The sequence below is a fragment of the Bidens hawaiensis genome, unplaced genomic scaffold (assembly GCF_021521415.1).
Source record: "Bidens hawaiensis isolate Kalapana, Puna unplaced genomic scaffold, B.hawaiensis_p1.1 tig00026587_1, whole genome shotgun sequence".
Taxonomy (NCBI): Eukaryota; Viridiplantae; Streptophyta; class Magnoliopsida; order Asterales; family Asteraceae; genus Bidens; species Bidens hawaiensis.
Window position 1 is genome coordinate 78,588 of NW_027494266.1, and position 72,089 is coordinate 150,676.

The 72,089-nt window shown below is 36.5% G+C and overlaps 1 protein-coding gene and 1 pseudogene across 1 annotated transcript; both read left to right on the plus strand.

The window, feature by feature from the left end:
* The first annotated feature begins 10,961 nt into the window (after positions 1–10,961).
* Positions 10,962–12,558, plus strand: LOC143573575 (putative E3 ubiquitin-protein ligase RHC2A pseudogene; annotated as a pseudogene).
* Positions 12,559–17,725: 5,167 nt separating this feature from the next.
* Positions 17,726–41,376, plus strand: LOC143573581 (E3 ubiquitin-protein ligase SDIR1-like). The gene is made up of 11 exons (XM_077058422.1): positions 17,726–17,840; positions 22,256–22,390; positions 22,477–22,531; positions 22,599–22,651; positions 22,783–23,011; positions 23,105–23,219; positions 23,346–23,391; positions 27,287–27,406; positions 27,524–27,628; positions 27,738–27,841; positions 41,187–41,376. The coding sequence occupies exons 2-11, from the start codon at positions 22,313–22,315 to the stop codon at positions 41,374–41,376; spliced, it is 1,095 nt and encodes a 364-aa protein (XP_076914537.1). The 5' UTR covers positions 17,726–17,840; positions 22,256–22,312.
* The last annotated feature ends 30,713 nt before the right edge of the window (positions 41,377–72,089 follow it).

A 72,089-nucleotide genomic window follows, 5' to 3' on the forward strand; every position in this document is an offset into this window, starting at 1 on the left:
GATAGTTACCAAAAATCTTACGCAATAAGTTTAATATTTATATTTCATTATTTATTTATTTTTAATTATGTTTGGTTTGACTTTGAAGTCTTACTTTGTCATATTTAATGTTTTGATGTTTACATAATGAACAAAAAATAATTCATATTTAGCCTAGATGGCTTTAGAAGAACTCTTGTGGGACTATCCATGGTTACCTCTTTTTACTAGATCTAATCTCGCTCTATGGATCTCTCAAGTCAAACAATATTTTATACTTTATGCGATCTACGACGAGCGGTTTCCCTATGCTGTTGAACCCTTCGCTAATGAACCATTATGGTGGTTCAATGGTTGGAATCGGAGTTCAGGCTTCACCACATGGGATATTCTCACTGATGCAATACTTAATCAATTTTGTATTGATGCCCTAGATAATCCTGATTCAATGAAACAATTGGGTTCCAAGGGTTCCAAAATTATCTAACTCTTTTATCTTGGAAAATTGTTATGAAAAACTTCATACTCGTGTGTACACTGTACAAATGCAGAAAAAATTTTAAAAATCTTGAACATGGCACCTAATATGTACACTAACGTAATATAACAAAGTTCATATAATAACTCTCTTTCTAAATTTTGAAAGTGAAAATCATTTGAGTTTTTATTTTTTTTTATAAGTCAAGCTTTCTATTAATAGCATAACGATGTCCCAAAACACAATTCAAAAATTACACATCAATACAAAGGTAGTGTTTAATATGTAGGGATGGCAATGGGTCGGGTTTGGGTCGGGTTTAGGTATTCCCAAACCCATACCTGGTTATGAAAGTTCATCCCAAACCCGTCGGGTTTTAGTCGGGTAATTACCCGTCGGGTTTCGGGTTTTCCCATTGGGTTTCGGGTTTCTAATCGGGTTTTGTCAAAGACCCATTGGGTATACTCGACCTAAAACCCATCGGGTTTTGACAAAATATAACTAATCGATCACAAATAATGATTACCATAAAAATAAAATGTTTCAAATAATTGTTATAAACAAGTTTCAACATACAATATATTTAAAATATTTAGAGTATACTATATATAAACATAAAAAAAAGTTATGTCGGGTATATCAGGTATATAATCGGGTAAATGGGTTTATGTTATCGGGTAATCGGGTCGAGTAATCGGGTATATTACAAATCCCAAACCCGTCCCAAACCCGTGAAAATTTTCAAAATTAATCCCAAACCCGTCCCAAACCCTAATGGGTCGGGTATTACCCGTCCCAATTATGTCGGGTTTCGGGTTTTCCCATCGGGTTCGGGTTTCATTGCCATCCCTATTGATATGTGAAAATACAAAAAACCCTCAAAGTTGTATTAACTAATGTCGGTGGATGGTATTAGCAAGACGGACTAAAATTGATAGTCAAATGAAAGTATTGTACCATACAAGCTAAAATAAACTATTATACCAAAATTGATAACAAGAAGAATCAAAAGCGAAGTTCTCTCCATCTCTTTTTAATAAGATCTTTGAAGGGTTTTACTTTAAATTAGTTTAAGAAGTATATTAACTCAATAACTAGAAAATATTTCTTGGGTTTTGTATTCTTTTTGCAGGGCAATAGGCGGATGGGCTTATAGTGGCCTGGGCTTCAAATGGACAGAAAGAAAGTTTTAGTTGGACTTCAAAATAGGACGTTATTTGTAGTATTAAAACGAAAGTTTTGTGGTGACAACCGAAAACCTACAAATGTAATATTTGATTATTAGAAGTATCAAAATCAAAACCTTGAGTTATATATTTATCAGATACTAGCTTGAGACTCGTATATTACACATGTATAATTGATGAGAAAAATATTTAACAATTAAGAGAGATGCAAAAAACAATGAATTTATCATACATTATAGGAAAATTGGTTTTAAATAATCTTAATTATACCCTATTGGTAAATATCAGTCTCAACTTTAACCTTGCTTGGTGACAGTCCCAACTAAAGGGCATTTGTTTTTAACAGGTCGCGACTAACGGTTTACTAACTCCGTTAGTCCATTGCTGAGTTGGCATGCATACGTGTCAAAAAAGGTCTAGTTGGCAGCACTACGTGGCATTTGATGCTAAGTAGGCTATCTTGTTGAACCCACCACAAATACAAACTTATTATCATCTTCGTTAGATCCACTCTTTGCAACCCACCACCACCACACCACCCCTGCAACCATCGCCGGAACACACGACCAACACCATGTCTATTCCCATCAACCAACATCGGAACCCATGACCACCACCATGTTCATCCCTACAACCACCACCGGACCCCATGACCACCACCATTATCTTACTCGTCGGCCACCGGCGGTGGAGATCTAAACAAAAACTGTCGGAAACCAACATGTTCTCCGGCCCCTTCAACTATTGCTCGGCTTCTGTATATGCAACTTCCGCTCGATCTCTGTACCGCCACCACATTGGCACTCCGCTGCCACCGCCTTGTCTGCAGGAAACACCTCCATCTCTTACCCCTTCAACTGAATCTCAGATCTAGACCCGATGTAGACCTTGAATTAGGGTTAAAAAAGGGGAAATGAATGTTGATCTTGAAGGAGACACAATCTAAACCATGAATTAGTGTTGGATGTATAGTTTCTTGACAACTAGGCATGCCACGTAAGCATCAGACTAACGGAGTTAACATCTGTTAGTCGCGGCCTGTGATAAACAAATGCCCCTTTAGTTGGGACTGCCATCAGGCAAGGTTAAAGTTGGAACTGATATTTACCAATAGAGTATAGTTGGGATTATTTAAAACCAATTTTCCTACATTATAAAGAGACCGTTGTTATAAAATAGTGTTAAAAACAATTTAAGTATTTATTTACTATTTTCATCCTTATAGTATAGTGTTCAAATAAAAATAAATGGTAATGAATTATTTTAGAGATTTAATTGATTTTAAACCATAGGAATTAAGGTGAAGTGACAAAAAACTATTGGTTTTTATTAGAAATAGTGAATTAGGTAAAATCAGGCGGTGATAAAAAAACAAACGTTAAGAAAATAAGTCGATATGAATTTGGCTGGTTTTGGTTACATGCGTTATTTTACCAGAACAAATACCAAAAACAAAACAAAACAGTTAAAAAAATGGAGGTGGACTAATGAGGCGTCGTAGGTCGAAACTTGAGCGTTGTTAAACCCGACGGTTGTCGATCCCAATCATTGGTAAAAACACGCCTTGAGGTGGCGAGTTGACGTGAATTTGGTATAATAGCGGCACTCGTATTGTGTATGCATATGATACGAATAATAATATGTTTAAAATGACATTTATTTAACTGGTAAAACCCGAACATCGTGACAACGAATTGACTCGAATTCGATAGGTGTCAAATAAGTTAGTTATAGTATCCAAAACAAACCCAGATTATAATTTCGATAAACTAAAATATTTAAACAAAAATCAAAAATAAAAAAAAAACAAAAAAGAAACCGAATGATTAAAAGAAAAGAGGACTCCAATATTCCACATACCAAATAAGAATCAAGAATTATTGTTTTCTGTTTCGTTTTTATTTATTTTTACTGCTGTAAGCTTTTATTGTTTTATTTTGTTTCTACATTCTAACCTTGTATTATTTTAAATCATTCTAACCAGTCAGACATACTGAACCATCAAACCGTTAAAGACGGTCGGTACGGTAATAAATCAAATCTTTTAAAATTTGTTTAGCTGTTTTATATTAAACATAGACTTTCTCAAATAGATTAACTATATTATTAATTTATTAGTTGATACGAAAACGTCTTTTTCATGAGCATATTTTTATCGTCCAAAGAGTACCTATATGAACTACCGAGACAATCAATATATTTGTGATTTTATTGTAGTTATTTTTTTGTAATTGAGCATTTGAATTCGACTCTTGAAAAACTTGATAATTGAATATCTTCAAGATTCGAAACATGATAACGCTACTAAAGTAAAGAGTAAATTGCAAAAATTAGGTTTGGTCACATTGCCCGTTTCATCCAAAAAGATTTGTTCTTTTACATTTGGACCGTGGGGTTTTACAAATTAATATAAAACTAAATGGAACAATAAAATCAATTAAAATATCCCGATATTCTCATATGATATTGATCTCAAACTCTAATCCCACACCTGTCAATCATCCACCTCAAGTTGTGACCTCCCCGCTGATTTTCGACCAAAATTCGGGGCTTTCACGAAAACAAACGATCTGAGCTTTCGTGAAAATGAAGACGCTAAGGCACACTCACAATTTTGTGAGCTCGATCAAAGGTTAAGAGAGGATGAATCAACCAACTGAAACCTAAGATGGTCCATGGGCTCATACTAATAGTGTCTAGTAATAATATATAAGGTTGATACCATGTAAGATAATGGCAAAACACCATATTCTTTATTGATTAAGGTTGTTATACAATATGGCGATCGAGATTATCTTGGAAACTTAATGTGAGTCTGTTGGTACATCGGTTGAGGAGGAAAATGAAACATTCTTTATAAAAATGTGGATACCTTCCATACCAAAGTGTGTTTTGCCTGGGCGAAAAACTTGTTGGGTGAAAACAAAACCGTGAAGGCAATCCATCGAGGACAAAGCAGACAATATCTTGATGTGGAATCTTGCACTATTACAAGTAATGTCTAATAATAATATAGTCTAATAAATCTTAACTATTAATTTAATATATGATTAAATAAAGTTTGGTAGGAGTAGACAACGGGGCTCTCTAAAATTTGTAAGTGTGATGGTCTGACACATAAAAAATTTCCGTTAAAAATAGTTAAAAAAGATGAACATCAAATAAAAGCTCAGTCAAATCTAAATATATTTCGACATCAATGTTTCTATGCTTAAAATATTTGATAGTCAAATATCTTGAATCAAATAAACATTAATATATAGTTATTATATCGTTATTATATCTAGCGTTGAACATCTAGAAGCAATATACAAATTTTATTTTCTTGCAAAACAGGTTTACGGTGAACCAAATTTTGACTTTGATGAGTAATTTAATTTAATGTCATTGACAAACTTGGATCGCGACTCTCTCCATACGATATGTTGTATAGTGTAAAACTTTTATCATATCAATCCTCTTAAAAATATCATGTCAACTTCTTCATTAAGAGAAAACACGTATACTTTTATAAAGTTTATTTAATTGATTTCGTAATTGCTTAACGTACATGTATATCTATAATAAAGTCGGTATATTATTACACTATAAATTATTAAGAAAGTTATGAAAAGTAAATCAACTTTTTGGTTTGTAGAACTGAAGTGAATTATTACTTGAAGGAATCGATTAATCTGTTTCATAAATGTAAATCAACTTGTGTATTCGTAAAATTGAAGGAATCGACTCATAATATGTTATCTTTATATAAAACAAACATTAAAAAGGTTTGTGATGCTATAGGGATCACAACAAAATGTAAGGCTTGATGCGAGTGCTATTATTGTATTTAATAAATCGAACGTTATTGATGTAGCTTCGAGAATTGACAAGAAAACAACCAACAATTAGCGTCTTGATATAAGTGTAATATTCAGCCTCTACAAACAATTTTGTCATAATTTTGGGGTAATGACCTTCCACGAAGTTATCAATTATGAATTTCACAACTGAAGCATGTTTAGCTGTTCAGTTACTTTATTGTTAACTATACAAACATAGATAACACGTTGATAATATTTGCAAACACACGTTTCTTATGAATTTATGGTATTTGATGTTATTTATGTCGTAGAGTAATTAATAATAATATGATATATGTTTGTGTTATCGATTTAAAATAATACAAACAACTAAAACCGAATTTATCAAATATTAGATAAAATTCCTTGTTAAAGGTTTGCGGCTTTAAACGTGGAGGTCGTGCATAAGAGCATTCATGATCCATCCCTAAAAGAAATGTGAGTGAGTTGAGTTTTGTATGATTGTGAGTGGATGAGAAAAAAAATCGTTCATCATAGTTTAAGAATATAATGTTCATTTCCTTTAATTTTTTAATATTTTATTATAAGTGTCCGTGAATGAAGTGGGGAGAAATATTAATAATTAAGGTATAAAAGATATTTTTTAATTGAAAATAATAGAGAAAATATAGTATATTTTTAGTGTAATTATACGGATATGGTCTTATGAATACGGAATGAGTTGTGAATGTTGCCTTCTAACTAATGATATGCTTTCCGGTTTATAAACAAAGATTAATGTAATAACTAATATGTGGTGTGCCAATAATTCTCTATCTAAATGGTTGGCGTGGAGAATTCAAAAAGTTGATTTTTATAGCGTGAAAGATATTGAGTTTTGTCTCTAATATATGAAATAAAAAAAAGGTTTTAATTAGGCAGTTTTCTAACTTGTGAGGGATGTCTTTCTACAAATGAAATAAAAATTACCAAATGAGCCTGTGATGATGTGATCCAAATAAGCTTTTAAAGATAGCTATTATGTGGTTGGTAAAGTTCCCAAATTAGTCACTAATATCATATGCTCCCACTTACCACATGCCCAAATCATCAACCAATTATAGCCCATGGCTTTTCTTAAACAATTCGTTACGGCTATCAACCTGTCTAAAGCTAATTTAAATAAATAATTTTTAAAGAATTTGAAGAAACACGGATCTACTTCTCTTGACGGGTCTTAGATCCAATGAGTCCACATGGTAGGATACGGATAACGGCCGATACGATATGAACATAATTCCCAAAGTCCAGTGACGTGAACCTGCAAAACAGACACCGTGAACTCGTTACGGGAAGGACAAGAGGGGGAGTCTTCTAGGATGGCAATGAAACCCGAACCCGATGGGAAAACCTGAAACCCGACATAAATGGGACGGGTAATACCCGACCCATTAGGGTTTGGGACGGGTTTGGGATTAGTTTTGAAATTTTTTGCGGGTTTGGGACGGGTTTGGGATTTCTAATATACCCGATTACCCGACCCGATTACCCGATAACAAAAACCCATTTACTCGATTATATACCCGATGTATCCGATATAACTTATTATATTATATATATACTATATTCCATATATATTATTTGCCAAAACTTGTTTATGTCAATTATTTGAAACATTTTAAGTTAATGGTAACCATCTTTGTAATCTATTAGTTATATTTTGTCAAAACCCGATAACAACCTAGCGAGTTTTGAGTCGGGTATACCCCATGAGTATTTTATCAAAACCCGATAAGAAACCCGAAACCCGATAGGAAAACCCGAAACCCGACAGGTAATTACCCGATTAAAACCTGACGGGTTTGGGACGGACTTTTCATAACCAGGTATGGGTTTGGGAATACCTAAACCCGACCCATTGCCATCCCTAGGGTCTTCCGTAACCACCTTCCGGCGTGAGAATAAGTACAGTTCCGACGAAGATACAATACTTAAGTAAATAGTGAGAGTACAGTGGGAGTGAATATGAATACATCATGATGGTTGAGAATGTATTTATAGCCGAATGGTGTGCTGTCATTTTTAGAAGATGCTCTCATAACCACCTGGACACGTGTCCTCATATGATAGGTTCAGTTATACGTTGCATGTGCTTGTATAACAACCTGGACACGTGTCTTCACGGGATAAGGTGATAAATAACCCTGCCCATGTGCACAGTTATAACGGCTTTGCCAGGTGTCCTTTATTTATTGGGTGAGAGATCACGTATTGCCAAGAAAGCATCTTGGTAAACCTTCCAGAAGGTATTTAGTTGTTGACAGTTGTCCCGGGGCATTACCTCATGGTCATTTACGCGGACGGATTCCGTATCGCGAATGACTTCTGAGGGTGCCAGGATGCTTCCGTATGTATCGTGAGGGTGCTTCTTCCTCATATGATTATGCGGGTGATCAATGTGTCCCGCGGGTGCCTTATGAGGGGCCTTTGATTGACCCGCGGGTGGTACCTAAGGGTATTTGGGTCTTTTTGGTACCCTACCTCTATAAGTCCCCCAGTCCAGTGTTTCTTCCGCGTGAAGTACTTTATGCAGGTGAAATTTTGGACTTAATGCGTATTTGGGGGTTTTTATGCTTCAAGTAGATGAGAAATATCTTTTGTTACTGTGGATACTCATGAAAAAGCACAAGTTGGCCACTCGCAGGCGCTGTGGGCAGGTGACAAGACGTGGTCGTGGGTTTGTGTCCCACGGATGGCGCCAATGAAGAAACATGGAATGGATCCGGGTCGGATCCAAGTCCAAGTTTCCCGGTCTTCAAGATGAACGAACCACCGCCTTGATCTTCTTCTCCAATTGCTCAGATCTGTCATATAAAAGTGGGGGAGTGGAGGTGACTGCTAAGAGAATGAACTGTTGTTTACAGACACAAAAATATGTGGGAGCCAAGGGTCCAAGAGAAGGTCCTTTCAATGAGTGATCTAGGCTTCTTATATAGGGACTCCATGGCTACCATCATGAACCCTAACCTTTATTATGCCAGGCCCGGTTAGGGGTTACCTCCACAAACCTCAGCCCAATTGGCCTAATTAGTAGACAATAACAATAATATAATAAACATAATACGTTATGTAATATATAAAAGGTCATACCGGGTTTGACGTACACTACGCCTATAGAATTAAAACATTAAACCTTTATGTAACATTTATTAACTAAAAGATGCTGTTTATAATACTGACCACATATAATATGAATGGAAATTTTCTAAACAATCTATTTTCATAAACAAGTTTCTAGTTTAGATATCATATTCAAAGATAACCAGAAATAAGTATTTTTAACTAGTCATGACGACTAAACTCTTTGTGTCAACGAGTAATTTACAAAAGTGGTTGGGACGACTCTTTTAGGCTAAACTAGTCGAGATGACTGTTTTAGAAAAATAAAAAAAATACTTTGGATGAGTTATTTTTATGAATTTTATGTGTAAAATGAAATATAATAATATACTATCAAGACAAGTACAAAAAATTTCATAAACCACTCGTCTAAACTATTTTTAATATAAAACAGCCGTCCCGACAAGTTTATTGCTTCAAAATACCCGTCTCTGAAATTTTCTTAGCCTAAAATAGTCGTAATGACCAGTTTGTAAACACCAAAAATCTAGTCGTCACGACTTGTTAAAAATACTTATTTTTTGATACTTTTGCAAATAATACTTGAAACTAGAAACATGTTTATGAAAATACTTATTTTTGGAATTTCCCCTAACATGATCTCGAGTGTCAGGTTATTTTACAAATTGAGGCAAAAATGAAAATGATAAAAATAATTTGTAGCCACACAAAAAACCATAAAAAATGAAAAATTAATAAAAAAAACTATAACTCAAAATTTAATAAAGAAATGAAAAAAGAGTAAAAACACTAAAATGTTTCCACAATTTTCCGCGCGTTCTAAATAAAGTAAAATTGTATTATAGTACTTAACATTATATTATATTTTGCTTAGCATTTTTTTATATTTTGCGATCTACTTTTTTTTATTTACATTGTGTTTTTTATTTGTTTTCAACATTGTGTCATTTCGTCGTTTTTGAATTGAACGGGAATGATGGGGAAAACATTTTAACTTTTTTATTTTTTTTGGTTTTTATTATATTTTGAGTTATAATTTCGAAAAATTGCAAAGTATTGACAAAATTAGTAAAATAATAATATTTTTTTTTTCAAAAAATTAAATCTCCCATTAATAAAAAAATCAATATGACAAAAAAAAATTAAATTTTGAAAAATTAAAAAGAAAAAATATCTGAAAAATTACAAAACTAATAATAATAATAATATTGTTTTTTTTTTTGCAATTTTTTTTTTCCAATTTTGAGATTTTATTTGCAATTATTTTTTCTCTCAATTATTTTAAAAATATTTTGTAATGTCAAACTATTTAGAAAATAAATAAATAAAAAAAACCTACATAATCGGCTATCAAGGTAATATATTTAGGATTATGACACAAAGAAAACTTTAGTGACCTAATTTGAGCAAAATATTTTATGAGTGACATGATTGGAACAATTTTAAAACCTGGTTATTATTTTATAAAGTGGTTGAAAGAAAAATATAGGGTTGGCAACAAAAAGGTTTAGGTAAAAAGTTGAAGACCCAAATTTTTTATTTTGTGTCGGTTTTTTCAAGACCGAACATTCTAAGTCAAACATAAAACTGAAAACCCACACGACGTAAACTCGGAGACCTAAACGTTTTATTTTGTGTCGGTCTTTCTTATGACCATATGTTTTTCTTTATACGTTGAACACGCTTTATATGAGTATAAACGTAAAGACATGATATGACTAATTTAGTAAAAGTAAATATATGGTTGGAATGAATTATAATCTTAACATAAAGTAGTGTATTATGTTTAAATCTTGGTAATGATGTCATCTTTGTATCCACCTATTAAATAAAAACAAAATACGTAACGGTGCATTCGGTCTTCCACCAAAGTTTGGATAGCACGAAAAGAAGCAACAACCATTGACCGTTAAATAAAAAAGATAAAAAGTAGATCCAAGTAGCAAAAGCAAAGAGTAAATTACATTAACGGTCCCTTTAACTATTGTTTGATCTAAACAGTCTCAAAAACTTTTATTACCATTTTTTGTTACAACATTTTTTACAGTGTTGAAAACTAACCATAATACGGTTAATACTTTTGTGAATCTTTAAAAATTTAATTGTCCATACTGATTTTAATGTTCAAAACTGATGTCATCATTGAACGTTAAAGTAACAATGGACGATTATAACTACATGTAACTTATTTACATACACCTGAGTGATAAAAGGCACGCCACCAAGCCCGAATCCACCATAAGACCAGCTATAACTTTTACATCATGATGGCCATAAACAGAAGGTTACAAACAAACAAGGTCAAACAAGTTAAAGACACAATAAACAAAGGTATAAACACGTAATTAAAAAAAACCATGAAATGATAAGTTTGACTCCGTCCAATAAAGTCGTCCGATGTGTCTGGCGTTAATGTCACGCCAATCTCTCTCACGCGTTCACTTTCCCTTCATATATTTTCTCCTTCTCTTTCTCACACCCACTCTCTCTCTCTCTCTCTCTCTCTCTCTCTCTCCAGAGAGATTCATTCACTCTCCACTCTCCACAAATTCCTTTCTGGGTTCTTCTTATCACCCCTCAATTATTCCAAATACCATTTCAATTTCATTTCAACAATCAACACTTGTTCTGTTTCATTTTCATCCATAGATGTCAACGCTTGGATCTTCATCATCGTCTTACTGGTGCTACAGATGCAACCGATTCATTAGGATCCGAACCCACATCCAAGACTCACCCGTATCTTGCCCCGATTGCAACGGCGGCTTTATTGAGCAAATCAATAGCCCCACCAGATTCACCGGACCGGAGTTTCACCTTCGCCGCCCTTCGCCGCCGTTACTCCGTCGAGGTAGAAGAACCGGTAACGGAGGTGAACGTTCGCCGTTTAATCCCGTTATTGTTCTCCGTGTACCCAGCACGCCGGAATATTCCGCCGCCGGAGAAGAATATTCCGGCAACGGCAATAATAACGGTAACGGTAACGCGTTTGAATTGTTTTATGACGATGGGGCCGGGTCGGGTTTAAGACCGTTACCGCCGAGTATGTCTGAGTTTTTACTCGGGTCGGGTTTTGACCGGTTATTGGATCAATTGGCCCAAATAGAGGGTAATGGGTTGGGTAGGATTGATAATAATAATAATAATCCACCGGCGTCAAAGGCGGCTGTTGATTCAATGCCTGTAATTGAGATTCAAGAGGATCATATTTTGATTGAATCATATTGTGCTGTGTGTAAAGAGCCTTTTGAATTAGGATGTGAAGCTAAAGAAATGCCTTGTTTACATTTGTATCATCCCGATTGCATCCACCCGTGGCTCGCGTTGCGGAATTCGTGCCCCGTTTGTCGACACGAACTCCCCGTCGATGAATCGAACCCGAACCGGGCTCATTCGGATACCAATAGCGAATCAGGCCACGAAGAGGCGGCCGGGTTGACTATATGGCGATTACCGGGTGGGGGGTTTGCGGTTGGGAGGTTTACGGGTGGGAGGCAGGGCGGTGAGAGGGAGTTACCCGTTGTTTTTACGGAGATGGATGGTGGGTTTAATCATAATGGGGTTCCGAGGCGGATTCAATGGGCCTCGAGAGGTCACGTTTCTCGAGAACGAAGCGGGTTGGGTCGGGTTATAAGGAATTTGTTTTCGTGTTTTGGAGGTGGGTTTTCGAGAAGTAGGAGACGGGCTTTGGCTTCGAGCTCGAGCTCAAGTTCGGATGATCGGGGTAGTCAACGAAGTAGGTCCGTGTCGTCTAGACGCTTGGCTGTAGCGCTTGACTCGCCCAACGAGCCGCGGAGATGGTGAAATGGCTTGGTTGGGTCAAGAATTAAAGGCTCTTTTTATGTAAATATTAAAACTTGATGAGATTACAACATATGAATATTTATTTTATCTGCAATTTTTTTTTCATTAGTTTAGCTTAATTTTTGTTCAATATGTTAAGATATTGTTTTTGTTCTCTTTTATATAAGAAAGGAAACATTAAATTGAATTTTGTTTGGATTCTTGTTATTGCTTTCATCTCTGTTAATTTGGGTGCACAAAAGTGATACCAAATTCAACTATGTTTTGGAGCATAGTCCTAGTGGAATGACTATTTGGGAAGATTTTTTTTTGGATTGTGTGGTGGTGGGTTGTCTGCATAAAAGACAACATAAAGAAACAAAGTTGGATATGCCAATTGGATATTGCATAAATAAATAACAAAAAGAGAAAATAAAGGAAACACAATAACTCATTGTGTGGTGGTGTGTTATGTTTGAACCTAACATTAGTTTTCAATCATTTTTTAAGTACTTTATTTTAGTAAAATTTTCAATTATTAACAAATAAAGCCCGACTATTCAGGATAACCCCATAGCAAAAGGTGGATTTTATGCGCTCGCGATTGCAGACAGTGTTGTGTAGCTGAAGCTTATTATCTCTTGTTTCGGAGAAAACCTGACGCCTGAAGATCCACTGCGATAAGACCCGATTAAAATAAGATTCGAACTTTAAAATATTCCGGTCTCTAGCCCGAATCTTTATTTCTTCTCCAATATCAATTGAGTTAAAGCTCCTCAATAATTAAACAAGTTTTCAAAATAATACAAAAATATTTGACCTTATATAAAATATTTAAGGGTCTAAAACTTTAAATTGATAAGAAAATGAGACTGATGTGGGTATGAATCGCATTTTGTTGGAATTTTGTGTCTTGAAGATGACTGGAAACAGCTGTTTTATTGATCTGAAATGTGGAATGTCGTGTTAATCAGATGACCAGCAACATGCGCGTGTTGAATAACACTATACACGAGTATTTTTATTAATATTTAATGGCTAAAGTCACTTGTGTAATTCAGTTATCCTTTTTAGCAATAAATTAATTGGAAAATTTTTAACACACAACCTCGTATTTAAGAGGGTGCCACAAATATATGAATTGTGTTCGATACATGCATAAAATAACAAGAAAATATGTTTAATTTTAGTTATGTTGTTCATACGTAGGATCGGTCGTAGTCATAGGGATAGAAAAACCATAACCTCAAACAATTGGCATAAGAGTATGAGACTGCTTTCAAAAACTTCACGAATATAAGACGGTATGTTATTAGATTATATCCACTCGATTACCTGAATTTGTTAAACATGCATTGAAAATTCGAAAGTGAATATTTCATTACATCATATAATAATTAAAAATAAAGTTAAATTTAAAATGAACTTTCAATTATCAAAACTAAAGAATTTCTAAAAGTTTAGTATTATTTTAACACTAACACACATGTCCTTTAATTACATTTGTCTTCCTGAAAGAGAATTGCATTTGTTTTACCGAAAGAGAATTCTTAAAACACAAATACATTTCCAACACACCTTGATACCGTTAAGTCACATTTGTCTTACTGGAAGAGAATTGCATTTGTGTTACCGAAAGAGAATTCTTAGAACACAAATACATTTCCAACACACCTTGATACTGCAAAGTCACATTTTGATGCAAGTGTAGTTAAATAATTTACGTTTCAAGTTGGCTAATTTACATAACTTCAAACCCCGCTTTCAGGTAATTTGGCATCCCAAGAGGTGATTATAAAGTTTTAATCATACATAAACATGTACACCAAATACCCACATGTGGTCATTATACCATAGAAACGATAAGTAATGACCAACGCCTAGTCGGTATCCAACGAATATGAAACACATATCATATTAGAATTAATGGATTTAACCTATACTCCCTTTAGCATCCCTAATATTTTTGTGGTTGTGAGCTTAAACGATTGAAAGGGAAGGAGGATGATACATGTGTGAAGTATTCATCATTTCAACATAAAAAAGAAAGTCAAATAAAGCCAAAGTTGACCAAAATAGTCCATGTCGATCTATTGCCATGATATAACGTACGGTCATGTCGGTAGGTTTTCAAAACCCCTTTGGGCTTATGTTAAGATGCCATGTCTCGTTAATAAACACCAAAATAATAGCGTCTTTTGTTGTTGTTATTGGATCTAAGCTACATTATTTCTCTTAATCATTGTTTGTAGTTTAATTTGATTATATTTATAGAATTAAAAACGTTTATCCTATTTTATATTATTTTTTATTTAACTCTACTGTATATTTCATACGTTTTTTTTTTATCTTTTTAATCACCGATCTTTCAACGCTACTATTTCACACTTTCTCTCTTTTATTTATTTCTAGCATGTATCTGCTAGCCACACATTCAAATATAAAGGTATTGCTATTTTGAAGCTAGTACCATCTCATATGTCAATAATCAATATATAAAATTATCAATAGTCTTGTTCAATAGCGGGTTCAATACAAGTCTAATGCTTCTAACATCAAAATATTAGAAATGTCTTATGCAAGTAACCATAAAATATTAAAAGGTTGGTGGAATTTGTTTTATAGCCTTGTTTATTATTACATCTAAACATTATATGTTAGTTTTTTTTGGCTTCGAACGCCTTACTTTCATATTATATTGTTATTATTATTAAAAAAAATAAAAAAGACAGTAGTCACAGTATGTCGAATTGTCAATGAGTTAGTTAGAAGTCATTATGTACTTCTATTGAAAACTATGAAAATACCTCATATATTACCAACTAAGCCTTCAAAATATCAAACATATCAAAATAATTGGAAAATTGAAAATAATAATATTTTATCACAAATTTTCACAAAACTTCAATAACTTTATATTTACATATTATTTAAATTCTTCTGTACCCACGACACCTCAACTCCTCATATGGGTATCATCAAAAACAATTGTAACCATAAAAGTGGTGACAAACATCACTTCAGAAACACACTGTCACTGTTTTTGGCACTTTCAGTCATTAGCAAAATTCAGTCTAAGGTGGCGTTTAAGATTCCTTATTTTGCTTCTTTATAATTTTTTATTAAGTTAATAAGTTATAAAAGTGTAACTTATGAAACTTTTAATCTTACAATATAAACAATCACAAACACCTTATTACTTCTTAAAAAGTTTATAAGTCATAAGTTGGTGAAAATAAGAAATCCCAAACACCCACTAAATTTCCTAAAACCCAAACACTTTGTAGATAAGGGACTCTATTTTTTTGTTTGTTTTCTTTGTGTTAATTTTGATGTCAAATTGCAAATGGTTTTCTTTTTTTAAAACAGCCAATATTATTACAAAAACTCCAAAACCAAACATAGCCCAGTTGGCTAGCCAAGACTTGCTGCATAACCAAGCCCAACCAAACCATAGACCATACTTACAGAGTTACATGTAAAAAGTAAAAACACATGCATATGTTATCGATGGTAACATTCACTTTTTAGGCAATACGTTATATTCAAATGATAATGACAATCTACTTGTTGTTTCTACTATAGGCAACCTAATTCCGACTTTTTAGAGGAAATACTAATTTATTTAATCTAAAAAAGAAAGAAACTTCAATTTTTTAGGATGATACAACGTGGCAACTGGCAACACACTGCGAGGTGGCTCAAGCTTCTTCTTTTCTCGCTTTCTCCATGAACAATGTATTGAATTATCAAGATGGTTCCACCCCCAACCGAAGACAAACGAAGCTCATACAAGCAATTTTCTAAGTTAAAATTTGGTGTATTTGAAGAGCTAGAAATGATAAGCTTTTTAATCACATTAGCTTGAGCCCAACTCAAATAGTGGAAAACATAAAAATATAAAGCTTTCTTTAGGTGGTTTCTTGATCGAAGAATACACGAGTAGATTGGGATAGTCAATGTAAATTTGAAGTTTTTAATCAGGTTAACTTCTTGTTTGTCCGGTTTTAGGTCCTTGCTAGTCCGTTGTTAATATAATGCCGCCTTTAAGAAAAAAAAATTATTCTTGATATTTTATCCGCTAATTTATTGTATTAACATAAGTTTTTCAAATTAAATTGGCTTAATAATAATATATTGAAACACTTAAGATTATTTAACATTTTGTTTTTATATACATATTTTTATAAAATATGACATGAAAATAAGGGATCACAAAATATGGGACATGACATAATAATTTTCATAAACAGAAACATAAAAATAAGGGATCAAAAAAAATTTGAGGCATGACATAATAATTTTTGTAAAAAATGATATAAAAATAAGGGATCACAAAAAATATGTTACATGATATAATAATTTTTATAAAAGATGATAGAAAAATAAGGAATCCCATAAATTAAAAGTTACATGATATAATAAATGGTAAACCGGGTAAATTAGTCGCGATGAGTTAAGTAGCAATAAAATGCTCTTATAGGGAATGTAAACTGGGTAAAATAGTCGCGACGAGTTAACTACTAATAAAATACTCGTATTGGAATGTAAACCAGGTAACTAGTCGTAATGACTAGTTGAGCTTTTAAACCATCAATTCTAGTTAGTCTTTTGTAAAACTAACCGGTTCGATGCATTTGGTAAACAAACATCTCGCCGTGGTTAGTTTGGTAAACTACTTGTGTCTCGAAAAGTTTTAAAATCTACTCGTCGCGACTAAATGACTTAGTAATTACTCGTGGACTTTGATTATGAGGCATGAAACTTATTTAGTCGTGACGAGTAAAGGATTAGTGAACCTGCTCTTTACGGTTAGTTTAAGGACACATGACAAATTTTAATTGATTCTACAAACTACTACGTGTTTCTAGTTTGTAACCATCTCGGATGTTATTTTTAATATTTTGTAATTTTAAAGTAAAAAAAAACTATAAAACAGACATTTGAATTACGTGTTTCTAGTTTGTAACCAACTCGGATGTTATTTTCAATATTTTGTAATTTTAATGTTAAAAAAAAACTATACGAGTCAAACAAACCCAATACGAGTCATATAGCCATATACGGCTCGTATAGCGACTATACGATACAAAGGAATAAAACCTGACAGTCTTGATTGAAAATGACTTGACTATGCACTTATACGAGTCGTATAGACCATATACGAGTCGTATAGACTTTCCTGGTGTATGAATAACTTACCTTTAATCTCTGATGTATGTATAACTCAAAACACATGATATTTCTAACAAATAACATCTAAACTTAAAATTTGTTTCCATAATTGTTTTGAAATTTTTTCGTTTGTTAGAATGGAATGTTAAATTATAGTAAAATACTAAATTTAGAAACTTCCACAGACATCAAGTAGCCTCGAAACTTCCACACTTGACCTTCTACCGAAAACAGGGGTCCACTCCACACATCTATCTGGCTACAAGATCTCCAACTCCCACTCATCATACGCTCTAATCTCATCTCTCACTCACTGTAAGTACTAATTTCTCTTATCTATTTCCTTTGTTATTCCAATTCTGCATTTGTTTAGGATTTTCTGTTACTGTTCTTGCCTTTGGATCCTGTTTTCTGGTTTATTTTCGTTTTTAGTTATATACAACATATGTTTTTAGGTTTTGGAAATTCTGAGCCGAGCCCGAGCTTGACTAGGTCCCAGCTCGGCTCGTTTTGACTTTATGAGTCGTTTTTTCAAGCTCCTGCTGTTGGATTAATTTCTATTCCGGGTCACAAGTCGGTGAACCGGGCCTAAGAGGTTTTAACAAGTCGGTTAAAGTCTTAGGGGTATTATGAAATATTCTTCCATATGCTTGGTGGCCAAGTTCACCTTGATGCCTAAGTTCACCTTGGTGGCCAAGTTGAGTGGTGACCACATATTATGCTTGGTGACCAAGTTGAGTTACTAGTATAAATACATGTACAAAGTTAGTGTTAGATACAACATCAACAACAAACACAACAATCACCACCATCACTACCAAAGTTATTGTAATAAGTTTTTTGAGTTATATTTTCTGGTTATAATATAAGTCGGTTATTTATAAGTTGTGCGTTAATTATCGTTTATCATTCTTGAATTGGTATCAAAGCTTGGTTCAAGAACGCGATAATTAACGGCCAACAAAGAAGGTGTCTCGATCGAACAAGTTGGTTTGATATCCTGAAGAAGTTGTTATCGTGGTTGACCGAACAAGTTGGTTTGATCTCCCAAAGAAGTTGTTGTCATTGTCGATAGCATAGTTCGTTCAGTTGTTACTTTATTCAAACAAGTTGGGTTTGAGTACCATGGGTGACACGACTCCATCGCCGTCGCCAAAGGGGAAAGAGAACGGGCCATCTTCCGTTCAATATCCAATGTTAACTACAACGCACTATACCGTGTGGGCTATGAGGATGAAAGTAGTCCTAAGAGTTCACAAAGTTTGGGACACCATCAACTCGGGTGTCTCTGATGAAGACAAAATTGACATGGCTATGGCCTTGTTGTTTCAATCCATACCCGAAACCTTGATCATGCAAATTGGAGATCAAGAAATTGCTAAAGCCATGTGGGATTCAATTAAAACCCGACACTTAGGTGCCGAACGGGTTAGAGAAGCACGTCTCCAAACCTTGTCAATGGAATTTGACAATATGAAGATGAACGAGCCAGATTCCATAGATAACTTTGCGGGCAAGTTATCGAGCATTGCCTCGAAATCAGCGGCTCTCGACGAAGTTATAGATGAAGCAAGGTTGGTAAAGAAGTTTCTCAAAAGTCTCCCAAGATCGAAGTATATTCAAATGGTTGCTTCGCTTGAGCAAATGTTGGATCTCAATAAAACGGGATTTGAAGATGTTGTAGGCCGACTCCGAGCCTATGAGGAGCGAATCCGAGAAGAAGAAATTCAAGGGGGTGACTAAGGTAAACTTTTATTCGGTAAATATGATTCATCAAGTCATAGAAGTTTTGAATCTAATCGGGGACGAGGTCGAGGTCACGGTCGAGGCCGTTTCAATGACCAATACCAAACCCCTAGTACCGAACAAGGGTCATCAAGTCGAGGAAACGTAAGGGTGAAGAAAGACCGGTCAAAGATTTTATGTTACCGATGTGACCAGTTTGGTCACTTTGCATCCGGTTGCCCGGACCGAGTTCAAAAGGGTCAAGAAGCAAACAAAACCGAAGCCCGTGAAATTTTTGATGATGCGGCGTATATGCATCAAGTTGTGTTCTTAAATGAACAAAACCTAATACCAAAGAAATACGAGACCGAGCGGGTCGAAGATGATGTATGGTATTTGGATAATGGGACAAGTAATCATATGACGGGAAACCGGTCGTATTTTTTAGAGTTAAACGAGAACATAACCGGGAGGGTTAAGTTCGTAGATGGGTCATTTGTTCAAATCAAGGGAAAAGGCTCAATTCTTTTCTAAGGAAAATCGGGTGACCAATACTTGTTAACCGAGATTTATTATATTCCGGAGTTAAAAAATAATATAATAAGCCTCGGTCAAGCAACGGAGTCCGGATGTGACATTCAGATGAAACACGATCTTCTGACCATGTACGATGAGAACGGGAGGTTACTCATGAAGGTCAAGAGATCCGAAAACCGACTCTACAAAATACGAATGAAAATTGGAGCTCCCGTGTGTTTGCAATCAAAGATTGAAGATGATGCTTGGCGTTGGCATGCAAGACTTGGGCACATCAATTTCGAGTTAATGAAATCGATGGCTAAGAAGGATCTTGTACGAGGTTTACCACATGTTGAACACGAAAATCAGTTGTGTGAATCGTGTTTGGTGGGTAAACAAACGAGGCGTTCGTTTCCGGCTACATCCTCGTTTAGAGCATCCCAACCTTTGGAGTTGGTTCATGGTGACTTGTGCGGTCCAATAACCCCATCCACTATCTCGGGTAATAGGTATGTCTTTGTTATTATAGACGATTACTCACGATATATGTGGACGTTTTTATTGAAAGAAAAAGGTGAAGCGTTTGAAAGTTTTAAGAGGTTTATGAAAACTCTCCGAACCGATAGGGGAGGAGAATTCACTTCATGTGATTTCAATCGGTTCTGCGATGAAAGTGGAATTATTCGGCATTTAACCGCCCCGTACACGCCACAACAAAATGGCGTGGTAGAAAGGCGAAACCGGACTTTAATGGGGATGGTGCGGAGTATTCTATAGGCGATGCATGTACCGAATTATATGTGGGGAGAAGCGGTCCAACATTCAACCTTTTTAATCAATCGGGTCCCAACCCGGGCCTTGGTTGATCAAACTCCATATGAACGGTTCAAAAAGAAACCGATTATTTAACACGTTCGAGTATTTGGGTGCATGGCGTATGCTAAAGTTGATAGTGTACATCTAAAGAAACTTGATGATAGGTCAAGACAGCTCGTTTATCTCGGGCCGGAGACGGGTTCAAAAGCATACCGTCTCTTCGATCCGAACACCCGGAAAATTGTTGTTAGTCGAGACGTTGTGTTCGACGAAAACAAAGGGTGGAATTGGGTAAAGAAAGTCGAGAAGAATGACTACGAACCGGGTATGTTTTCTATTATTTGGGGGGGGGGGTGCGGTTGACAATGGAACTGGTCAAATCGAACCCACTATTGAAGAAACGTCTATAAGCAACCCGGGTAGCCCAAGCTCTGAACCTACATCATCGGTTCAACCCGAGTCAAACAACTCAGCCGAACCAAGTCATATTGGGCCTAATTCCTCAACCTGCTCTCAAGATCTATCGACGAGTAATGGGTCACAGGTCCATTCTGGTGAAAATGACGCCCAAATGGGTCTAAGACGTTCAACCCGAGTCTCGGTTTTACCAAGAAGATTATGTGTTACATATTAACTCTGACTATGAGCACATTAGCGGGAAAGAGCAACGGGCTGATATCCTCACTAAAGCACTCGCAAGAATCAAGTTCACGGAGATGCGCGAGTTACTTGGAGTTGAAGACCTTTCTAATCCGAATAAGAAATTAGGGGGGTGAATGTTGGATTAATTTCTATTCCGGGTCACAAGTCGGTGAACCGGACCTAAGAGGTTTTAACAAGTCGATTAAAGTCTAAGGGGTATTATGAAATATTCTTCCATATGCTTGATGGCCAAGTTCACCTTGATGCCCAAGTTGAGTGGTGACCACATGTTATGCTTGGTGACCAAGTTGGGTTACTAGTATAAATACATGTACAAAGTTAATGTTAGATACAACATCAACAACAAACACAACAATCACCACCATCACTACCAAAGTTATTGTAATCAGTTTTTTGAGTTATATTTTCTGGTTATAATATAAGTCGGTTATTTATAAGTTGTGCGTTAATTATCGTTTATCATTCTTGACCGGCACAACATCAACAACAAACACAACAATCACCACCATCACTACCAAAGTTATTGTAATCAGTTTTTTGAGTTATATTTTCTGGTTATAATATAAGTCGGTTATTTATAAGTTGTGCGTTAATTATCGTTTATCATTCTTGACCGGCCTCGGCTCGTTTATTATTATTTATTAATTAATCTATATATGTTTTTTTTTTAAATTATTTTGAGAAAAACCTTATACGCGCTAAGCTTGGCTCGAGCTTGTGTGGCACCTTAAATGAGCCAAAGCTTAGCTCGAGCTCGGTTGTGCAATCTAAAATTAGTTAATACATAGAAGTTCAAAGAAGGTAAAACTTAAAAATACACCATTATCTGAACACAACTTATATTACTCAGTGGATTCCATACTGTCTCCGCTTTTTAGCACAATTAATGGTTTACTTTGCCAATTAGGGCATAACTACAGTGAATGTGACTTGATTGTGAATTATATGCTCTTAACAACTTGCTTGTTTTATTAAAATTTTATGATTTACTGAAGATTCAGGTGCAGGCCATATTATTACTAGAAGTGTTTGATAAATTAGGATTCACATAAAACTCAACAATCATGAGTTTTGTATTTAGAGGAACCCGAGGAGATATAGAAACCGGGCTTCCTGGATTTATTCCAGACCGTCGTGCACTGGTATATTCTAATTTCTGTTATATATTCCTGTTACATGAAATCGTTATATTGTTCGAGTTACGTATTTGTTATTGTGATATTGTCAGCAATTACACGCTGCTAGACCTGTTAATACAAACTCCGTTGCATTTCTCGTCACAGGTACACGTTAGTTCTTTAGTTTTAATTTTTAATTTATATCCACTCATTAGATCTTTTCATGTTACAGTCCTCTTATTGTTCATGATACTGAACTCCCAACAAATGTCACCAAATTTCCTGGTATATATATATAATATATCCACCGTTCCACTTCAACTTATTATTTGTTTTTATGTTTTAGCGTTCTTTTGTATATATATTCTGTTATATCAATATCTGAATTTTTTTTTTGTTTTGGTTTCTCGATTTAGCTTTGGGTAGTACTTGGTGTGTTTTTGATGGCTACATGCTTAAGAATGTATGCCACCTGTCAGCAACTCCAAGCTCAGGCTCAAGAAAATGCAGTTGCAGCTAGCGGTCTTCTCGATCATACTGAATTGCGCTTGCAAATGCCACCTTCTATAGAACTTGCAACACGAGGGCGGTTACAAGGGCTCAGACTACAACTCGCACTACTTGACAGAGAATTTGATGATTTAGGTACATGTGCAGTGTCATTATGTTTTCTGCAGCATGATTGATTAATTTCTAGATTGTGAAATACACTTATTAATCTTTTGTATGCGTTTGCAGATTATGAAACTTTAAGAGCACTGGATACAAATAATGTACCAACGGTGAATTCATTGAGTGAGGAAGATTTAAATTCTCTTCCTATTCATAAGTACAAGGTCGCTAACTCTAAAAGGTACAAATCCACCTTCGGTAAACATCTATAACATGCAATTTAAGTTGTTTGGTGTTGTTCCTTTTAACATCTTTTTATAATAAATTTGGTATATCTATAACGTGCTAATGTTTACAATCAATACAGTGGTAGTTCGTCTGCGGAAAACGGTTCATCCTCAGCAACACCTGAGGTAATTATATATTTCTTTTTATATTATTTTGTTCACAGTTTCAACACTACTAGAAAAAATGATATTTTTCTACGACTGATTTTGTAGGAAGTTTGTTGGAATATCCACTTTCTAACAATTTTCCAACAAAAAACTTGTGTTTGAAAAACACATGCTAGAAAATCATTTTCAACCCTTTTCCAACAACTTTTCTTACAAAATTGCTACCAAAATACACCGTTGCAAATTTCCTACAAAACTATTTTCTGATTTGTAACAACATTCCAACAAATTTCCAGAGAATATTTATATTTATTTTTTCTTATTTCCAACAAACTTCCAACAAATAATATGTTACAATTTGCAACAAAATTCCAACAAAACATAAAATTTGAACAAAAAAATTCAAAAAATATTTTTAAAATCTGAAATATGCAAAAAAATAAAATAAAAACGGAAATATGCAGAAAAATGAACAAATTATATGTTACAATCACACGGCCCACTCACGTTGCTCCCTTTCTTCACGATCGGCCAACTCGTTCCAGTTATTGCAATCGATTTTTCAACTTTTGTCGGGACGCCTGGCCTTTTTCCAATTGAGTTTTAACATATTGGACCTAAAAATTTGTTAAAACATATATAATTAATACATAATACATATAAAAAAAACAAATATAGTATTAATGATTCAGTTTAACAAAAATTTATAGCTTTTTGGTACGCTTAATGATTCAGTTTAACAAAAATTTAGGTGAAATTCTTTAGAGATGCATTAATTTAGAAGTTACAACATGGTTTTTAAGTCTAGTGCAGATTTATGCAAGAAACAAGAACTTAACTGCATGTATTGTTTTGACTCTTAAGAGGTCAAAAATATTACTCCCAGAGTCCCAGTAGGTGTGTAAGCAAACTGAACGATTAGGGAGTCGTCCAACATGAAGTTCGTTAAAAATAAACGATTGAACATGAACACAAATTTTTGCTCATTAGTTTAACGAACAAAAGTGAACGCATGTCTCATTTGTTTACTTATGTTCGTCAACGTTCGTTGATTTATATTCGGTTATGCCTGTTTAATATATCCATTTAAAACTTTTAGGCCCACTACAATTAGCCTAGTTTTAATAAATTCGTAGGGCCTAAACATTTTAGCTCAGTTATGCTTATTCCTCAATGTTCATTTATATTCGTTCGTTTACATTCTTGAACCGCTCATTTATACAGTTAAACACATCATTCCATATAGAAGTGTTCAACTGTTTAAGAAGTAAGCTGTTCAAAAAGCTCACGGCTCGAAGCTCGCTCGAAAAAAGCTCGGAGAAAGCTCGCTCGAAATCGGCTCGATTGTAAACGAGCCGAGCCGAGCCGAGCCGAGCTGAGCTCGACTCGATATCTAAACGAGCCGAGCCTGAGCTAGCCCCGGCTCGACTCGAGCTCGCTCGATTGGCTCGAACTATTTTATTTTAATTTATTATATATTTATATATACATGCATATAATTATCTACTCCAAAATCCAAATATATAACATATGGGCTTCTTTCTCAATTAAAAATCCATCTAGCCCAATACAATTAAAATCCATCTAACATTCTAACCCTAATCTTACTCCAAAATAACCAGCCACTCTCTCTTTCTTCCTTACAAAATAACCAGCCGCTCAGTTTGTTGTTGCCGCAATATATGGTGAGGTGCCGGAGGAGCCTGTGGTCTCCAAGTCATCCGGACTGCTCGATTTAATTGTTATTATTATAGATAAATTCGAGATGCCATTTTCAGCCGCTCTAATTGCTCAGCCGTATCACGTTCGCCGGAATCTGGCCGGAATATATCGCATGCAACCGTTTCTGGTTAGCGAACTACAACAGTTAGTCTAAGTGAATAACTAAAACATTGATGAGATTTATTATGATATCTATTATCACAGGTAAATTCGAGCCAAATCGAGCCGAGCCGAGCCGGCTCGATTTAGAACCGAGCCGAGCTTGAGCTCAAACTTTTAGCTCGATTAAGATTCGAGCTCGAGCTGACCTTGGCTCGGGCTCGGCTCGGCTCGTGAACAGGCCTAAATAATACCTTGCTTGTTAAAACACCAATTGGCGCAAGTAGCCCAACTTCTGCAGCACCAAGTAGTACTTTAGCTTGCAGAACTACATCATCTTCGCTTATGTCACATCCCTGTCAAAAATCTCGCCTTTAATATTATAAAATCTCATTATTCAACAGTTTGAAAATCAAAATAGTAAATTAGAGGTGTAAAAACAAACATCTTATTACCACAAGACGAATATCAAATCCATTGTTAGTCTTTACCAAAAGACGTACTCGTTTTGGTTCATTTTCTACTAGTTCGATATCCTCCACTTGCACAAATACATTAGCTCCATCAGGTATTAACTCTGAGAGTAAAACAAGGCATTTTATAACATCATTAACTTGCAAAAGACTACACCAACACATAAAGCAAAACTCTAACAATTAAACACATAAGCAAACAGAATAACATATATGTTCCAATTAGTCAACACTATACTTCAATTAAAACCACAATTAGTATAATCACATGAAAAGGAAGTAACAACCGCCGTTGTGTTTGAAACCCTAACTCAAGCCCTAACCTAATTGAGCTTCAATCAGCAACCATTCTTCAAATTATCATCCTTAATACAAGAAACACAATAAATAATATGGAAAACCTACATCGATTTGGCATAATTGAACACCAACACTGTCTCAGTTCGTGAACACAAACAATATCGAAAACCTAATCAGCAACACTATGAAAAAATTCAATCAGAAGAGAATAGTTATTGTATCATGTAACAGATAACTTACGATCTAACGACGTTCTCTCATACTTAAATTATTTGGAACTACATATTAAATCGATCATAGATTCACATTCACATAGCAATAGATGAATATGTTGAAACTTAATTCGGTTGACATTAATCACAAGCAAATACTAATAAAAGTTTCCATAAAGCTGAAACAAAACCCTAACATAACCATAAGCAGATGCTAACACATATTATCAATAATGAGATTGAAAACGAAGCAATATGAGCAGAACTTACCGAATTTTGCACTTAGAGTTGAATGATGGCGCGAGTCCGGTGACGGAAACTGTACGTTGAAACAGAGCATTGTATATTCACATTTAGCTAGGGTTTTACGGAAGATACAGAGCACGGAGAGCGTTTAATCTGTTAAGTCGTACGGTAGCTAGTTACGGAGATCAGTAATGTACGCTGACCTCGGCGAATGGTGATGACGGAGCTTTGTTGACGGAGATTGGAAACGGCATCTGACGGCGGAGCTTCATTGACCGAGATCGGAAACGGCGTCTGACGGAGGAGCTTCGTTGACGGGGATCGCGATGGTGACGAAGCTTCTGCGATGGCGGCGGAGCATCGGTGACGACCGGCGACGGAGGTCGGTGACGGAGATATGGGACGAATTTGAGGAATTTTGAATCGATTTGGGAATTTCTTTAGTTTTATTCTATTTCTAAACATACTTTCACAGATAGTTTTTATTATTTGTCATTTATATAATAAAATATAAAAAACACAAGAAAATGTTATTATTTTTCATTTTATACTAATTTTTGTAGGAATTTTGTTGGAAAGTTAGCAACAATTTTCCAACGAAAAATCGTATTGTTTGTAAGTTGTTGCAATATTGTAGAAAAATTAGAGCTAGTTATTTTTGTTGGAAATTTGTTTGAAATGTGTTGGAATACTTGTTGTAAGAAATTTATAGGAATATTTTGTAGTAAAATATACTATTTTCTAGTAGTTCAAGTTATTCGCTTTTTTTTTTGTTGACCATGAAAACCCGTTAGGGAAAACTCACGGGGTCCGCTTACAAACTGCAATTTATGACTTCGTTATCGTTTTCTTTAATAGCAGAAGGTAGAGACTGGTAATGCGGTTGGTGGGAAGACTTCGGAAGATGAGTTGACGTGTGGTGTTTGCTTGGAGCAAGTTAATGTCGGTGAACTGGTTCGTAGCTTACCATGCCTGCATCAGGTATGTGATGGTGTTTCTTATATTTAGAACATGAGAGTTTTATATTTTAATTATATCATACACGCGGTTTTTTTTAATGAGTAGCTGTATACTTGTATTTTGCATATGTTGATGCAGTTTCATGCAAACTGCATTGACCCGTGGCTGCGGCAGCAAGGAACTTGCCCGGTTTGTAAATTTAAAGTTGGGTCTGCATGGCGTGAGAATGAAGAAACAGATATGGTATGACTCGTTTAAGTTGTCTGATCTATTCTTAAAATTGGGTATGGGTTCTAGGATGGTTAAAGAGGAGCTAGACTTGGGTGATTTTCTATGCGTTTTTGTTTTTAAGGATGTAAAGGGTAAACCGAGCGGTGTATATTATGTACAAACCAATGTTTGTAAGGTTTCGTTTCGACTGATCTTGTTCAATTCTAAAGGTCGTTTACATATGAGGTTTGATTTGGTTGATACTTGGTAGTGGTAGTATTAGTTTACAAACCGAGTGACGCTGTTCGACATGGTTGAATATGAAACTATGATAATACGTTTCGGTTTTTGTTATTATCCGACTGGCTTCATAGAATCTGGACGTCACACATGAAGTTAGTTTAATGTAGAGGTTGATTTTACTTTTTGGTATTTGTTCGTAATAAAAAGTAGGCCCAATGACTTTATATTAAACTACTGAAAGAAGGCCCAGGTCTATAAAACAACGCTTCATGGGTTTACAAAAGATACCAGAGTCCAGACTACAAGGAGTCATCTTGGTGAAGTCACTGATGATTTTGTTGATGTGGACAATTTTATTCCATAAATGATGAGTGTGGACAAACCACGTTGTTCATAATTTACTTAAGATTGGCTCATTAAAATCTAAATAAGAGCAAAGCTTAAACAAGCTCAAACACGAGGTTGAGCCGGAAAATAAACATATTGAACAAAAGATCTTTATCCGGAGCCGTAAGGCCATAACTGCACTTGTCAAGCTCATGTAGACTTGGAGCATCAAACCCAGCCATGTCAGCAGATTCCAAGCACCAAAGCCATTACACATAGCCAAAGAAGGGTGCCAAGGCCATTTTCACTAAGGGTTTAACGGAAAATGGAGTGAGAGGTGGGGTCCATCCTCAACCAGTTACACTTTTTTTAAGTAATTATTTTTTTTACTTTAACTGATAGTTAAAACCACCACATCAAAGTTAAAGGGCGGGCTAGTTAAAGGCCCACTACAGTTGCGTAGTGGCGACGTGGCACATTAACATGCCTTTTAACTTGAAAACATTGCACATAGTCTAAATGACGAACGAGGACAGTGGAAGCCTTTTGTAATTATTTGAATTCGTTTTGATCAACACGAGCTGAGCTTAAAGATGCTCAACACAAGCTCAATCCTAAGAATAAACTTGTTGAGTAAACAACCTTGATTTGGAGCGCGAGCTTCACTTATTGTGCTCATGTAAACTCGTGAGTTCTTGCTAGCATTTTTATATAATAAATATGTTTAGATTAAATTTAGATGTATGTGATAAATGTTACTATATATAAAATTATGAAATTATGATAAAAGTAACTAAATAATATATATTACATTTTGAATAAAAGTTATTATTATAAATTATTGAAAGAATTATAGATGTATATTATTTAACTAATTTCCAATAATTATAATTAATTAATTTCCTCACAAATCCAACTCAAGCTCTCATAAATTAAACAAGCCTTACAAGATGAGATTGAGCTTAGACGAGTTCGGGCCCATCTCATTTATATCCATATTAAAACATGAACACACACATCATATACACATGTTGTGGCCGCTTGGAGCCAGGGGATCAAGGTACTTGGTTGTGGCAGTGTTCATGGTTGTTAACGGGATGCAGAATGACGTTATCGGCGGTGGTGCTACCACAATTAGATGACCGTGTTAATAGATTTTATGTAGTTTATTACTATTTTCTCCTTTAAATTCATTACAACTTTAAATTCGTTTTATAAATTATGATTTCTTGTAATTCCAAATTCAATTCTTCAATTCTAGTCCCAAACTCCTTAATTTTACAAATTTCAATTCCTCTAAAAAAGGGAAAGAAAAAGAAGGTATGCAAACCAAACACATCTTTAAAGTATGCTTGGTTTGTTGAATTCAATATGAACTTCATTTTTAGACGTGTTTGGTTCATATAATTTGTTAAATTGTAATTTCAAATTCTAATCCATTTTCAAGTTACTCTTTTCAAAATAGTTTCTGAAACAAACCATAAATCTTTCATTGTATGCATGTTACAAAGATTAATTTAATCCCTTCAAAAAGAAAATAAAACACAAAAGATTTATTTAATGCAAAAGGTTGAAAATAAAAACTTGTAGATGGACCAACTTAAGACATCGACATGTGACTCGCCATTGGTAATAAGTGTTTAAAGGACAAAATGAACAATATCTCCCCCACATATTTTATCCACAATATCATTTCCTTAAATGAGTATCCTCAAATTCAAACTCATACCATAAAAAGTAATGATGCATTTCTTAAAACTTTAATTAAATCATAAATATGAAAGGACACCTGTTATTTAAACGCATGTTGGTTAATGAAGTCTCTCCTATTGACGAGCTTTGGAACGTGCTGACATGACGTGTCACCAACGGCGGGCCCGTTAAACCACTCCATGAGTCATGGCCATCTCTTCATGTTTGAACATCTTTAGCGACCACCACCAAACACCAGTCTCCATCATGACATAACATACACCAAAACACATCCTCTCAAACACAGATCGAAAACACATGTTGGTCAATTAGATTCAAACATGTACAAAAATCATGTCATGTATTGCTCAAAACATGTGAGGATCTTGGTTAAGCAAGCACATGCGCACACACATTTAACAAAATTAAACAAAGACCAGACTAAAGATTTTACTTGGTTCGGTCAAGATGACCTATATCAATGGCTTGCAACCAAGAATTTTTATTTTAGTATGTCCTCTCCACTCGTAATAAGGAATTACAAGTAGGAGTTTTTAAATAGAGACTGAAATATGGTCACAAAGTCACAAACTTTTAAAGAACAATTTTTAGTATTTATTAAACCTAATAAAAATATGTCTTCAAAATTTGAAATATTTGGGCCCAAAACCGAAGCCCAAGCCTCCACAAACACAACAATATAGTATCGTTATAAGAAAATACGTGTGCAAATATTCAAACACACCACACATATTAGTCGATCAAGAATGAAACACAAACAAAAACAAAGATCATGGCCCGAATCAAGCACATGATCTTAAATACAAGTTAAGACACATTAAAACCGTAACCCATATTGAATAACTCAAATACAATATTCTTAAAAGACACTTATACTTGTAGGAATTGACTTTATGCTTTATGCATAAACAAACTACTTAAATATATAGGGCATACAAAATTATGCTCGACCTCTGATCATTTTTTAAGTAAGATTCGATTTGGTAAATGATATGAATGACATAAATGGATGTAAACTGTAAAGTGGTCAAAAAAATTAAACTAAAGGCCTTGACTACGTAATTAAAGAATTGTCATGGGTAACACAAATGAATGTGTAATAATCACTAATAATGAATACCTCAACACTCAGTTATGATCCCTCCATTTGGAACGTTGTATCATAGTTATTTCTTTTACGGTTGTTATTTGTTAATATGTCGATTCTTGTATTAAAATATATCACAAGGTTTTGTTGGTATGATGTGTTGATCTTGAATATGATTTTAACTGTGTGATCAGGAGATCTTTCGGTTTGATCTTACATGACTTAATAAATGATATATAAAAACTAGGAGACGAGCTAGCTTTTTCAAAAATTAATAAAGGTTGGCTAACGAATTTAGTAAAAGTACGTTTCAAAATTACATACTTTGTATCAAGATTGCATATATAATCATGTAAACGGTATACGATGCATCTCACTCAATTTATCGAATGATCAAAGATTAAAAATATACAAAAACAACAAATGGACCTAATCAATCATGGTGTATATGAAAGGACTATTGTTGCCATTAGAAAGAACGTCACGTTTTTAATTATCATTCTGAAATGAGAACCCAGGATTACAACAGCATGCACTACCTTTATGTTATAAAAGTGGTTTTAGTGTAGCAAAGCATGCTTATGAATCCACTTAATTAATCTTGAATCATATTGATTGCCTTCTTCTGGTGGGGTCACATTCGATCTTATCATATCTTATGACCATCATTATGGACCTTAGATACGACGGTAATTTGTTCTTAAAGGAAACAAAAGGTCAAAAAAGCAAGCAATTATTAACAACCAATCTAAACACCGAAATTATTCTAACTAAATTTCAAGAAACTTTAAACAATGAATTTGTTTTTGACGTTTTTGTGTTAACTTACTATTAGTTGTTGTAGGTCATGCATTACCAATTTTAGTAAAACTATGAAATCATTTTTAATTTGAAACTGGAAAAAGATTTATTGTTAATAAACAACAGTTTCGATCCGTGATAGTTGGAAAATATCTGTACCGTTTGCGGTTTTTTTTTTTTTTAATATGATTTTGAACAAAAAGTCACGTCCAATAATCCAATCCACTCCAACTCCACCAAAACTGTAACAATCCAGCTGGATAAACCCCTTTGGACAATAATTCACAACCAAAGACAAGCCCTAATTTCATTCTCATTCGGATTCCCTTTAGTCATCACTGTCCATTTTGGATCTTTGTATTTTAGCTAAAGGTGGAGATAACAAATATGAGGATGTTAAGATGGATAAGTGGTTACACGAAGTTAGTCCGGATTAGAAATGATGTTTTTAGGTAATGACTAAGGGTAGCTAGTATTTAAGATAAGAGAAGGGACACTAAGATGGTTTGGACATGTGAAGAGGTGGGAGGTGACGGCGATAGTTAGAGCAGTAGCCAGTAGAAACCCTCGCTGTGGAGGGGAGGAAGTGTAAGGGCATACCCAAACTAACTTGGGATCAGCGGGCTATGCATGATTAACAATTACACCTATCTGAGGACATAGGTCGGTATTGTAGTTTGTGGAGACATAGTGTTTGGGTTAAGGACATTTAGGAGAGTGTACACTTTAGACACACTTTGCTTGCAATTGTCATCTACCATTGTGTATGTATGTTGTTCTAAGATATTGTGCTTATGTTAGTGGTAGCATTTTTTTTGACAGTTTTAAAACTAGCACACTAACACTATATACATTGGTTTTGGTATTATGTTTAGCATGCAGGTGATATTTGGAGTCGAGTGTCTTACTAGAAGCAACCTATATATCTCTTGGGATAGAGATAGGGATGGGATGGGATCGGTACCGTACCGATACCGAAAATCTCGATCCCGAAAATTGCAAATTATTGGTACCGGTATCGGCACTTAAATTTTCGATTTAGTTCAAGTATTGAAGGTACAATTTGGGAAATACCGGTACTGGTACCGTACCGTACCGATAAAGAAACTCAAAACTTTGTTACGATTCGGTGCCAAATTTACTCATCCCTAGAGAGAGCTTCGGTAGCGGTACCGAATTTGCTCATCCCTATATAGAGATATGGTTTGCCTATATTATAAGTGAGATTTTACTGGGTATGGTTGTTATAATTTAGTTATTGAGGTGGCAGGTGTCCACCCTTTCAAAATGGAGATTGTAGGTTTAGATCCTAGCAAGCACAAGGTTAAGGGTTTTTAGTAAGGGTGGCAATCTTGACTCGTGAGTTGTATCAAAATGTATAAGATGAGTCAGAATGGGTCAAACTAAAAAAGAAAATGATTGAAACGGGTCAAAACGGGTTGACATTTTTTTATGAAACGAGAAAAACGGAGGAAACTTTTTGATATTTTTACTTTTTAAATTTTTGATTTATATTTCGAGTTATAATTTTTTAATTATTTTTTTGAATTTTTTGGTGAGAGGTTTCGAAATTGGTTAAAATGGGTTGAGATTTCAAAACCCATTTCAAAATTCCTCACCAAAAAATTCAAAAAAATAATTAAAAAATTATAACTCGAAATATAAATAAAAAACTTAAAACGTAAAAATACCAAAATGTTTCCTCCGTTTTTCTCGTTCCATAAAAAAAACCAAGAAATGTCAACCCGTTTTGACCCGTTTCATTCAATTTCTTTTTTTATTTTGACTCATTCTGACCCATCTTATACATTTTGATACAACACATTCAACCACTGGATCAAGATTGCCACCCCTAGTTTTTAGGTATAAATAAATTTGTTGTTAATAATAATAAATAAATAACCACAGATCAAGTGATTTTATATGTTCATTATATAAATTAATATAATAATGAAAACCTCTTTCGTGGGAGTACAAGACCGATTTTCTCCAATCGGTTCAACAAAGAGTTCGTATAACCCGCTTAGGGTGTTGATGGATCTCAAGTATCATCCCCCCCTCCCCTTCCCCCCCCCCCCAATTCTTATCATGATAAGAATCTTTCGATTATGTATGGAAAAATAAATTAAAATGAAAACAATTTCAGGTATTTACTTAATCTTGTTAAGTATAAGTGATTTTATTCTAAAATTCAAGGCATTTTTTGGGGGGGGGGGGGCGTATATGATACTTGGGCTCCGGGAGAAGAAGAGGTTTAAAAAAATCATTAAATTGACACTTAGCACAAGTATCATATACTCCCCCTGTAACACCGTTGGCAAACACAACATCGTCCCACTCTTAGGCAAATCCCACATCGGTCGTGGACAAGAGAGATCCTTGGTTCATAAGTAATGTCCTGCATCTTCAATCACCAACACGTTTTGGGCTTAGTTGGCTGTGGAGCACATGAAAACTCCACGGTTAAGCGTGCTTAGGTGGAAGCAGTACTAGGATGGGTGACCTCCTGGGAAGTCTCCATCTGGGCAACCAAAAACAAATCCGTGAGCTCTTCGTGGGTAGAGCGGACAATATTGATGGTGCGAGGGGCAGGATGTTAGACCCCCAAACTAAAGAGTCATGAATACTAGAAGAAAATCACATATACCTAACAAGGACTAAAATTTCGTGATCCGCTGTCGAACTTACTCCAAGAGAGCTCAGATCGAATAGGTTTAGGAACCTCACCCCTTCGTTTTTAGGTAGAACTCTAGGTTAAGGAGTTACTTGAAATGCTGCCAAATATAAGTATCCTTGGTTTCATATTCTGGAGTATAATAAGTCAATTTATAATCTTTAACACCGGGTTTGCATCTAACACTTGCTTTAGTCTCTATTTGTGATGACATAAATCCCTCCCTACAACTACCATTTGTACAAATAAGACACTCGTTAATAAATCGAATAACCCATTTAGTGTGTTGATGGAACATGATAGAACATTCAATAGCCCTATAAAAAAATAGGCTTCAAGTTGGTCTTGGTTCCGATCAACAAAAGTCAAAATTGATTCCGGATTTTGTTCCAAACTGGTCAACAAATGTCAAAATAGGTTTCGGTTCCGAAGTAGAAAAGGATTGGTCCGGTTCTAATTCGGTCCCAATTTTAACTGGTTTTTATCTGTTTCAATGGCGAGGTTCCCAAACCGCTGATAATCATACAGTTCAAGTTAGAACCGGTTATGGATCTTATCAAACCAGTTCCTAATCAATTCGGATATGGTTTTCTTGTACACCGTTAGTATTATGAATTATGAATCAAGTATGTATAGAGGTTTGATAACGATACTTGGAAAGGAAATATGATAAATTATATCTTCTAATACTAGTTAATTAATAAGGGCCAAAATGCTCACTAAAGTTTGGAATTCATCTGCATCTACATGGGACCATATTCTCTTTACTCACTCATCTAACTCGAAAGTGACTATTTACACGTTCACAAGCCAATGGCTCAAGTTAACGGTGTTGGTATGAAAACAAGCAAAATATATCGCAACTTATACTCATATGTAATAATAATACTTTATGTATATTTAAAATAATTCAACCGTAGATATTCATTTTTGACTTATTTTACATTTCTACTCGTATATTCTAAGTTTAATTTGAAATAAACTAATTAAAAACATTAAATACAAAAAATAAAATAAAATATTTAAAATTAGAAAACATTGTGAAACAACATAAATGCAAGTTATTACCCAAAATAAGGTTATTATTAAATTTGATATTTTGATAGATAAATATAAAAAGACAAAATTTTGCTAGAGGGAGGGCCCGTCGAATATGAACCGTAGAACCCGAATTACGCGTAACAACTTTTGTATTACTTGGAGGGTAAAGTGAAATTACCCAATGGGTAAAAACCAATACTCAAAGTGGTCCATTCTATACACAAATATATCGCAATACAAAGTGATATCCAAAAGTGTTTTCAAAATCTTATCGGACTTAATCGGAAACTATTGTCACTAGTTTGATTATAAGCTAATAAATTAGATACCAAATTCAAGTCTCGTATTGATAATCAACACACGAATTAAACGAATAACTCTCGTTTATATTAATCAGAAAATCTAACTCAAAAATGACCGTAACCTCTCATTTCATGCTTGGTACTTGGATGATAGGACTATTATTGATGGTGCCAACGAAGTCGCTAAAGCTCTAGACATTATCAGCTCGGAAGGGCCATCATTGGGGCTGCAACTTAATATTAAGAAAACCGAGGTTTTTTGGCCAGCGTGTAATGGAGTGAAAGTCAAAGATGGGCTCTTCCCTAGTGGGATTGGTAGACCAGAGAGAGGGGTAAAGCTCCTTGGAGGGGCTGTTAGTCGAGATCCTTACTTTATTAAGGAGTTGGCGAGGCGGAGAGCATCTCGTGCGGTTGATCTTATGAAACTCTTACCTTGCCTTAGGGATCCCCAGAGCGAACTCCTCTTGCTTAGGTCTTGCATGGGGGTTGCTAAGTTGCTTTTTGGGTTACGAACATGCCACCCCCATATGATGGATGATGCGGTATCTTGTTTTGATAACGGGCTTCGAGAAGCCATCGAAGACATAGTTGTATGTGGAGGCCCGTTCTTTGGTGATCTTTAGTGGCGACTTGCATCTTTACCGATGCGCTTAGGGGGTTTAGGCCTTATTTCGGCTCATGATGTTGGGGTTTACGCTTTTGTAGCGTCGAGGGCTCAGTCTTGGAAGCTACAGAATCACATCTTAAGGAATAGCGGAGTTGTCGACCTGGACTCAGACTACGTGCAGGCCCTGGAACGCCTAAATGGCACTCTCCCAGACTTTGACATTGGCGGTTTTTCTAATATGGACACCGCCCTACCAAAGCCTCAAAAAACTTTGGCGAATGCCCTTTTTGGCAAAATCGCTCAGAGCCTGGGAGAAGTTTTTGGATTGTCCCCCCGACAGAAGGCGGTTATTGAATGCTTACAAGGTCCTCATGCCCAAGATTTTCTGACCGTTATCCCGATTGATGGCTTGGGCCAAAGCATGTCTGCGGTTGAGTATAGGGCCATTCTTAAGTACCGTTTGATGGTCCCAATGTACCCAGAAGACGAAACATGTCCGATCTGCCGTAAGGCTTGCCTGGATAAATTCAGAGAGCATGCGGTTCATTGCAAGGTGATGTCTGGGTTCAAATACCGACATGATTGGGTGCGGGACGTTCTTTGGGACATCTTAAGGCGAGCTGGGATATCAGCTAAAAAGGAAGCCCCCGTAAACTTCCTTACAGACCCCACGGAAGGGAGATCCACTCTACGACCGGCAGATTTGCTCGTCTTTGGTTGGGCCGGGGGAAAACACGCTTGTGTTGACCTCACAGGGGTATCTCCATTAGCTGGTTTGAGGGATAATGGGTTTGTAGCTGGGCAAGCAATGAAAATGGCTGAAACGAAGAAGGTGGAGAAACATGCTAAAGCCTGCGAAGAGAACCAACATGTTTTTGTCCCTTTGGCTTTTGATACCTTTGGCTCCTTGGTACCGGAAGCTATCTGTTTCCTAACCAGGGTCCAACGGGTTGTGCATAGCAATGTGTCGACTCCAAAGGGGCAGGGGTATGTCTTTAGCAGGTTAGGGTTTGCAATTCAGAAAGGGGTGGCGGCGCAGCTTGTTGCCCGCCTACCTGCTATGTTGATGTAATATCTATGTTTCTATATAATGAAAGAAGTTAAGAAAAAAAAAACTGATTACAACCTATCAAACCCTAACTCGGTTTGACTCTTGATGAACCCTAACTCGGTTACATCTACATCACCACACAATCTATAATGTCTAACAATACATCGGTTTATATAGACTAACCTAACTTGCTAACTAAGACATTACCAAATATAATAAACCCTAATTGTAACCCCATAAACCCATTACATATAATGAATCCCACGGGCCCAATAGGTCTTACCCGGTCACCAACACGTGACAGACATATTAAGTTGGAAATTACTTCCAACAATCACCCCCTAATTTCCGACTTGAAATAGGTGGTCCTTCAACTCCGAGCATATCTCTTTTGCCCTGTTTGATTTGACTCGTGATCTTGACCTTCTCGGTTTTCACAACCATCTTGGTCTTCATCATCTCCCCGGAACTTTTCTTGATCCATAGATGTGTTCTTCGGCTCCCCCGAACTCGACTACCCCGAACTCGACTACCTCTATGACCTTGTCCCCGACCATTCCCTCGGTCGTATGAAAACGCATAACCACTCCTTTGGTTGCGATTCCGGTCATCTAATCGAGCGAACAACGTATCTTACTTGATCTTCTTTAGTTCCCGAATCACAACACGAGCACATCGCTCAAATCAAAACCTTAATTAAAACATAACTCGTTTAACTTGAATAAAAACCAATTCCGAATTGAGTCCGTCCAACTCAAACAGAACAATTATGGTTAAACCACTTGTGTAACCCAAAAAGCACAAACTTGCAATTTTTTTTTTGTTGACTTCGGAGGCTGCCACAATTAAAGAATAACAAACCTTTTAGTTTCTTAAATTCCAAGTCAGCAACGAATAAAAAAAACCTTCACGAATTCAAGAACCTCTCTTGGCTTTTTTTACTTCACCACACAACCGACCTTATAAACTCGTTGTTTAATATCGTAGTTCAATCTCTTGATTCAATCGCATGGAACAAACCAAATACAAAACCTTTTTCCGCCAATTCTGCTTGTGAAAATAAACTCCGATTCGGAAACCCTACTCGGTTCCGATATGCGCTGATGATGGCTTCTCCTCAAACCACCGCTCGTCCAATTATCGATTTCTTGAACTTGGCTCTAATACCAATTCAAGTCCCGTATCGATAATCAACACACGAATTAAACGAATAACTCTCGTTTATATTAATTAGAAAATCTAACTCAAAAAACTGATTACAACCTATCAAACCCTAACTCGGTTTGACTCTTGATGAACCCTAACTCGGTTACATCTACATCACCACACAATCTATAATGTCTAACAATACATTGGTTTATATAGACTAACCTAACTTGCTAACCAAGACATAATTGTAACCCCATAAACCCATTACATATAATGAATCCCACGGGCCCAATAGGTCTTGCCCGGTCACCAACACGTGACAGGCATATTAAGTTGGAAATTACTTCCAACACAAATGACTCACCTACACTTAATTTTATAAGACGACCAATGTTCTAAATGAAAACGTTTGTTTGAAACATGGAACTATCAAAGATGTTGATTCAAACTTTCGATATGGTTTTCAAAACGATAGTAACATGATACTAACATTACCACGGTTGTTTTACTTGTATCTTCATTTACCACATTACCCTCTAAATATATTTTTCATTGAGCCATGCTTAGTAAGTTAGTAGTTTAATATATATTTTAATAAAAATGCAAGTTTCAAAATTATTTTAAACAAATAGTTAAAACCTTTTAACTGTTGAAAACATAACACTAGTGGATTTTATTTTTCTTTAAAATTCAGAGTCTTGTTTTTATATGATTAAGTTGACTTAAGTGAACGGTATATGATTAAGTCCATGATCATTATTAAATGAGCTAATATTTTAATAAAGTCAAAAAACAGCACTTGATCGAATTGCGAAAGAGAATATCAAAATAATGTTTTTAGAATATATTGGAGTTCTATATAAAACCAATTTTGAATAAAGAATTATAATTAAGAACGGAAGAAACACTTATACCTTGTGGTTAAATGGTTATACAAGCTGCATAAATGTTTAATATTGCATGTGATCAAAGCAATAGATACAAGTGATTACTTAGTTCCAACAGTATCTACTTTAAAAAAAGGTTGATAAAAAGGTATGGAACATTTCATTAACATAGTAAAGATATAGAAAATGTGGAACCTTTGATCAACATAGAGATGAATGATTAAACACTAGATCAAAAGAAATTGTTATGTTAAATTGTGTATCCAACTTTTTTATAAGTGTGATATGTATCAATTACAAGAAGTTAATTATGCTGGAATTCAACATGAAGTTAGCCAAAATATCTAGGTTATTATATAGCCTTGCAAAGTTGCAAATACAAGTTAAGGTGGAATTTTATGTGTTAAAAATGTTGTTCAAAACAAAAAATGTTGAGTTGTCACTTTTCCCCACATTCTCATGCCTTAAAAGGGAGCTACGAAGTCGGGTTTTGGACGATTGCAAGTTTGGTAGTGATCCAAGCAACCCGACTTTTGGGCTAGGGAGCTATCAAGATGTTCCTTTGTGGCTTGGGAACCTCTTGTATATGGTTAATTTGGGTTCCAACTTCCAACAGAAGTCGGTTGCGCTCCTCCCTCTATCAACCAAGCAGCAATGATTACAACCACTAGGATATAGGACTCTTGATTTTGGCATCAATATGAACATACCAAAGGTTGGCGATAAAACAAGCTAAGGGGTTACTTTTGAATCAGTCAGCTTCACGGTGTGTTTGAATATTCACTAATTGTAAACATCTGAATCAGTCATATAGCTGTTGATTGATTAGATTTGCAAACATATTGAGTGGAGTCTCAAATAGGTGCTAAAAAGGATTGGTAAATCTGGCCAGTTGGGTTGTCCCACTAATCCTTGGGAACAAACGTTTAAGGGGTTGGTTGCAGTTGGGCTTAGTAGAATGTTAGGGGCGGTGTTGAGGTGCCGAGTCTCACAACCACTTTATGAGACTCGTCATCTTGTGTCACCCGTACCTGTTCAAACGTACGTCCTCGTCGGATATAAATTAAAGTAAAAATATAAATTAAGAAAAAAACTAATTTCATGTTTAAGAAAACGGAATCTTTTGAGCACATAGATACACTCATGCAACCTTTCAAACCCCTTTTTAAAAAATACATTTTATATTTGTATTTTACTAGTTTCATACAGTTACATTTACAGAAATATTATTTTTTCTTAGAATTAAATAAATAAGTGTGTGTGTGTGTCAGACAAGCACACTGGATCACATTGCTGCACCTGCTATAGTTGAATGGAATCTCTGTTTCTCTCTCACACACTTCACACTTTCTCTCACTAGACACACATCACTTCAATCATCATCAACAGTCTTCAAACACCCATAAACAGAAAATTTAACCAAATTCCATAGATGTAATCACAATTAAATTAATAACACCCAAAAAAAAACTAGTAACAAAATAACCAGCCATCAAATTAAATTAAACCTACCAAAAAATCTATATACTAAACTAAAAATACTAATTAATGTACAAGTTTCGGCTTTCCCAAAATTAAAAAGCAACTCTCATATCTTCTCAAAAATTCCGTCTTTGCATTTTTCTGTGAAGGACGAGTCTACACGCACTATCCTCCACACGGGTCCCAGTGAACATGATTTGATATTTTAAATATTAATATGGTTACAGACTAACCATCTCCGTAATCACGCCAACAAATGAGCATTGTGACACACCGTCTCATGATGTAGAATCTGGCTCGTTGTTCTTTAACGAGACGGGCACATTTTCGGGTGAAAGCGCAGCGGGGGTGGGAGACGGTGGTGTTTGCGGTGGACATTGTGATTGTGGCCGGAGAAAGAGATCTGAGAATGAATGAGATTGGAGGTTAGGGAAATTAACACGGGGTGGGTATTTATAATGAGAGTGTGATGGCAGTGGGTGTCATCTATTCACCTGGGTCCAGACCCACTTTTTTCATTTTTGTCCGATGTCTATATTTATTAATATTAATTAATTCCTATTTTATTTACAAAAATTTTTTTGAACAAATATGTAACACTAACACACCTCGTAAATAACAGTCATGTGGACGTAATCTAACTAAGATATTTTGTGCAACTTTGATTTTTTAAACAACTTATATTTTCACATTGTTTTAATTGTGACAAAAACTCTCTATTTTAATTAAAGATTATACACTTTTGACACTAGACGGAAATAGTAGTTGCCTAAAATCAGGGTTATGTGCAACTTTTGCTACTCAGTATGTTGCTGTTGTGTTGACATATGTGTAGCTTATGTAATCATAGTCACACTGTCGTGTCTCCTGTCATTACACTACTGCCGGCCTTGTTAAATATTTTTTGTTGCAACATAACCAATTACAAATCAGGTATATATTGACCTTGAGTTTAAACACCGGAGCATCTGATTTGCTTTCAAACTAACTGTGTTGGATTATTAAATAAAATATATTAGCTATGAGCATATAATGTGTATCACATAGTATTCGTTACGTGGATAAGATTCATTTTAATTATTATATCTTAATTAGGAGTTAGGATGTACATTTTAAGGATGAACAGTTTTTTTTGAACGTTAAACTTCATTAACTAAAAAGGCCAACCAACTCGCTAACAAAAAGCATGCTAGCGGGACAAAACAACTACAAGAAAAAACATAATTACGGATCAATTTTTTCCACCTATATCCCAATCTAAATCTAAACTCTTTGACCTGTTTTTTATATAAAGAGACGCTAAAAATTTGATATCGCCAATAATCTTGTTAAACTTGATTGGAATATTCGAAAAAAATTAAACTATTACGAGCTTGCCATAAACTTTTCAATATTAGGGAGATATTGCACCACCTACTTATATGTTATGGTCCTATAAATATAAATAGTGGTAGCGTAGTCGGTATGTCTATGTGTTGTGGGGGGCTACAAAATGCGGGACTTTTGACACATGGCCAAGGAGCGATATGTAGTCCAGGGGGCGGTATCGTAGCCCAAAAATCCCCCACCCCTACCTATAATTGATCGCCACGTCAACATCTCAATCACACAAGCAGCCAACAAATGTATGGCAAACTCTTGGTCTCATGATTAGGTAAATAAAACCATCTTAAGGTTAATCTATATATGTGTCGACATATATCTTAAAAAGGTAAGGAGAGTATCGTGTGCCTTGAAGATTTGTAACTCTGTAAGGCATATCATCTGATATTCCGATTCTAGCTTGTTACATTCTTGTCAATAAGGCTAGCTTCATTCAAACTACTCTCACAAGAGTATTGTCCAATCAGGTTATATAGTAAAATATTCCTAACACTTGTTTAATGGAGCATCTTAACCTTTTTTTTTATGTGGGGTCTCGTATATAATGGGTGCTCAACAGATACATCTTTAGTCAACAATAACTACCGAATCTAAATCTCATAAATCTCATTTGAGTTGTTCATGACTTCATATCTTAATATCTTAAAATTAACTACCAAGTGATGATTCATTTTCTACTAACAAAGTATCCACAATTTGTTAGAATTTTCTCTCCTCGTATTTCATTGATCGACTTCTTCACCTACGGACGTTTTTTCGCCATAGATCACATGGTTTTTTATCCTCGTCCTAATCTCTTTTCCACATCGAAATCCGTGGAGCTTCAAACCACTCCGCAGGGGCTCTTAATATAAATCTATGACCTAATTTTTGAAACTGTTTATTCATATAATTTAGTTCTATCACTTATGAAAATCAGTTATGAAAGATCACATGATTAAGTAGCATTAAAAGTTGAGTTACTTTATAACTAGGACTAGAAAAAGAAAATTAATGTGTAACTTTATAAAACAAGATTAAAATTCGAATACCCTTCCATCCCAGTCTTTAAAATACATACACTTTTTGAAAGTGTAAAAAAGTAGGTGAAGTAGCATATTTTATGGTCTGTTGCAGCAGCAGAAAGAAACAAAAACATATAATAGTGTGAGATAGTTGGTTCCCAATGTAAACTTCATGGTGATGCTCTCTGTGTTTTACGAGAAATATTTAACGTTACCAAAATTCCCACTCTACGTTACCACTCTCTCCTTCTTACCTAATTTTATATACTGTGGGAAACATAATTAAATACAGAAAATTAGTTTTATAATTATTATTAGTCCGGTAAACAATCGAGTGTTTGATGAATCGTTTGATATAATGTTTGTTTATTTAATTAACGAACGAATATGAACAACAACTTTGTTCATTAAATTAAACGACCGAATCTAAACATATGTCTCATTTGTTTATTTATATTTACTTTTAATTGGTGTTCATTCATCTATATTCATTTATATGTCGTATATGTTCGTTTACATTAATGAACCGCTGGTTTATTCTTTTAATGAACATATATAAAAGAAACTAACATGTTCATTTCTTTAACGAATATATGCAAACATGAAAACTATTTTCATTTAGGTGTTCGCGTTCAACTTTTTGTTAGGTTTATATTAAACGAATTTACATGAACATACTCCATAAGTTTCTAGTTAAAACCTGCGTATTATTCTTGTCCATATTTAATATTTAATTGATAAAAACAATGCCATCTAATTCAGATAATCTATGTTCAAGTGAAACAAACACTTCTAACTTTCATTTTCTACATAAAATACTATACCTTTAACTAAGAAATAACCTGGTCCACTCTAGTTTTCATTTGTGTTGTTTTATTGCAATTCATAATATTATTCATTTATTACAATTCATAATATTATTCAAACATAAAATATTCAAATTGTAGCAATATCTACAATTTCACTAATCAACAATTTATCAAGCAATCATGTAAAGTGTGAATGTATGAATACATATAAGTTCTGATTTATTTTTTTTTTGATTTAGGTGGGTTGAAGAAAAAAAAATTGTTTTTAGGTAGTGGACTAGAATTTAATTGCTTTCAGCTAATCCTCTAGCTGAGATGACGGATTACATGTACACGCAAGCATGCTTTCCATGTGTGTCTCCAAGTCGGATGCCATTTCAACGGGTAATACACGTGGAATCCTCTATCTGAGATAGAGGATTACATAAACTCAATTAATTACCAACATTTACCGTGGACTTACCATATGGAATCTCATTTTTTACCTCCTGGACACGTGTCACAATCCCTGAAATCCTCTACTTAAATAGAGGATTGTCACACAAGGAACATATGCTAATAACTCTCGTGAATGAATTGTATTCAACCTTCATAATCAGTAAATTTCATATTTGTACCATAAAAATGCATTCAGCTTTCTCGTGAATAAAACCCTTTTTTAGGAGTGAATTATTTGCATTGGACTTTTAAAATTTAACCTTTGGAATCCTTCATCTTTACAGATAGAATTATAACTATTCTTCACACAGTCTTAATACAATATTAATTAACTTTTAATGTCAACAAACATGTTGCATTTATAGATTTTTTAAATCCTTGCGTGTACAAATCCGCCATCTCATATGGAGGATTACATAACATTTAAATTCTAGTCCACTACGTAAAAACACTTTTTTTTTCTCCAACCCACCTAAATCAGCAAAAAATCTTATAAGTTCTATGTGAATGTTCTCCAAGGGGGCACTTAATTGAGTCATAAGCGGAAATACTTTTAATACCAAGGATCAGAAAAACCTATCCTTACAAAAATAAGTGCATGTTGAGCCCATCTATTCAGTTTGCATGACCGATTGCAAGTTTTGAAACGAAAAAACTATTGAACCCGCTAATCGTATGAACTATGAACCATATACTTGTTTCAGTTAAACGGTTAATTTGATCAATTTGACACTTAACAAAAACTCAAAAATAAAATTATTCAACCATTTTAATTCTTCTAAATGAAGTTGAGATTTGATGAAAGCAAGGAACAGAGTAGGGTAGGCTAGGATATGTGGGTGCATTGGTTACTTGTACATGTTGCTAAAACAGTTGATCCATCTATTATTCAAGATTTTGGATACGTCACCTATTTCTTAACGTCAATGAATTTGGCCTACTTGGATGACGGATACAGCTATCCTACAAAATTCTTTACCCAATTTGATTTAGAAATTAGAACCCAAATCCAAAGTTGATTTAGTGTCATTAATCATGTTAAACCACTATTTCAGTCAATTAATCTATACTCTTTAATAAAAAACTACATGTTTTGCCACTTGTCACTATTACATTAAATCTTATCATTTTTAATAAATTTATAATAGTAAAATAATAGTTACCATTTTTAAAATTTACGCTTCAAAATTTATTAATTTAATATTTAATTCATATTTTTTTTTCAAATATTTGATATTTATAAATATATTTTACTTTAAAATTGTTTTAAAGACTATTGTGTAACAACTGTATTAATAGTATTTAACGGGTTTATTAATTCTTGTATACTGATTATTTATTAAATAACTATATTTTCAAGAACTACTCGCGTAATACACGGGCCTCAAATTAATGATATAATAATATTGTCTTTCTTTCTCATGGTATTAAAAATATATTTAACGATTTCTTTCTTTATTAAATTTTTTACTAAATTTATTACGCGTTACATCGTAAAATTTAAGATCTTTGATTTCATTCTGTACAATTTATTCTTTATACAAGTATGAAACAAATTAGATTTATGTTTGGTTTATATACCATTGCTGCATCACTTGAATATAAACTAGCCACTATACAAATGAAATTTATCCACTTGGAAAACTGTCAGAACATGGCGTTGCCACATCAGACATCACTAACAATCCGCCACATAGTTGGTGTTGCCACGTTAACAAAAATGATATTTATGCCTAGGAGGTATACACTAAATTAGACAAAGCAATAAGATTAAGATACTTGAGAACTTGTACAATTAGTAACAGTACTATGAGCCACTGAGTCTCGTCACCGATAGAATTGACCTTTTCATGTGACCAACCTCTTAAGCTAGTTGTAGTGGACTAGTGGACGGTACAAATTAGATAGAATAAATGGCATGTGACGCCTATTAAGTAAATAGAGAAATTTTATTTTAAATGTGTAATGGTTTTTAGCTTCTATATGTGTGTGTATTACACACACATATAATAATATTAATCTCAAAGCACATTCGGTGACAAATCATCCCCCCTCCCCACTTATCACGCTTTTTTAGCATGGGGGGGGGGGTGTTAGTCTCCACTTGTCGCATAAAATTCTCCATTTTGTCGTCCCGCTATACTCGCCTTTATGTAAAAATAAGTAGGAATGTATGATGAGAGTGAGTAAAAAGAAAGAGAGTGATGATATTTACCTTGACAAGAAAGGTGTTTTACCCTTTTGGCATCAAAGAGGTTGAGGTCTTATTAATATGGTTGATCCCTATAGTTAGTTAACTTCATGTCATTAGTAACTTGTTAATGTGTCATTGTTTATGGTACACGTTTAGTTTTAACCTTTTGTCATGTTGCTCATCTGATACATTCCTTAAGAGACTAATAACTACTTGTTGTAACTCTCTTTTGCTTTGGTCATCCTCTTGATATTTCTTAAGTATTACTTAAGTTGGCTTGTATTTGTGTCAAAGTGACCTGTGTTTATGGTTCCCATGACTAGAGGTGTTGGCTAATTATGCCCTCTCTATTGGTTCTCAACACAATACTCAAATAATAATCCTAATTCTTATACTATAAATTTTAAATAAATCACAAATAAAGTAATAAACCATCAAACAATACTACCATAATATTTATGTTTCAACAAACAATCAAACATACTTGGTTCGGTTGTTTGAAGAAACCACCCTTGATTGCTGATTATGATTTTTGATTTTACCTCGAAAAAGTCGTTGGGTGTCACTCGAAAAACTCGTATATACAACGCTATATAAACACGAAAAACATTATATTCCGTGACTTAAGTCATAACACACCAAGTCCGTCGTTGAATATATCCATACATAATATTAAAAATTACACATGTGTATGTTTTATTAATAAACGAATTTATTTATGTATTTTTGGTAAAATGTAATTAAAGAAAAAAATATTCCACTTTAACCATTTTTCTTAATGTTTTCATTAAACTAAACAAATGAATGATATATATAATCTTCTCAAATGGACGGATGGGAAGCAAAGAGGGGAAAGGGATACATTGGGTGTCTTGGAATGTTGTTACGAAACCCAAACGGTTCGGGGGCTTGGGTATCTCTAAGTTATCGGAGGTGAATTCGGCTTTACTCGTAAAGTGGGCTTGGAGGTTCAAGTCCGATTATCAAGGGCTGTGGAAAAAGTCGATTCTTAGTATTCATGGTGGAAGGAATAAATGGACGTTTTTACCAGTCAATAAAGCGTGCCCCGGGGTCTGGAAATCCATTGTGTCTCTTTTAGGGAACATTTGGTTTGATGGGAGACGAATTGATTAATTAATCTCTTGTAAACTTGGTGATGGGAGTCGCATCAGTTTCTAGAAGGACATTTGGGTTGGTACCACCCCGTTATGGATGCGCTGACCTACTCTTTTCAAATCAGAATGGAAGATGGGAACATTAGGATTTTTGGTGATTGGATGAAGGGAGCTACGACTTTGACCGGGATTTCAGAAGCCCAAGACGCGTTATTTTTGTTGTCTAATGTTAACTTCAGTGGTAGTAGAGATTTTGGATATGGGATGATAATCATAGCGATGGATTCTCTGTGGCTAATGTTAAAGCAGCGATGAAGAAAAATCTTTACGATCAACCGGTTCAAAGAATGTGGTGGGAAAATTGGATTCCGATAAAAGTCAACATTCTTTTTTGGAGGATTGAAAAGGAGAGAATTCCTACATGTTCGGAATTGGTTAAAAGAGGCATCCCGTTATCATCTACTACATGTTCTTTATGCAGTTCCGAGGAAGAAACGGTCAGCCATGTTTTCGTCAATTGCAGGTTCTCTTTTTGAAGTTTGGTGCAAGGTTTGGAGTTGGTGCCGTTTACTGCCTACTAATAGCCGATCGGTTGAAGAAATGATTGCTTGGCATAATACTTTCCAGACGTCCGAAAGAGGAAAGAAAATAGTTCGGTGTATTTTTATGATTACTTGCTGGGCAATTTGGAAGGAGCGTAATAAGGTGGTTTTTGATAAGTCCGTTCCTAAAGTGGTTGAGGTTATGGCTACAGTTAAGTCGCTATCGCTTATTTGGATAAAATATAGATCGAACTGTACTAGGATTGACTGGAATGGTTGGATGAGATACCCCTTGTATATGTTGTAATTGGTTGTTGTGACTCACTTGTGAGCGGCCCCATTTTTGTGACTTGCTCGTTTTTTAATGAAATTAACTTTAAAAAAAAATATAATCTTCTCAAGTTCCAATGATCAAATTGTCCCATCAAGTGAAACATAACCTTAATATTTTTGAACGGCTAGAAAACATAATCTTAATAATTAAAAAAGTGAATCTATTTTGTATTTGTTTTTACGAATAAAGAATCATCAATTTGAGATAATTTATTAAGTTTTATAGCACTAACATTTTTAAAGGCTACTGATAGAAACTTCAAATATGTGGAGACATATTAACAATTGTGTGTGCAACATAATTGACCCTCTTCAAAGTTTACATACCAAAACTATGAATCGATCCAAGTATCAAACCCTTATTTTTAAATCACAACTGATATTTGCTTTGTCCCCCTACCAACTTTTTTTAAAGATATAAATATTTTGCTAACTTTTATTTAAAGAAGAAATTGAATGTTTCATTCACACCAACCAATCAGCCATTATCCACAAGCACAATAAAACCTATAATAATATTTATTAGTTTTAAAATAGTAAATGATAAGATAAAAAACCAATAAATGCATTATGCATATACTTTTAAGTTTGCGGACTAGAGTTCTATGTGTAAGCCACTATAATTCATTCAAACACAATAAACCTAGTACATTGAATGATTGTCCAGATCAAAACCCCGACGACAATGCGCTATGCGACAGTAATTGCACGATTTTCTTTTTTAATGTAACAATTCATACTTTACAGGTCAACTTACATTGTCTGTAACATGAACCGCTAATTCTTCGATCTAACCTTGTAATTCTTAGAATGATACTCATATTATCTAGTAGAGAATCCCAAGCGAGATGAAATTTATTCACATCTAGCTAGGAAAAAGGAATTGAAATGACATTCTACTTTTCAAGTTGTTTTAGTTTTATTGCAATTTGTTTGACCAAGACTGATGGTGAAGAGCCATAACATGCAATTTGCACATGGGATCATGCATGCCAATGCGACGCCTCTCAAACACACTTGTTAGTTGTAGTTCTTCTTATTTTAGTGCTTTCTTTATATATTTGTTAAATCACACTCGTGTAAATTTAGAAACACCACCTTTGATTAATTATTAGATAAACAGGTAATTAACAGATTCCTTCATTAATAATTGACTAAAGTACAGGTTTGACCAAGTTTTTAGTTTATTTCTCTTTTTTAGGTTTTTTATACGTGTTGTATTCTTGTTTAGTTTTTAAAATTGATTCACCATACATTTTTAAACAATGTCACAAGTAAAAGAGAGTCCTACATCCACCTCGTCGTTAGGCTTAAGCGTGTTTGATAAAGTTGTGTAAACAGCATACAAGTTCCTTAGTATGTAACTAACTAAAAATAACGTAAAATTATCTAATCAGTTTTAATTCCTTTATGATTATGAAGTGAACTCAAATGAACACAACAGTGATGATCAAATTAAGAAATAGAAGTTGTGATTTTGTTGATGTAATAGAATGATTACACCAAGGAATTAAGCAATTCAAATAGCCTAGAAGAGGGGATGGGAAGAACACTCAACATTCTAAACAATCATCATATCCATTATCTCCATCTCTCGTCTCTTTATATTTTGTGACGCGATACGACAAATATGCTTTGTTGTCGGGCTCCTTAACTGGGCTATTAGGTTGGGCCATGTTGGGCTAGTATTTTTCATAAGAATTAGAACATGATTGATGTCAGAAATATAACCTCAAAATTATTAAACTCAAATCAAAAAAATGTCTCACGAGAATCACATCAAAGACACAACAAATTGATGAAGGAACCATGAATAGTCAATGAAACGATATCCTAACACAAACTAATACAATACAATATAGAGTAATTTGGATATAAAACCCTATGAAGAAACACAGATCCGATCCCCGGGTATGAGTCCTGGATCTAGTGAGTCCAAAAGGTAGGATACGATAATTACAACCAAGATATGAGTACAACCTCCCAAAGTCCGGTGACCGGAACCTGCAAAACAGACACCGTGAGTCTCGTTACAGGAAGTACAAGAGGGGGGGGGGCTTCCTGTAACCACCTTCCGGCGTGAGAATCAGTATCGTTCGTAATGAAGAAAGTACTGAAGTATATAGACTAAGTGTAGTCAGAATATAGGTGGGTGAATGAATACCTCATACCGTTTGACAAGGTATTTATAGCCGAAGGGTGATGGAAGATGATTGGGGCAGCTGTCCTCTTCTAGAAGACCTTTGATAACCGCCTGGACACGTGTTCTCTTGTGATAGGTTGGGCTATACGTCTCATGTGCATGAGTATAACAACCTGGACACGTGTCACCAACTGATAGGACGGATCGCACCCTGGCCATGTGCACGGTTATAACAACCTGGCCAGGTGTCCTTTGTTCATTGGTTAGTATGTTACGTATTCCCCAAATAAGAATCGTGAACCTTCTTCTATAGAGTACTTGATTGGTGACAGCTGTCCCGCTGGCATTGTCTTCCGGTTGTTTTGGGCGGACGGGTGTCCTATCCTGCGGGTGACTTTTGAGGATGCCTGGATGCTTCCGCGCGTGTTATAAAGACGTTCCTCCTCTATCGTGATATGCGGGTGATCCGTATGTCCCGCGGGTGGCTTATAAGAGCATTCTCTGCAACCCGCGGGTGGTACTTAAGGGTATTTGGGTCTTTTTGGTACCCTACCTCTATAAGTCCCCCCAGTCCAGTGTTTCTTCCGTGCGAAGTTTTTATGCGGGTGAAATTCTGGACTTAATGTATGTTGGGGATTTTTGATTCTTTTTTGAATTAGGTAGAAAATATCTTCTGTTGGTATGGATAATCATGAAAAAGGACAAGTTGACCACTCGCAGGCGCGTGAATAGATGATGGAACGTTTTTGACGGCTGTCACTGTACCCGACTGTGCAACTTTTTCTCTTTTTCGAATTTCTCGCGTGACATGGCAGTCACTGGTTGGGTGATATTTTTCTCTCTCTACTGTTCATATCCTATCGCATTAATTGCGATGGGTATAAATAAGGAGAGGTTTCTTCTTTTCAAAGCTTTATCGCTTTTTTCTTCTGATTATCTTCATAGTTTCACATAACTTTCCGTATATCTTTCTTCTATTTTTCTGAATTCTATTACAATGTCGAACGTCCATACTGAAGTTGATGAGAAAGAAGTTTCATGGGATTACTCAGAGTACGAAAAGTTATTGGAAACCTATGGTATTCCACTTGAATGGGAACCGGAGTTCCCTTCTCCAGGTTCTATAGCCAGTTTCCCACCGCCTGGGAAAATGGCTTTGTATGCTGATTATTTTGCTTATGGGAATTTTCGTTTACCCATTACAAAATTTTTTGAGAGATTTCTAACTGCTTATGGGATCCATTTATCCCAATTGCACCCCCGTGCTATGATGCGAATTCGTCACTATGAATTTGTATGTATAGCACGTGATATGGTTCCCCACATAGTTCGGTTTCCAGTTTTCTACCGTCTTACGAACCGTAACGGTTGGTATACGTGTCAGGGATTTTCCGACCGGAGTATTGGGTATGAAGTTGAAAAGTTGTCGCCAGACTGGCGTAACAAATTCTTTTGGATATCTGAGGACCTGGTGCCTTTGTCTATGGTTCGTCGCCCTGTGAATTCCGCTCTTCCGGAAGTTGTCACAGCTGCTCATGAAGGTCACGAATGGTATCGTGTTCTTACCATGGAGCCTTCACCCATGCGTGCCTTACCGGAAGAAGCTTTAGTATGGGAGGCATGAGTCGTTTTTGGCCAACTGAATTCATGGAACCTATTTTTGCGGGTCTCAATAAGCGTAAGTTATCTTTTATTGCCCCTTCTCTTCCTTGAACACTCTTATGATTTAGTTTCCATCTCTTTCAGGTCGAAGTTCTATGTTCAATGCTCTTTTTGAGGACAGGGGTTATGGCCGCAAGAGCATCCGCGGGGCAGGAGACCAACCTATACTTGACAAAACTAAGTCTCAGTTTCTGTTTTCGAAGAAGGTTCGGGCTGAACCTGTAACTTCGAATGCCACCTTTGAAACAGGTGCGTATGTTCTAAAACCTGCTCCCCTTACTGCCATTACTTCCGACGGAACGTTTGCCATCCTATCATCAAGTGATGATGATGGGGATGCTTCTCAGTTTTCTGCTTCGGAAGAAGAGGGAGATTCTGATGAGGGTGCTTCTGAATTTTCCTCTGTCTCGTCTTTATTAGCAGAATTGGAGAAAAAGAGAGCTTTCTCAGCTTCTCAGACAGGTCGAATAGGTATGAAGGCTGCGGATGCTGAGGTGGGACCATCAAAGAAAAAACGAAAAATTCACCGTCCCAAGAAGCCACAGTAGAGCCTTGTTGACCGCATTGACATTGTTGAAGGTACATGTCGACGTTTAAATAATGTGTTCTTTTACAAGTGTTTGGCTAAATGTAACTTTGTTATGCAGACCCGCTGATCTTTAGCGAGGATATTTCTGAGAAGTTGTCTACACTCACTCCTCATACTGAAAAACCATCATCTCCTTTTTCAAGGGGAGGGGCGGAGGATAAACCAACTACTCCGCCTGATGTTGCTGATATGGAGGACAGGTCAACCTCCCCCCTAGTTGAGGATACTGTAGATGAGAGGATGCCGACTCCTCCGATTGGTACTTCAACGGAAGGTCCTGACGACCAGTCTGACCGTGATACCCGCTTTGATTATCTTTTTCAGACTGGGAGTGTTACAGGGGATCAACAGGATAATCCTGCTAATGATGAAGAGAATATCCAGACTGAAGAGCTTCCTCTTCGACCTCCCCCACAACAGTCTTCTTCCACATCGGCTCGCCTTAAACCTTCTGGTTCTCGCTATTACGGGGATACAGGGTTGGGTGACAAACATAAGCTGTTTGTCCCTCCATGGGGCATAACTTACGGTTCTCGGTTTTCCCAACCGAGAACTTGTATGGAGTTCCTTGAACATTGTACACCACCTGCTGAGATGGCATATCAACGTGACCTTTCCCGCCATGACCTTCATACGAATGTTGCTTATCATCTGGCTAATGCCTTGGCCGGTAGCCAGGAGGTCCTAAGTGAGTGGCGTACTCTAGGCGGGAAAGTGGGGGAAGCTCGTCGGGCGGCCGAGATTGCTAAGAAAGAGGCTGAGGAGCATCGTATTGTTGCCCAAACCGCTAAATGGAAACAATCTGATGCGGAAGTCGCCCTTAAGAGTGAGAAAGATTGTAACATCCTACTTTCGGTTATTATAATAAAAATAAATTTCGTTATTTCATAGTGGGTTGTTATCGGTTTAGATAAATAGAATACGAGTTGGGCTAGTGTTGGGTAAATGAATATGGGTTATGGACTTGGGTTAGGAAAGAAAGAAGGAAAGACCATGGGCTTAAGCCCATGATCCATAAATATATAAACCCTTAATATCCATTTAATCCTCATTCACACATATTACATACACCACCCAAAACACACACTTAAGATTTCTCTCTAGTTCTTCCTTATCTCTAGCCGAAATCAAGAAGGAAACCAAGCACCGACCCGAGGTAATGATAGTTTAATATTGTACGAGCCTAAAACGTTAGTTATAGTCGCGTAACGACGAGCCGACACCGTTAAACCGTTTAAATCACAAGATCCGGGTAGAATCGGGTATAAACCGGACCTAAGATGAGTTTAGGGATCACCCTAGCTCAAATCTGGATCAAACGGGACGAAAAACGATGAAAACGGTGGAAGAACGAGTGAGATCTCGTTTTTCCGGCGAAAACGCGGTTTTCCGGCGATGACGGCGCCGGAAAGGCGGCGTCGGAAAAGATAAAGGTGTCAGGGAATGTTCCCTGACCTAACCCTAGTTCGCTAAGGAAACTTAGATAACTAGAGGGTGATTTTTTAGCTAGTTCGCTAAGGAAACTTAGAGAACTAGAGGGTGATTCTTTAGCTAGTTCGCTAAGAAAACTTAGAGAACAAGAGGGTGATTCTTTAGCTAGTTCGCTAAGGAAACTTAAAGAATCAGATGGTGATTCTTTAGCTAGTTCGCTAAGGAAACTTAGAGAACTAGAGGGTGATTCCTTAGCTGATTCGCTAAGGGTACTTAGAGAACCAGAGGTGATTCTTTAGCTGATTCACATTAGGAAGCCTAACGAACTAGGCTTGATTCTTTATCCGATTAGTTAAGGAAAAGGGTAACGAATTACCTTTGATTCTTTAAGACCATTCGTTAACAAAGATAACGAATTAGAAGGTCTAATTCGCTAAGGCCAAAGTAACGAATTGAAGTTTAACAGAAGGACAGAATGGTCCCTGAACTTAGAAAGGAATGAATTAATTACAAATAAGCTAGTGATATGGCTAGTAATAGATAATTAATACGAGTAATTGTTATACAGTTAGCCGCGCCCAACTGAATAAAGGAATAACAATTAACGGTGAACGTAACCGACTTCAGGTGAGTTTCTAGCCCCATTTATGTGTTATGTTTTCGGGGCTGTGTGTATACTCAATATGTTTGTTAATACGCTTATCCTAAGAGATAAGTGTATGCCTTATGTGAATAATGTGAAATGTCTGAATGATTGCTTGATGGTACGTGAACGATCTTCGGATATTGCACGTACTGTCAGGTTGTAACGCTATGTATAAGGTAAGTATGATAAGTATGCTTATGTGTATAAACGTGATAAAGTTAATAAAAGAATGAAAGGATGGTTGTATGGTTGTATGGTTACGAAAAGGGTACTGAGCCCTAATAATACTCGAGGTATGATGTATGATTGTATGGTAACGAAGAGGGAATCGAACCCTTCTAATACTCGAGAACTATGGAACCGAACCATACTAATATTCGAGGAAAGAGGGTACCGAGCCCTAAAAATACTCGAGGAAAGAGGGTACCGATCCCTAATAATACTCGAGGAAGAAGGGTACCGAGCCCTAATAATACTCGAGGAAGGAGGGTACCGAGCCCTAATAATACTCGATGAATGTAGGGCGTAATGCTCTTTATAACGTAAGATATGAAAGCAAGTTAGTACAAAAGAAAGTATGAAAGTATGAATGAAAGAATATAAGTTTGTGTGTATTGTATAACGTATGATTAACTAGAACTCACTCAGCGTAGCTGACTTTTAGTATGCACGCGGGTGAGTAGGATGAGGAAGCTCGCTTGAAGAGACACGTGACATTGAATAAGAGGCTGGCATCAGAAGGCTCAAGACGTGATATGTTTTAATTACTTTGTTTTTGAAAGACAAGTTGTTTGTTTAAGACAAGTTTTGAATTGTTATGAAATGTTTTATTAAAGTTTTTATATTCCGCGAATGTTTTTAATTAACTCTGATATTAGAACTGCGTTTATGAGTAAATCCAACACGAAAGTAGGGCTACCGGTAACGGGGCCTTACAAAGATCGCAACGCTGAGGCTGATCGCCGATGGAAGGAAGCTTGTGAAAAATAAAATTCCGTTCTTGAGGCTGCCCGATCTAAGGCTTAGAGGGAAAGAGACGAGTTGGCTCGTGCTCAAGAAGCTAACTCTTCATTAGAAAACCAAGTGGCCTTTCAAGGTGCTCGGATCCATGATCTTGAGGCGGAGCTAAAGTTGCAGAAGGAGCGGGTCAAACTTAAGGACCATAGTGCTGCTGAAATCCAAACTGCCTATTACTCTCTCCTTCAAGCTCATGAGGAAGCTACTGCGGAATCCAAAGAGTTCCGAGCGCGGGCAGAACGTGCGGAACAGGACCTTCAATGGTTCCTTACTCTGGGAGTTGATGCTGTAAGTTATACTTTATTATTTGTTGTTTTACTCTCACATTTGGTACTTGGGAACTTATGTTTTTGTCTCAACAGGTCGTCCGCCATATCAAAGGAAGTAAGGAGCTGAATGGCAGTTTTGCCAATGTGATGGCTACTTCTTCATCACGTGGGCGCGTTATGGGTTTTCATGAAGGAGTGAACTACGTTCGAAGTAACCGCACATTTAAAGACCATCCATTACATGGTGTAGATGTCAAACAAAATCGTGCTGACCGGGTTAAAGAGCATGATACTTTAGTCTTCCCTCTACAAGATATGCTTCCGGAGTTTGCCTCCGTATACGACGGCGTACAACTTTTGAAGAGTTAATCTTGGGGAGGAATCTGAGGATGACTCCTCGGAAGATACATCATTGAAGGCTCCGGGAGACCCATCACCCTCGAACCCTTAGGATAGGCTTTAATGTTTCTGTATCTTGTAACTTTTATTTTCCTTCTTGTAATTACTTTTTTGGATAATTAATGAGGAATATTTCTTTGACTTTTGTGATCCTTTTACTGTTTTTAATAACTTCTGAGAAGATTTTTCTGAAATCTTCGACTTTTCGAAATGTTTGAAAGTTTGGATAACTATGGTGACGTGGCGGAGAGAGAAACTTTTTAAGGACAACTGACAAGACGTGTGTGACGCCTTTGACAGCCTGTTTGCATTATTTTGAATTTCCCGCCTGACGTGTCAGTCATCTGACGGTCCGCGGTTTCTCTCTCCTCTGGTCCTTTATGGATCGCATTAATTGCGATGGGCATAAATATAACCCTTGTGGTTTCCATTTAACCTTTTTCACTTTCAGATTTCTTTCAAACACTTGAGACTTTTCAACATTCTCTGAGATTTTTTCACAATGGCTAAAGAAAAGAAAGGTACCCCTACTATCAACGAGGTTGTCGTCTGCCTAAAAGAAGAGGATTATAATGACATTGTTAATGTGTACGGATTGTCGACGGAGTGGGAGCCGAAACATCCTGCTAGTGGTTCTATTGCCACTAATCCTCCTCCGAAGAAAATGGTTGTATACGTAGACCATTTTACAAGGGGGAACTTCCGGATTCCAGTGACCAAGTTTGTCCAATCAATCTTGACAACTTATGGAATTCACCTTTCACAGATCCATCCATTCGGGATGTTGAGGATTCGACACTTCGAATTCTATTGCCAAACACACAACCTTGAACCCACCGTTGGCATGTTTGCCGTTTTCTACAAATGACTCTTCGTGATGGGTGGTACAGTTTTGCATCCATCGAGAAGAGGACCATAGGCACGGAGTGGCTTCGTAGCCTTCATGGCTGGAAGCCAAAGTTTTTATGGATCCGAGAGGACGTCATTCCTTTCAAGATGACGAAACGTAAGGCGGATGCTCCCCCGCCTATTGTTCCTGCCTCCGCTCATGAAGGTCTGTCGTGGTTTACGACACTGACTTCAACCCCAACTCCCATGCGTCCCATTCATGAGAGATCGATGGTGAGTGCAAAGATGAACCGATTGTGGCCATTTCCAACTTTGGAACCCTACTACGAGCAGACTGATAAGAGTAAGTTTAGGAATATTTATTTTTATTAATACACCTTAGATTTCTAACTACTATAATCGCTTTTTGTGTAGGTGAAGGTTCTGCCTTCAGCACTTTGCTGGATCATGAGGGAGGAATGATGGTGCGACATCCGATTGATTCAAAAGATGGTCCCTTTTTGGATCGGACGAGCAACAACTTTCTGTTCCATACTGCCCTTCGCCCAGAACCATTGATCTCCGAACCAGGTGAGAAGTATGTTGAAGAAACCATACTAAAAGGTGAGGGCATTCTACAACCCCGGCCTGTAACTGCCGTTACTTCTATCGGAGTGATCGTACTCTTTTCGTCTAGCAAGGAGTCGTCACTTTGTGAAGAAGTTTGTTCAACTGATTAATAAAGCAATTGATTCAACTGCAGGTCTTACCCGTCAACGAGCCACTGCTAGCCAGGCGGCGAATCAAGATGAAGTTGAAACTGCTGCGGATGGGAAGGGTCCGGAAGGTGATGATGTTGCCGCTGAGGGCATACATCCGGTTGTTGATGCGGGCATCTCCAAGGCAGCGGGCAAGCGTACGATTAACCCGGTGAAGATTGTTTCCAAGAAGAAAAAATCCAAGAAAACAAATCCTTCCGCCTTGGAGGCCCGGTTAGAACAGCTTGATGCGGAAAACCCGTCGTTAGGTATGCAAAGTTGGTCTTACTTTTTTATTTGTTTTGAATTGGAACATTCCTAACCCCTTGTTAATGTTTTTCAGTGAACTGAAGGTATTTCCGGTTTGAAAGGTTTCCCTGTTCGTCCACCACCACCTCCTAACACTGTTACGGATCCGGTTATTGTGGCGGACGACTCCCCATTGAAGAATAAGGAGGTTGACACAACTAAGCATGCCAGGAAGTCACCTTCTCATAATTTTTACCACTTCAGGGATCAAGGGGGTGTGAGCACATTTCCTTATGCTTCCCCAACTTCTCCTTCTCCTGAGGAGGAAGACCCCACCCCGCATCAACCTAATTGGTCCTTACGTCGGGATTCGACATTCCGTGATATGGACGTAAGTTATGAATTTCTGCGGGAGAGTCTTCCGCATGGTGAAAAAGGAGAGACGTCGCCTTAGTATCCGCCAAGAATTGCTGAACTCCCATTCTTATTACTTGGCGAATACTATTTCCACTACCCATGAAATAACCAGGGACTGGTTGGCGATGAATGAGCAATGGGACGAACTGGCGACTTCTGCTTCCGATGCTAAAGAAGAAGCCCTTAAGGCTATCAACGAAGCTAGGGAAGCCATCCAGGCCCTGGAGGCGGAGAAGGTTGTTCGGTCCGCTGCTGAGGGAGCCCAGGTTGTTCTCCAGAAACAATTGGACGAACAAGCCAAATTAGTGGGGGCCCTTCAAGCTGAATCAGCGGCCAATGACAAACGTTTATCTGATCTTAACGCCAAGAGCCATGACCAAGCTTTGGAGTGCGCTAGTTACAAATGGAGCTTATCCAGGCTAAAGCGGATCAAAAATGGCTACTATCGGAGGCCATTCCCAAGGTATATGTCTTATTCTTATCATAAATAATCTAAGTGTTTTTAGAATTAGTTATGTATGGTTGTTTTAACAGGTCATCGCCGATGTTCGAGCTAGTGATGAGCTTGGGAACTGCGTTGCTGTCCTCCTAAAAGCTTCGAAGCAGACCGGTCGCCAACTAGGATTCCAAGAAGGTTATCAGTTTGGCTTGAATTCCAAGATTCCTGAGGAATATGTTCTGGCCGGCCAAGATACTGCTGCCATCCTTAAACAGAAATCAAAGGACTTTGATTCTTTGAAATTCTCTTTGACGGAGCAGATATTCGAGCTTGCTGACAAGGAGGACAACATTCAGCAGTTAAAGACTCTTCTTGAACTTGATGGAGGAGATGAAGAAGAAGAAGGTACGGGAGGCAACGATGCGGAACATGAAGATGCCGCGCTATAGATAGATTTTCTTTTTCTTTTTAACTAGGCTCCTCCGTATCTTGTAATCCCTTTTTGTATGAATAAAGAAGGCTTATTATTGTATCCGGCACACTTTTTTTATTTTTTATAATATAAGTGTTTTTAGAGGATCTTCTTTGTGTACGAATAAATGATTACATAATAATATAAGTTTCAAATGACTGAAATGGAAATTTTCATAACTGAGGCATAAGCCGAATTACAATAAACGAAATTACAAAGGTTCTTAACATCTAGTTAGGCGCGCAGACCCAAAAGGCAAACCCACTAAATGTAGCATTTCCTCAGTTGGGCCCCATTCCAAGTTCTAGGGATCTCCGTCCCATCCAACCTTTCTAGTTTGTAGGTACCTTTAGATAGAACTTTCTGGATTCTATAAGTTCCTTCCCAGGTAGGGGCCAACTTGCTTGGAGGTTCTTGGCCTGAGGCTTCGTTACTGCGGAAGACGAAGTCTCCCGCGTCAAATTCACATCTTTGGATCCGCGAGTTGTAATATTTTTGCAACTGGCGTTTATAATTATGCTCGCGGATCGATGCCAATTCCCTTCTTTCCTCAAGGAGATTAAGGTTCATCCGGAGTTCATGATCGTTATCCTCGATCATGAGGACTCTGGTGGATGGGATCCCGATTTCGGCCGGAATCATGGCCTCTGTGCCATAAGTTAAACTAAAGGGGGTTTCGGAATTACTGGAATTCTTTTGAGTGCGGAAAGCCCATAACACATGGGGCAATTCATCGACCCAACCCGTCCTTTTAGTTCCTAGTCTGGCCTTAATTCCTTCTTTGATGGTCCGATTGGTTCGTTCAACCTGACCTTTCGATTGCATGTGAGCTACAGAGGTGAAGTTTTGAGAAATGTGTAACTCTTTTAACCATTCTTGTAGCCCACTGTCCGTGAACTGGGTTCCGTTATCGCTAACGAGTTCCAAAGGAAGACCAAACCGACATATTATAAATTCCCACAGGAATATTTTAACACTTGCTGCCGTTATGGAGGCTACCGGTTTAGCTTCTACCCACTTCGTGAAGTAATCGATAGCTACTATCAAGAATTTGACACGTCCGGGGGCTTCGGGGAAAGGTCCCATTATGTCAATCGTCCATTTCTGGAATGGCCAAGCCGAAGTGACTGGAACTAACTCGTTCTTTGGTCGTAGCTTATTAGGAGCATGACGCTGGCATGAATCACATTTTCTGATCTCTTTCACAGCGTCCATATACATTCCTGGCCAATAATATCTAGCGTTCATTAATTTGGCTAGGACCATGCGCGGGCCAGCGTGAAGACCATATATGCCTTCATGAACCTCTCTGATCAAATAGTTTGCGTCCTCAGCATCCACACATCTAAGTAGTGGTATGAGGAAGGAACGTCGGTATAAAGTTCTGTCATGCATTTGATAGTTCAAAGCTTTGTGTTTTATCTTCCGGGCCGCCATTTTTTCTTCCGGAAGGACTCCGGATGACATATAAGCTATGATGGGTGTCATCCAAGATTCCGCTCCGGTTTTAATTATCAAAACTTGATGTTGTGGAACAGATGGACGATCCAATAATTCAACTCGTATGTCTTTAGCGAAGTGTTCAAAATTTGTTGAAGCTAGTTTGCTAAGAGCATCAGCCGGTTTGTTTTCGCTTCTCTTGATATGTATGACTTTACATGAGGAGAATTGAAGCATTAAATCTTTTGTTTGTGATACATATGAAGCCATGACATCGTTTTTAGCCTCATATGTACCGTTGATTTGTCCCGCAATCAACATGGAATCCACCCGGGCTTCCAAATGCTTAACCCCAAGCTTTTTGGCTATCCGTAAGCCTGCCAAAAAAGCTTCATATTCCGCCTCATTGTTAGTACTTTTGAAGTCTAATTTTATGGCGTATTTAAATTCATGGCCTTCGGGATTGACTAGCCTAAGGCCTGCGCCAGATCCCTCACTGCTTGAAGCTCCGTCTGTAAACAAGGACCAAATTCGTCCTAATTCCGGGGGTGCTTGGGGTTGCTGCTCAATCAAACATTCTTTTTCTTTGTGGTGCGGGACTTCCGTTATGAAGTCCGCCAACACCTGCCCTTTTATTGCTGGCCTAGGTTTATACTCTATGGCTTGTTCACCTAGCTCGATAGCCCATTTAGCTAATCGTCCAGACAATTCCGGTTTACTAAGAACATTCTTGATCTTTTATCCGGTTAAGACATTGATGGGATGTACTTGGAAGTACATGCGGAGGCGTCAGGCGGCATAAACCAATGCCAAAACAAGTTTTTCGAGCATGGAATATCTTGTTTCTGGGCCCGATAACGTTCTGCTGACATAATAAATTGGTATTTGGACATACTTTCTATCCGTCAACAGGACAGCCCCAATGGCAATTTCTGAAACTGACAGATATAATGTTAACGGTTCTCCCGCATGGGGTGCTGTTAACGTGGGAAGTTCCATCAAACATTTTTTAACCTCCAAGAAAGCTTGTTCCGCTTCCGCAGTCCATTTAAATTGTGCTTTCTTGAGGAAATTTCTCAGAGTTGAGATGAAGGGATGAGACCTGGCTGCATGATTTGCTAAAAAACGATTTAAAGCGACCAAACGACCATTGAGTGTCTGAACTTCCTTGAGGGAAGAGGGAGAAGGCATGCGGGCTATCGCTTGAACTTTATCCGGGTTGGCTTTGAAGCCCGCATCTGTAACAATCACTCCGAGAAACTTTACCTCCTACATTCCAAATGAACATTTGGCTGGATTTAACTTCATGTTGATACTTTTCAAGGTTTCGAATGTCTTCTTCAATACTTTTGATTACGAGATCGTCAATATAAACTTCCAAATTTTGACCAATTTGACCTTTAAACGCTATGTCCATCAATCGTTGATATGTGACTCCCGCATTCTTCAGTCCGAAAGGCATCATTTTATAGCAAAAGGTGCCCTGGTCTGTGCGAAATGCTGTTTTATCTTCATCGCCCGCAGCCATGCAGATCTGATGATAGCCTTTGTAGGCGTCCAGGAAGCATTTGAATTTGAATGGCGCCACAGCGTCAACCTTGAGATCTATTTCCGGCAGAGGATAAAAATCCTTAGGACATGCTTTGTTTTGATATTTGAAGTCAATGCACATTCGCCACGTTCCGTTGCTCTTGGGGACTATGACTGGGTTAGCAACCCATGTCTGATAGCGAATTGGACGGATGATCCCGGCTTGTAAGAGATCCTGGACTTGCTCGTTCTTTGCCTTTGTTTGTTCCGGACCCATTTTTCGTTGTTTCTGAACAATTGGCGTAAATAGCGGGTTTACCCTAAATTTGTGTTCCGTGATAGTCCGCGGGACACCAGTCATGTCCGTGGGCTGCCATGCGAACACATCAACATTTTTTTGATAATAATTGTTTCAAGAAAGTCCGTACTATCTCGGTAATAGCAGGTCCAATTGTTACAGTTTGATCAGGGAAATATTTGTTCAAGACCCACTTTTCCGGTTCAGTTCTCAAAGTTTGTTTTTGGATCTTGCTGGGTTTTGAGCTCTCGGTTGCAAAGCAATGTCGATTGACGTGAATTATTGCTATACCAGTGTAAGTCAGGACTCCTACTGCACCGTGTGCTGTGGACGAATGAGCATTGAAGTCACCAATTGCTTCTCGTCCGAGAATAATGTCATGCTTCGATGTTGCTGGCAAAACCAGAAATTCGACCTCCTCGGTCCTCGAATGAATTCCGTCGCTCAAGGTAACTGGGAATGAAATTACCCCTTGCGGATGCATTATTTCCCCTCCAAATCCCGACACTGGAGCGTGGATGGGTTTCAATCTTTCTTTATCTTCTTCGTCAAGCTGTTCAAAGCATTGTTCATACATTATATCTGACGTACTACCGGTGTCGAAGAAGACGTAATGAGAGAGATAATGCCCGAAGAGGGCGGTGATGATCAGGGGATTTTTGTTGTTCGGGCCCCTTTAATCCGAGGGAAAATCACTGGCTCATTCTTCCACTCTTCATCCTCAGATTCTTTCCTCTTATTCCCTGTATTGAACTCACCTTGTATCATATGAACGTTCAAATCTTTAATTTGCTTTTTACTCGGGCCTTGGATGTCCCGAACGGGCGCTTTACCATTGTCAGGTTTCCCATTTTTCACCAGGTGCCCGAGTTTTCCAGAGTTAACAGTCGCCTCAATTTCATTTCTCAATGATCTACACTCATTCGTATTGTGACCAATGTCATTGTGATACGAACAATGCTTCTTGGCATCCAAGAATGACCTTCTTGTCAATGGCTGTGATTTTCTAAAACTTATATTTTTTGTAGTGAGAATTTCAGCGGGAGTCTTTGAAAGAGGAGTCCAACTGCCGGGACCTCGGTTCGAAGGTCCCGCTTTGTTCTTGTTGCCTATGAGGGACCTTGCATCAAATGGTTTTGATACGTCCGAGCTTGGCTGAAGCCTCGACCAAATAGGGCCTTTAGCCTGTCTATTAGGTCTCGGGGTTTGAAACTCGACTTTAAATTTTTTCCTCGGATTACCATTCCTCAAAGTTTTTTCAGTGTTAGCATACACTTTTGCCGCAGTCATGAGATCATCCCACCCTTTTGGCATTCCATCTCTGCCAGTAAGTGTGCGGACTAGATCGTCACATTTAACGTTTTTACGGAAGGCACCACGAAGCATATCCGTACTTATCCCGCCGATGTTCAGACTTTCATCGTTGAATATGGTGATAAAATCTTTTATGGACTCGTTATCGCAGCGGACAACATCCAAAAATTCTGATTGGTCTCGTTTATGTTTCTTTTGCTGGCTGAACTGTTGAGAAAACTTTTTTACAAGGTCGTCCCAACTGGAAACTTGACCATCAGGTAACTTTTTAAACCATTCTCTTGCTGCCCCTGTTAACGTCAATGCGAACATATGACACCAATAGGGGAGCGTCCAAACACTAACACCCCCTACTGCCACGAAGTTCTGGAGATGATCACTTGGATCAGTCATACCATTGTATTTGCCCACTGATGTAGGTATTTTAGCATTAACAGGGAACGATGTTGTAGCAATACTTGCAATGAATTTCGATTTTTTGGCAAAGGCCGCCGGGCAGTATGGTTTAGTGAAGTCCCGTTCAGCGTTACTGTGGTACTTAGGACTATGTCTTGCGGACGACTACTTCTTGCCCGTGAACTCATCCTACTATCAAATTCTTCCAAGTAAGATGGCATCCGCATATTTATGCGAGGACGAGGACGTAACCTCGGTAATTCGCCAAACTCTGGTTCCGTCGATTGGCTGTAATGGAGCTGACTTCCTCTTACTGTTGGTGGAGGAGAAGGAGATCTCCTGGGAGATTCCTCATAATTTAAAGTGCGTGCATGAAGTCGTTCATCACGTATTCTGCGCTCATATTCAGCCACCAAATTTTGTTGTTGCACATGAAGCCACTCTTCGGGAGTTAGCTTTTCTCTAAATTTGGAATTACGTTGATGAGACCTCGCCATGCCAGAGTTTCCTGAATCATCTTCCAGATCCAATACTGAGTGGTTTCGGCGAGTCTCCTCTGTAATCCGTCTGAGATTACCCAAATTTGAACCTTCCGGTGCGGAGCCACGTCCCATGTCTGTGGGAGTGGGACCGGTTGGTGTTGTAACATTCAATAGGGTATAACTCCCAGGTGTTATATCGGTGATTCGTGACCCCGGAGCTGTGACACGTTCAAGAGTACGGCCACTTGTAGTCGTAATACGTGCAAAAACACTAAGACCCGGAGGTACTTCCGTGTTAGTCACACGTGAATCAGGTGCAGGGTTTCCCGTCGGCCCTTCAGGAAGTTTACTCATATCAAACGAACCAAAAACCAACGAAAACTATTGTTGTTCTAACACAAAACACGGATGGCGCCAATGAAGAAACACAAATCCGATCCCCGGGTATGGGTCCTGGATCTAGTGAGTCCACAAGGTAGGATACGATAATTACAACTTAGATATGAGTACAACCTCCCAAAGTCCGGTGACCGGAACCTGCAAAACAAACACCGTGAGTCTCGTTACAGGAAGGACAAGAGGGGGGGTCTTCCTGTAATCACATTCCGGCGTGAGAATCAGTATCGTTCGTAATGAAGAAAGTACTAAAGTATATAGACTAAGTGTAGTCAGAATATAGGTGGGTGAATGAATACCTCATACCGTTTGACAAGGTATTTATAGCCGAAGGGTGATGGAAGATGATTGGGGCAGCTGTCCTCTTCTAGAAGACCTTTGATAACCGCCTGGACACGTGTTCTCTTGTGATAGGTTGGGCTATACGTCTCATGTGCATGAGTATAACAACCTGGACACGTGTCACCAACTGATAGGACGGATCGCACCCTGGCCATGTGCACGGTTATAACAACCTGGCCAGGTGTCCTTTGTTCATTGGTTAGTATGTCACGTATTCCCCAAATAAGAATCGTGAACCTTCTTCTATAGATTACTTGATTGGTGACAGCTGTCCCGCTGGCATTGTCTTCCGGTTGTTTTGGGCGGACGGGTGTCCTATCCTGCGGGTGACTTTTGAGGATGCCTGGATGCTTCCGCGCGTGTTATAAAGACGTTCCTCCTCTATCGTGATATGCGGGTGATCCGTATGTCCCGCAGGTGGCTTATAAGAGCATTCTCTGCGACCCGCGGGTGGTACTTAAGGGTATTTGGGTCTTTTTAGTACCCTACCTCTATACCCTAGAATTAGATAACTGATAATACCCGTGATAGCTCTAATGTAAATTTCTCTTAAGAGGCTTTGACAAAACAAAGAATATGAAGACTGGCCAAGATCGAAACGATGGTGATTGAAACGCTGACGATCGTGACCCTATGATAAAAGCCAGACTGAATGAAAACTTATTTCTCCAGATCTTCCAAATGTCGATTGATCTCTTCTCTTTAATACATCCATAAAGAACTTGAGCCCAGTCCACTAAAGCCCAAGAGAACAGCACCAACGTCCAGCCCATCACCGACTTATGTTTAGCCCAAATTGATCTCGACCCAATATAACATACAAAACAAACACAATTGTGTTAGAATTAATATTATTAACAACTAAACAATAAAATAGAACCGCAAACCTCAATAATATTTTTTCCAATATTTTTTACCATTGAATTGAAATATTCATATATTTTAACAATTGGGTATTTGAGTTGATGAATTAATATTTACTTCCACTACATGGATTGATTGTGACAAATATACCACATTTTATTATGCGGCAAGTATAATACGACTTATTTTAGAAGGAAACCTGATCAAATCTATTCCTAATGTATTGAAGTGTACTTTTAGCGTACTTGAGTAGTTAAGAGTTCGGCCAGGTATTAAAATGAATGACGGAATTGGACCTTAAACTTCAGTTATTATTATTAACCAATATACGGCCCACTGTGAGCAAGGAAATCACTATGATAGCCCAACCCAGCCTAATTGTCTACCAAGAAAACAGCTTATTGAATTTGAACATGGGATCGCAATAAAGGGGCGCCTTTTATATGATAAAGCTATCTTAAAATCTCGTGTATTATACGGGTTGAATTAACTCTCGTATTACACGAATTAAATATAATATAGTATAATATAATATGTTTATAATTACAATTGTTGAATATGTTTAAAAAAATGAACTTTAACTTGACAATTGTTATATTTCGTTAATTTAATTGTAAAACATTATTGTTTCAATCACTTATAAAAAACAATTATCATAATTCTTATTTTATTTAAATAATAATTTAATAAACATGTTTTGAAATTGAAATGCTCATTAATTTAAATAATAATTTGTAAATATAAACTTTTAAGAAAAGACTTTATTAAGAAAATGCTTATTAATGTAAAATGCTATTCATTCATTAAAATTGAAATGCATGTTTTATTATGAAATTTGAAATATTAGAGTTTTGATTTTTTTTATATCAAAACTAAAATGTTTGACATGTAAGTATTATAAAGGAAATTGAATTTTGTGATTTTGATTTAAATTTAGAAGTTTGACATAACCATATTTGTTTGGTAGAAATTAGGATGGAAAGGTTGAGAATGAATGTGAAGGTGACAGGGAAAATCTTAAATGGTAAGATAGATATTTTAGGAAGAGATCATATGACACTCAAGTTACTTATTTATCAAATAACATGGTTGTCAATTGAGTACATGTTTAATTCAAGATAAGGCTTGTTTAGCGCAAAAGTATAACGCGATGCAATAATACTTTTGAAAAAAAAATAGAATGCTAAGGTTCATCATTTCTCTTTCTTGATATATAAAACATATAACTGTCACCCTCAAACCATCAAAGCCAAGCGTTAAACGAGCCGTTTTCATGTTTGATATTTGTATTAATCGTGTGTTGTCTCTAACATGTTAACACGATTTGCCAATCAATAGAAAGACATTTTATCATGTTATAACTTCAATTCATGACAAATGTTTGCCACATAAAATTGATTTATTTTTTACATTTCTTGTACTTATAGAACTAAAAAACAAACAAAAGGTTCTGTGGTACTTGTGGATAGGTGTTACCAGTGATTTTATATGGTTTTGTGGTATTTTATGGTAGAAATGAGATGACGGTGCAGGATTGGGCGATACATAAATAATACCCGTGAGTGTCCCTTTCCCATAATAGTCGGTAGACACGAACATTTTCTTTTAAAATTATTCACTGTCATTATTATTGTTTCTGCTATACGTTATAAACTCAAATGGGTTTATTGTTATGCACGAACATGTCTTCTCCTCTTCCATTTTGTGCCACGCCATCCTCTCCGCGGGGAAAGTAGCTAGTGGATACAACATAATCTAATACGTTAGTCTTATTAGATTGCGTACATTGAGTTCATTTAGAGTTTTTCTCATGCTAATTTCATACGGTAAGTAAGATGATCAATACCCTTGTTATATTATAATAATATACCTTAACTAGTACTTACTAGCTAAACAAACTACGATAATTCATGAGCCTAAGTTAAATTTTTTAGCGTAGGTTGCAATATCTTCGATTAGGCCAATAAGTAACTAGAGTGCGTACGTGTTGTCTTTCAAGTTATGAATTTAATTCGTAAATAGGAAACTGAAATAGAAAAAATAAATTGTGATATCAAATTGTTGCTTTTCAGTAACTTTTCTTTGCTTTTTATCAATAAAGAGATTTCTATCTTTTGGTAACAGAAATGCGCATAGTATGAAATCTTGTCCAATAACCAATAAAATTGGTAGACAGATTACATGTTATGTATAATAATTGTAGCTCATCAACCAATCAAGTTTACTATAAATTATAATACTATTATATTATTGATTACATATAATTAGATCACTATAGATCGAAGTAACAGGCAGATAAATCAGTTGGTTATAATCCCCAGATAGATGAAGATAGGATTCCATTGGTATATATGTTTTATACATTTATTTGCAACAAAAATACAAATACTACATAGGGTGCAACCCCTAAGAGGCTATAAAGTTGATCTCAATATATTGTTAAAAAATACTTAGAAGAAATAATTTAAAGAACAATATCATGCTACAAGAAAATACACCTACAGAAGTTTGCAAATTGCACTGAAACTATATATTGTTGAAGGTTGATCGCGCAAGGCATTTCTCTTGGAATTTTTGAAAGAACATGTTATCTGGAAAAGAGATCAACCTCACTAACAACCTGGATTAATTAGGGAAATCACATTTTGTGACGGCCAAATAGCTCTCAAAGGTTACAATATGAAATCAAATGAAACAAGATTCAAACCTGAGACTTTGCTATAACAAAATTGGTCCATTTCTGGTGGTTGATTTAATTAGAGCTCTATATATAAGTAAGCATAGATAGCTATACCAAAGACCCTAAAAATCAACGAATTGAATGAACACCAATTTGTTTTTTGTGACCGGAGTCGGCCAGCTCTCTCAAATCGAGTACAAAAACAATATAAGTACTATTTCCTAAGAAGCTTATATATTTATTTACTGATCAAAAATCTGATTGATCCTATATATGTTGATGTGCTACTGCAACAACATGCAATAAGAAATTCTAGTTAGTTTTATCAGATTGAATGTTTGAAAAAAAAAAATAAATAAATTCACCAATTTCAGGATTCCTGATCACACTATAAAGAGATCATGATCAGATTCATCAATCCAATAACTTCATATGTACAGTAAAACTTGTTCATCTACCCCACTTACATCATGTATTCATATGGTAAGATCATGTCCATCTGAGCTACTCATCCAACACCTAATTAAGGCCAAAGATTGTGTGTGTGTGTGAGAGAGAGAGAGAGAGAGGGAGAGACAGTCAAATCTTGATCTTAGAACAGTTGGGAAGAAATTCAAGAAAAAGATTTATAAAAGGTTAAAACAAGTGATTCAAGGAATACTCTTGCTGGTCTTCACTAATCACTATGAAGAAAACCCTAAAAAAATATTAGCGCACACTTATCTAAACAAGAATATTAATAATTATGAAAGTGAGGATTACTTTGAAACAAGTCTACACCAAAAGCAACAAACTTATATAGTTACCTTTAAACAAGTAGTTAATTTATGTTCTTTCTATTAATAAGTTATAAAAATTAGAGCTTAGTTAATATGCTTACCAGAATCCAGTTGCAATTGGAAGATAACCACTGAACAAAATAAATAAGAATGGACACTTAGCCATTACTTGTCGCTGCAGCATCATCAAGATTCTCAAATTAACAATCAAGCTAGAGATGAAACCTTCGGATTAGTACAAGGAATCATGATCCGAAATCAGATCGATAAGAGATTCTGTGTAAAGGGATGGTATATATGAAATAATTTTTGTGAATCTTGCTGATGCTCCGACGACAAGAACTGACTGTAAAAGTGTAAATATGTGATCTCTTGAATTATTTCTTGATGAAGAAATGAAGAAAGAAAATATATATATGTAGAGGGTAATTTATTTAAGATCTAGAGAAAGGGAACCCTAGAAGAGTTGAAGGAGAAAAGACAAAACGTGAAAACTTTTGATCCACTTTATGATGATGAAAATGAAAATGAACCAAACAAAGGAATTGAGAAAGATAGATAATGCATGAGTAATTGACCAAAGTGGATGAATATGGAGCTCAAAATTAATAAATAAAAAAAGTTATTAATTGGGAGGTCATTTTAGGTAGAAAAAATCAAAGTCTATAAAGACCATGAGAGGAGTAAAAGTATATAGGAGAAAGAACACTTAAGTTTGAGTCTTGTATATGCATAAGGTTTATAAATTGTTGTGTCATGTCATCAATCATTTAGTTTTTATGTTATAACTTTCCTTCACCATGTATAAATTTTTCAAAGATTAATTCATAAATAAAATGGATATTAAATTTGTCTATCATGTAAAGTTTTTAAACATCATGTCATCATAAAATTACCACTACAAGATGATGTGCGAAAATATGTCAATGAAAACTACGACTCACAACTAAGCTTTAAATTAAAACGGAATATCCTAACTTAAGTTCACACAACCGGCAAGTGTATCGATCGTATGTAGTAAAGACTAAGGAAGTCCGAGTATCGAACACAAAGACACGTGAGGTTGCTCAGATTACTAACCTTACTCAAGTCCTGCCTAAATAATATATTTGTTTAACTTATATATCTAAACTAACTTAACTTAACTATAACTAACGGTGAAACTTAACGAAACTAACTGGAAACTTAACGAGATTTAACGATAATAAAAAAACGAATCACCTAGGTAGGATGACTTAATTGTCGTAAGATGACACGGGTGCTAACATGTGGTTGAAACCAGGGTTCTAAAATGAGCTAACATAGGTGAGGTCGAGGCAACTGGGTCCCTACGGTAAGTTTTACCAGAAAACCCTAACGACGTCTAGATAGCTTTTAATTCATGGTTGTTAATCTACGTACCCTAATAACTCTTCACTTGGTCCATGTCTAGGAGAAGATGGGTAATTCAATACTAAAGACAAAATAACTCA

What these genes read in the sequence shown, in the direction of transcription:
- LOC143573581 (XM_077058422.1), top strand. Translation starts at nt 22,313, where the DNA reads ATGAGTTTTGTATTTAGAGGAACCCGAGGAGATATAGAAACCGGGCTT. An exon ending in CGTTGCATTTCTCGTCACAG is followed by an intron (nt 22,532 to 22,598) that starts GTACACGTTAGT and finishes TTCATGTTACAG; the next exon opens with TCCTCTTATTGTTCATGATA. An exon ending in AAGGTCGCTAACTCTAAAAG is followed by an intron (nt 23,220 to 23,345) that starts GTACAAATCCAC and finishes CAATCAATACAG; the next exon opens with TGGTAGTTCGTCTGCGGAAA.